This window comes from Salmo salar, chromosome 13 (assembly GCF_965601325.2).
Source record: "Salmo salar chromosome 13, fSalSal1, whole genome shotgun sequence".
NCBI classification, from domain to species: Eukaryota; Metazoa; Chordata; class Actinopteri; order Salmoniformes; family Salmonidae; genus Salmo; species Salmo salar.
The window spans coordinates 44,571,939-44,644,027 of NC_138303.1; the positions used below are offsets into that span (position 1 = coordinate 44,571,939).

At 42.5% G+C, this 72,089-nt stretch overlaps 2 protein-coding genes across 5 annotated transcripts; one reads left to right on the plus strand and one right to left on the minus strand.

The window, feature by feature from the left end:
- Positions 1-14,747: 14,747 nt before the first annotated feature.
- Positions 14,748-25,936, plus strand: LOC106567035 (myosin light polypeptide 6). Of its 4 annotated transcripts, none has more exons than XM_014135843.3 (7): positions 14,748-14,926; positions 15,378-15,405; positions 15,624-15,651; positions 22,335-22,484; positions 22,735-22,908; positions 23,225-23,302; positions 25,301-25,936. In XM_014135843.3, the coding sequence occupies exons 1-7, from the start codon at positions 14,763-14,765 to the stop codon at positions 25,327-25,329; spliced, it is 651 nt and encodes a 216-aa protein (XP_013991318.1). In that variant the 5' UTR covers positions 14,748-14,762; the 3' UTR covers positions 25,330-25,936. The 4 variants fall into 4 exon arrangements, with proteins under 4 accessions (XP_013991318.1, XP_013991319.1, XP_013991323.1 ...); XM_014135844.3 differs by having other exon boundaries at positions 22,335-22,478; XM_014135848.1 differs by lacking the exon at positions 15,624-15,651 and having other exon boundaries at positions 14,799-14,926.
- Positions 25,937-28,773: 2,837 nt separating this feature from the next.
- On the minus strand, positions 28,774-53,678 carry LOC106567034 (complement C1q-like protein 4). The gene is made up of 3 exons (XM_014135842.3): positions 53,215-53,678; positions 51,073-51,735; positions 28,774-31,207 (listed from the first exon to the last, which is right to left on the minus strand). Exons 2-3 carry the CDS (start codon positions 51,619-51,621, stop codon positions 31,028-31,030), a joined length of 729 nt encoding a protein of 242 aa, XP_013991317.1. The 5' UTR covers positions 51,622-51,735; positions 53,215-53,678; the 3' UTR covers positions 28,774-31,027.
- Between the last annotated feature and the right edge of the window lie 18,411 nt (positions 53,679-72,089).

Sequence of the window (72,089 nt, forward strand, 5' to 3'; positions counted from 1 at the left end):
TCAGTAATTAGTATCAGTGTCACAGAAAACAATCACATAAATCAATGATATCACAGCAATACATAATAAAATTAACAGTGAAAATCACTTCAATTACAGATATGAAAATAAAAATGTACCTCTGAATGGAACCAGTTGCTCATCCACTGTTACTTCAGGCCCAGGGTTGTAGAGGTATGGCAGATGCTCCACCCACTTCTCCCAGACCTCTTTTATGACGGCCAGTTTGTCTCTCACACGTTTTGCAGGTCTTGACTCACGGTTATCAAATCGTAGCATTCTTGAGAAAGTGTGAAAGACTTTCAGTGGCATCGTGGCGCAGAATATCGCCCTTCCACTCTCTGCATCCCAGAGACTACATGCAGCCTCGACCTCAGGACCTATACACACCCGTTAAGATTCGCAGCCCTATGTAGGCACACTGGTCAATCTCATCCATCCTTTTCCAGTTGTCTTCATATTTACGGAAACCCTCCAAATTTGTCATCTCCAGGGTGATTTTTTCAATGGCTGGTGTGATGAACATGTAAAATGTTGAGGCAATGTCCTGGGCATGGGCAACTGCATGTCTTGTGGGCCCTGAGGTTATCCTTATGACATTTTGTGCTGCCATCCTGCCCTGGTTCTCATATGGTGACAAGGACCGTGTTATTTTGCTGTTCTTTGACAAAAATGTCTCTCAGCTTGGGAGATTTCTTCTTCATCTGAAGATGATGCATCATGCTCTGGTTTGTATTCTTCCCCTTCTTCAGATACCTCCTCCTCTTCTAAATCATTGTTCTGTTTTTCCTCTTGGACATCTGAAAAAATCAGATCTACGTCCTGTTGGGCACTGAAACTTGCACTCATGCCTTCAGCAAAGAGAGAACTGAAGGGACTGTCATCTGCAGCACCTTTATAGACCCTGACTGCATTCCCCATTAGTAAACAATGCTTTCAATGAATGTTTGCTTTGACTGAAATTGTTTTTATTTTGTCTGTGAACTTGAGTCATGTGTGGGGTCATGAAGGGGGGATGCTGCACATGCACAATAAAGTGTTAGTTTTGTCTGAGTTCAATCAGAAGCACACATAATCTCGATTTCTCATTGTGTGTGTGTGTGTCTGTGTGTGTGTGTGTGTGTGTGTGTGTGTGTGTGTGTGTGTGTTTTTGTGGTTTTTGTGGTGTGTAAATTATTTTATAACTGCCGGGTCAAAAATGACCCTAAGACAATCTTTGTACCCTGGTGGTGTACAGCTTTCATGGAAATATGAACAAATGCATTTTCTAATGTTGGGGTCGCTCTAGAAAAAGTCATCAAATTTAAAGTTGAAAAAATATAATTTAGGGGGTTTTCTCTGCTGTTAAACATAGTGGTGGGTCATTTTTTTACCCTTAAGACAACACAAGGGTTAAATAATAGGACCACATCAAATCAAACCAAACTTAAAATGCACTTGAAATAAAGTTTGATTTAATTTAGTCCTATTCTTTAAACTTAGATTTTTGGTTGAGACGGAGACGTGATTCCAACATATCAATTATTAATTTGTAGACAAACCGGAATTGATGGAACTCTCCAAACCGCACAGATGAAACAATCCAAGCAGAAGATACATTACATCTCCTTCAAATGTTGATATTTGATTATGTTGACAACCAAACACAATTCAATATCACTAAATATCTTTACATTTGAAATCAAACAAAGCTTGAAACCCTATGCCTAGTTTAGTGTCTATTTTTAGTTGAACCCTAGGTTAAATTGAAACAACAGCTGTTGTAAATGCTATACAGGCCTAAATAGTCTCATTGATGATATATGATTGATAAAGGAGGGTCACATTTCATTTGCTCTGTTAAACCTATCCTTTGGAATTACTTTGATCGCAAAAGTGAATCTATTTCATTTTTAAGTGGTCTCTCAGCAATCATTCTCACAACAGCACATTGGTAATAGCTAGTGACAAATATCATAGCTAAGCAGGGTTGGGCTTGGTTAAAACCCTGGGTAAGACACCAAAGGGTAGCTGTAGATAGATACATTCTCCAGTAGGAGGTGCTGTCCAGCCTATAGTTTTTTTCTGATAGTGGATATAATGTTGAAGATCTGACATTGTTTTAAAGGTTTGTCTATGTTGAAATGGTTACCATGATGACATAATCCTGTGGTTGAAATTTCATCATCAAAACAACAGTTGATGACTTTTTCAAATCCAATGTATTTTCTATGTATGAGTCCACGTCACAATATGTTGACAAATTATGTTGAAACAATGTTGATTCAACCAGTTTGTGCCCAGTGGGAAGTGCTTTTCTGTTCATATATATTTTTTAAGTCATTCACTACGAAGTTGCATTTTGCCTATTAGAATTGGTTGTGAATATAGCTAAATGATTGGGAATACAGACAAATAGTTTCCTTGAACCTCTCCCGCGTACAGTGGAATTGATGTGAATTTTCGGAGATGAGCTCACATCTGTTAAACAGATCACAACAGTCATCGTCTCTCGCCTTTTTCTGAACCACCGAATTAATAACTGGATTGGCATCATAATTGAAGGTTTAAGCCATGATTAAGGTTACGTTATATATTATGTAAGATCTCTATGATCTATACCAGGGGTACTCAACTCTTACCCTATGAGGTCCAGAGCCTGCTGGTTTTCTGTTCTTCCTGGTAATTAATTGTGCATTCATTAATTAATAGTTCCTGGTGTCCCAGGTCTAAATCAGTGGAACTGGCTTCGAGGTCCAGAGTCGAGTTTGAGGGATCTATGCATTTATTCAAATTCCTAACTTCTCTCACCTATTAAATATGGGCAATAAGTACTGGTTGAGCAATACTGACATCTAGTGGTATGGACAGGTAACTGTGGTGAGTGCCACGGCTCAAATGATCAACCAGAGCCATACCCTAAAATAGTGTATAAGAGGTCATACAAAAGTTTTTGCTGTCACTCTTATGTGGATGATGTTAAAAATATTTGTTGGTCTGATGTGATTAATAAGGAGCATACAGACGCTGCACTTGATGAATTTATGAAATTGCTTCTTACGATTATTGATAAACATGCAGCTGTTACAACTGTTAAGGCTCCACTGATTGACGAGGAATTGAAAAACTGTATGGTTGAAGGAGATGGGGTGAAAGGAGTGGCAAATAAGTCTGGCTGCACATCTGACTGGCTGACTTACTGCAACCTGAGAAATGATATGACTAAACTCCACAAAAAGAAGACAAAACTGAATTAGTATTACGAAGCCAAGATCAATGATAGAAAGAATGATATGCATTTTGGGGGGAGTAATTTAAATGAAATTATGGGCAGAAAGACATTCAACACCGTCTTTCATCGAATCAAATGGCTTATTCATCAAAAAAACATTTAATTATTACTTAATTGACAAAGTGGGCAAACTTAGGCAGGAAATGCCAACAACAAACAGTGAGCCATAGTCTTCATGCATAAAAAAAAACGAATAATGAAAGAAAACCATTGTAAGTTAGAATTTTGTAAAGTTATTGTGGGAGAGGTGGAAAAATGATTGGCATCGATCAATAATGACAAACCTCCTGGCATTGACAACTCAGATGGAAAGCTACTGAGGATGGTACAGTGGCTTGCGAAAGTATTCACCCCCTTGGCATTTTTCCTATTTTGTTGCCTTACAACGTGGAATTAAAATATATATTTTTAGGGGGGTTGTATCATTTGAATTACACAACATGTCTACCACTTTGAAGATGCTAAATATTTTCCCTTGTGAAGCAAACAAGAAATAAGACAAAAAACAGAAAACTTGAGAGTGCATAACTATTCACCCTCCCAAAGTCAATACTTTGTAGAGCCACCTTTTGCAGCAATTACAGCTGCAAGTCTCTTGAGGTATGTATCTATAAGCTTGGCACATCTAGCCACTGGGATTTTTGCCCATTCTTCAAGGCAAAACTGCTCCAGCTCCTTCAAGTTGGATGGGTTCCGTTGGTGTATAGCGATCTTTAAGTCATACCACAGATTCTCAATTGGATTGAGGTCTGGGATTTGACTAGGCCATTCCAAGACATTTAAATGTTTCCCCTTAAACCACTTGAGTGTTGCTTTAGCAGTATGCTTAAGGTCATTGTCCTGCTGGAAGGTGAACCTCCGTCCCAGTCTCAAATCTCTGGAAGTCTGAAACAGGTTTCCCTCAAGAATTTCCCTGTATTTAGCGCCATCCATCATTCCTTCAATTCTGACCAGTTTCCCAGTCCTTGCCGATGAAAAACATCCCAACAGCATGGTGCTGCCACCACCATGCTTCACTGTGGGGATGGTGTTCTCGGGGTGATGGGAGGTGTTGGGATTGCGCCCGACATAGCATTTTCCTTGATGGCCAAAAAGCTCAATTTTTGTCTCATCTGACCAGGGTACCTTCTTCCATATGTTTGGGGAGTCTTCCACATGCCTTTTGGTGAACAACAAATGTGTTTGCTTATTCTTTTCTTTAAGCAATGGCGTTTCTCTGGCCACTCTTCTGTAAAGCCCAGCTCTGTGGAGTGTACGGCTTAAAGTGGTCCTATGGACAGATACTCCAATCTCCGCTGTGGAGCTTTGCAGCTCCTTCAGGGTTATCCTTGGTCTCTTTGTTGCCTCTCTGGGCGGCCTTCAGGTTTGTTGTGGTGTCATATTCTTTCAATTTTTTAATAATGTATTTAATGGTGCTCCGTGGGATGTTCAAAGTTTTAATATTTTTTTATAACCCAACCCTGATCTGTACTTCTCCACAACTTTGTCCCTGACCTGTTTGGAGAGCTCCTTGGTCTTGATGGTGCCAGTTGCTTGGTGGTCCCCCTTGCTTAGTGGTGTGGCAGACTCTGGGGCCTTTCAGAACAGGTGTATATATACTAAGATCATGTGACAGATCATGTAACACTTAGATTGCACACAGGTGGACTTTATTTAACTAATTATGTGACTTCTGAAGGTAATTGGTTGCACCAGATCTTATTTAGGGGCTTCATAGCAAAGGGGGTGAATACATATGCACGCACCACTTTTCCGTTTTATATTTTTATTTATTTTTTGAAAGTTATTTTTTTTATTTCACTTCACCAATTTGTACTATTTTGTGTATGTGCATTACATTAAATCAAAATAAAAATCAATTTAAATTACAGGTTGTAATGCAACAAAATAGGAAAAACGCAAAGGGGAATGAATACTTTTGCAAGACACTGACTATTTTCCACTTCTATATGTCATATTTTTAATCTGACTCATGATGAAAGTATTTGTCCTCAGGCCTGGAGGAAAGCCAAAGTTATTCAACTACCCAAGAGTGGTAAAACAGCCTTTACTGGTTCTAACAGTAGACCTATCAGCTTGCAGCCAGCTCTCAGCTGTTGGAAAAAATTGTGTTTGACCAAATACAATGCTATTTCTCTGTAAAAAAAAAATTAAGAAGGGCACTCAACATGTACTACACTAACACAAGTGACTGATGATTGGTTGAAAGATAATAATAAGATTGTGGGAGCTGTACTGTTAGATTTCAATGCAGCCTTTGATATTATTGACCATAACCTGTTGTTGAGAAAACTTATGTGTTATGGCTTTTCAAGCTGTGCCATACTGGAACTATCTGTCTAATAGAACTCAGAGGGTTTTCTTCAATGGAAGCTAATGTCAAACATGTAAAGGGTGGTGTGCCGCATGGCAGCTCTCTAGGCCCTCTACTCTTTTCTATTTTTAGCAATGACCTGCCACTGGCATTAAAGAAAGAATGTGTGTCCATGTATGCTGATAATTCAACCATATACTTATCAGCAACCACAGCTAATGAAGTCAGTTTTGCAGTCAGTATTGGAATGGGTAGTCAGTAATAAGCTGGTCCTGAACATATCTAAGAGCATTGTATTTGGTACAAATGATTCCCTAAGTTCTAGACCTCAGCTGATTCTGGTAAGGAATGGTGTGGCTATTGAGGAGACTAAATTACTTGGTGTTACCTTAGGTTGTAAACTGTCATGGTCAAAACATATAGATTCAATGGTTATAATGATGGGGAGAGATGTAAAGGGGTGCGTAACTGGTGGCAGTGAAGTCAGATGCAGGAGAGCAGAACTAGATAATAGCTGGAGCAGTTCATTTCAAAACCAACGGCATAAAGAAATAACCAACATGGGTACAAAACCCGATGCGCACCAGTAAACATGTGCACAAGCACTTACAACAAACAATTCCACACAAAGACATGGGGGGAACAGAGGGTTAAATACACAACACTTAATGAGGGAAATGAGAACCAGGTGTGTAGGAAAACAAGACAAAACAAATGGAAAATGAAAAGTGGATCGACGATGGCTAGAAGACCGGTGACGCCGACCGCCGACCGCCGACGGCGCCCGAACAAGGAGAGGAACTGACTTCGATGGAAGTCGTGACAAGAGGTCTGTCCGTAATAAAGAGATGCTCTGCTTTTTTGACACCACACTCCACAAAGCAAGTTCTGCAGGCTCTAGTTTTATCTTTATTATTATCCAGTCATATGGTCAAGTGCTGCAAAGAAAGACCTAGTTAAGCTGCAGCTGGCCCAGAACAGAATGGCACGTCTTGCTCTTCATTGTAATCAGAGGGCTAATATTAATACTATGCATGCCAGTAATTCTTGGCTAAGAGTTGAAAGACTGACTGCATCACTTCTTGTTTTAATAAGAAACATTAATGTGTTGGAAATTCCAAATTGTTTGCATAGTCAACTTACACACAGCAAAAAAATGTACTCCACATGCCACCATGGGTCTTTTCACAGTCTCCAGGTCCAGAACAAACTCAAGGAAACGTACAGTATTATACTGAGCCATGAGTGCATGGAAATCCCTTCGATCTCATATAGCGCAAGTGAACAGCAAACCTGGTTTAAAAAAACAAATAAAGCAACACTTCACAGCACAACGCCTCTCCCCAATGTGACCTATTTGTTGTGTGTATGTAATGCCAACTATGTGTAACTAATAGATACACACGCACACTACATGTTAATGTTTTTAAATATATGTCAAATGTAAATTATTTTGTCTGTAATCTCTTTTTCGTCGTGTCGGACCCCAGTAAGACTAGCTGTCGCCAAAACCTTCACAACTTGCAGGATCGCAGTCAGCTCCATGGGTCATAATTTATAAGGTACTTCCACATGTCATATAAAATAACCTTTTAGTAAATTAACTTATATCGGAATTCTACAAACATCTACTTTTTTTTCAAATTACTCGAAATAAGAGACTTCAAAAGTTTAATGATCCATTTAAATTACATTATTACAGGTGGCCCGAACACCTTGCTGTACATAAAATGATTAATTATTACCATATTCATGTTTGACAAATGATCTGCTTCTCCAATGGAATAATACCCAGCCACTGTCAGGATGAATAATCCACACAAGGTGAACTTTGTTTTTGAGAGCATCTAAATCTGGCAAAAATCTATGTTTGGTTTGACACAATGCCTTTTCACACCTCCACTATGCCTGTATGTGTGTGTGAGAGAGAAAGACAGAGAGACAGAGCGTGCGTCCATGTGTGTATGAGAGAGTTGCAAGTGTGTGTGTGCATGTGCATGAGAAACAGAAACAGAGAAAGACACACAGGCACCGAGAGAGAGACACACACAGAAACACAGAGAGAGAGCCACAGAAACAGAGAGAGAGAGAGCCACAGAAACACACACACAGAGAGAGAAACAGAAACAGAGAGAGAGAGAGACACAGAAACAGAGAGAGAGAGAGAGAGAGAGAGAGAGAGAGAGAGAGAGAGAGAGAGAGAGAGGAAAGAGAGACTAACCACTTTGGGAAAATTGGAAAACAATAAACAAACAACAACATGAAGAGTTATCTATCCAAAATGGAGATGTATGGGTAAACCACTTCTCCAAACGTTTTGGCCTTATAACAAAGAACAAACAGCAAAAACATAAACATGATCAAAATACAAAACTATTAAAGACTACCAGAACCCACTGAATTCTCCAACTACATTGAATGAACTACAGGACAAAATACAAACCCTCCAACCCAAAAAGGCCTGTGGTGTTGATGGTATTGTCAGTGAAATGATAAAATATACAGAAAACAAATTCCAATTGGCTATACTTAAAATCTTTAACATCATCCTTAGCTCTGGCATCTTCCCCAATATTTGGAACCAAGGACTGATCATGCCAATCCACAAAAGCGGAGACAAATTTGACCCCAATAACTACTGTGGGATATGTGTCAACAGTAACCTTGGGAAAATCCTCTACTGTATCATTAACAGCAGACACGTACATTTCCACAGTGAAAACAATGTACGGAGCAAATGTCAAATTGGCTTTTTACCAAATTGCTTTACGACAGACCACGTATTCACCCTGCACACCCTAATTGACAAATAAACCAAAACAAAGTCAAAGTATTCTCATGCTTTGTTGATTTAAAAAAAGCCTCAATTTGGCATGAGGGTCTGCTATACAAATTGATGGAAAGTGGTGTTGGGGGAAAAACATACAACATTATAAAATCCATGTACACAAACAAGTGTGCTGTTAAAATTGGCAAAAAACGCACACATTTCTTTCCACAGGGCCGTGGGGTGAGACAGGGATGCAGCTTAAGCCCCACCCTCTTCAACATATATATCAACGAATTGGCGATGGCACTAGAACAGACTGCAGTACCCAGCCTCACTTTACTAGAATCTGAAGTCAAATGTCTGCTGTTTTCTGATGATCTGGTGCTTCTGTCACCAACCAAGTAGGGCATGACAGCATCTAGATCTTCTGCACAGATTCTGTCAGACCTGAGCCCTGACAGTAAATCTCAGTAAGACAAAAATAATGGTGTTCCAAAAAAAGTCCAGTCGCCACGACTACAAATACAAATACAAATTCTATATAGACACCGTTGCCCTAGAGCACACAAAAAACTATACATACCTCGGCCTAAACATCAGCGCCACAGGAAACTTCCACAAAGCTGTGAACGAGCTGATAGACAAGGCAAGAAGGGCCTTCTATGCCATCACAAGGAACATAACACTTGACATACCAATTAGGATCTGGCTAAAAATACTTGAATCAGTTATAGAACCCATTGCCCTTTATGGTTGTGAGGTCTGGGGTCCGCTCACCAACCAAGAATTCAAAAAATGGGACAAACACCAAATTGAGACTCTGCATGCAGAATTCTGCAAAAATATCCCCTGTGTATAATGTAAAACACCAAATAATGCATGCAAAGCAGAATTAGGCCGATACCTGCTAATTATCAAAATCCAGAGAAGAGAGGTTAAATTCTATAACCACCTAAAAGGAAGCGATTCCCAAACCTTCCATAACAAAGCCATCCCCTACAGAGAGATGAACCTGGAGAAGAGTCCCCTAAGCAAGCTGGTCCTGGGGTTCTGTTCGCAACCATACACAGACCCCACAGAGCCCCAGGACAGCAATACAATTAGACCCAACCAAATCATGAGAAAACAAAAAGATAATTACTTGACAGAGCAAACTAGAATGCTATTTGGCCCTAAACAGAGAGTACACAGTGGCAGAATACCTGACCACTGTGACTGACCCAAACATAAGGAAAGCTTTGACTTTTTACAGACTCCGTGAGCATAGCCTTGCCGTAGGCAGAACTGGCTCTCAAGAGAAGACAGGCTATGTGCACACTGCCCAAAAAATGAGGTGGAAACTGAGCTGCACTTCCTAACCTGCTGCCAAATGTATGACCATATTAGAGACACATATTTCCCTCAGATTACACAGATCCACAAAGAATTAGAAAACAAACCCAATTTTGATAAACTCCCATATCTACTGGGTGAAATACCACAGTGTGCCATCACAGTAGCTGTGATGATTTGTGACCCGTTGCCACAAGAAAGTATCCATATTTATGTTTATTTATGTTCCCTTTTGTACTTTAACTACTTGCACATCGTTACAACACTGTATATAGACATAATAGGACATTTGAAAGGTCTTTATTCTTTTGGAATTTATGTGAGTGTAATGTTTACCTTTTATTTAACTTTTGTTTATTATCTACTTCACTTGTTTTGGCAATGTTAACATGTGTTTCCCATGCCAATAAAGCCCTCATATTGAATTGAAATTGAATTGAATTGAGAGCGATACAGAAACAGAGAGAGAGAGACACAGAAACAGAGAGAGACATAAACACAGAGAGAGAGCCACAGAAACACACAGAGAGACACAGAAACAGAGAGAGAGAGACACACAGAAACAGAGAGCGAGCCACAGAAACAGAGAGAGAGAGAGAGAGAGAGAGAGAGAGAGAGAGAGAAAGAGAGAGAGAGAGAGAGAGAGAGAGAGAGAGGGGAACAGAGAGAGAGCGAGTGAGCGGGCTACAGAAACAGAAAGAGAGAGAGGGAGACACACAAACAGAGAGAGAGAGATATATATATACCGAAACAGATAGAGTCACAGAAACCGAGAGAGAGATGCTCAGAAGCAGAGAGAGAGTCACAGAAACAGAGAGAGAGAAAGAGACACAGAAACAGAGCGAGAGAGAGAGAAAGAGACACCGAAACAGAGAGCGAGATACACAGAAACAGAGAAAGAGTCACAGAAACAGAGAGAGATGTCACGATTCCCACCGACGGTGGCGCCCCCTCCTGCTCGGGTGGCGCCCGGCGGTCGTCGTCACCGGCCTATTAGCTACCACTGTTTCCCTTTTTTGGTTTTCCCTTCTTTTTGGTTTTGTGCACCTGTGTTAGTTTGGTTAATTAGCGGGGCTATTTATGTTAGCTGGTCCGCTTCCGTGTTGTGCGGGATTATTTCGATAGTGACGGCTCATGTTCATGTCGGCGCTATTTTATGCCGTGTGTATTTTCTCCCCTGTGTTTGGGAGTATTTGTTTTGTGTGAGTGTAAATTAAATACGCCACTACCCTGTGCTCGCTGCTTCCTGTGCCTCATTCCTTCACCACGACTGCCAACCCGTCACAAGAGAGATACACAGGAACAGAGAGAGAAACAGAGAGAGAGATACACAGAAGCAGAGAGAGAGAGAGACAGAAACAGACAGAGAGACACATAGAAACGGAGAGAGGGAGACACAGAAACAGAGAGCGAGCCACAGAAACAGAGAGAGAGAGAGAAAAAAAAGTCAAAAATATAAAACAATTAGAGAGTGTCATTTCCCCAAATTTGAAACCCTTATTCAAGGTTTCACAGACCTCTCTGATGAGGATAGGCTACCCGTCCTGTTGGGGGAGGACGCAGAGAGCTGTGGGTTGGCAGCGCACTACATTGCTGCCTGCCATAAGTTGAGGGACAGTGTCTGACAGGCCAATCAACCTGCACATGTACTCTACTGTATGATTATTGTTATTGTTCAATGTATGGTTATTTTGACCCTTGGTTATTGTTGTTACTGTTGTCCCGTTGACAATTTTGATTCTCATTTTTATTTATTTTTATATTGCAAATATCCAAAATAAGCTTTGGCAATATGTACATTGTTACGTCATGCCAATAAAGTGAATTGAATTGAATTGAATTGAATTGAATTGAATTGAATTGAATTGAGAGAGAGAGAGAGAGACACAGAAACACAGAGAGAGAGAAAGAGACAGAAACAGAGAGATACACAGATGCAGAGAGAGATACACAGAAGCAGAGAGAGAGATTCACAGAAACAGAGAGAGAGATACACAGAAACAGAGAGAGATACACAGAAACAGAGAAAGAGAGAGAGAGAAAGAGAGAGTGAAAGAGAGAGAGAGTCACAGAAACAGAGCGAGAGAGAGAGAAAGAGAGAGACACAGATACAGAGAGAGAAAGAGACAGAAACAGAGAGAGAGAGTCACAGAAACAGAGCGAGAGATAGACAGAAACAGAGAGAGAGAGAAAGAGAGAGAGACAGAAACAGAGCGAGAGATACACAGAAACAGAGAGAGAGAGAAACAGAGAGAGACACAGAAACAGAGAGAGAGAGAAACAGAGAGAGAGATACACAGAAGCAGAGAGAGAGACAGGGAGAATTGAAATTGATGTCAGATCTGATTCTAAAATCACCACAGGAACCACAGGAACCACAGGAAGGAAGGAAGGAAGGTAGGAAGGAAGGAAGGAAGGAAGGAAGGAAGGAAGGAAGGAAGGAAGGAAGGAAGGAAGGAAGGAAGGAAGGAAGGAAGGAAGGAAGGAAGGAAGGAAGGAAGGAAGGAAGGAAGGAAGGAAGGAAGGAAGGAAGGAAGGAAGGAAGGAAGGAAGGAAGGAAGGAAGGAAGGAAGGAAGGGGGAGAAAATATCTGGGGAATAAAGAGAATGTCTATTATTCCAGATTCCAAAATAGAACATTATATTTTTAGCTTTACTGGCTGTATCAAGTCTTATTGTTACACAAATAGACATGACACACACACCCAAACCACTTCACAGTATAATTAGTAGCAGGTGTATAGGTGATGATGTGGATAATAATACAGGAATACTGAGCTCACTTACACAAATAAGCATACTCACTGACTCACCCACCTGCCTTTCTGACCCATATAAAATGTGCGCTTTCTCTCTATAGCTGCACCCCCTCCTCATTCGACTCTCCCTCTCATCTCCACTCCTACGCGGCTCAATCTCAGCGTCACTTACATGCTCTTCTCTTCTATACAACCACCTCTCTCTGCCTGATCCACCTGCCTGTCCCCCAGGCAACTATACTCATCACTCTCTCTCGGCCTCTTTATCTCTCTCTCCTCTCTATCCGTCTCTCGCTCCCTCTCTCTAAATATATCCCTCTCTCCACTATCTCTCTCCACTATCTCTCTCTATTTATAGATTTCCCTCTCCATTTCTCTCTCTGTAGCTCTCTCGCCATCTCTCCCTCCCTCTTTTCCTCTCTCTCTCGCTCCCGTACACATCTGACACACTTTCTCTTTCTCCATTTCTGCCTCCACTCCTCTCCGCAACCACATTAGTAACCAGTACAGGGAACAGAGTGAGAGGGCGACAGCAGTGCTGTTACGAACTCCAGAAATGGCCCCTAAAAGAGAACCATCTATTAAGAAGACTCCATCGCCTGTGGCCCAGCAGCCCAGACTAGGGCCTCCTTTCCCTTGCCTCCCCTCAGCTAACCCTGCCCAGCCAAGGTCAGCTCCAGAACAGAAACCCAGGATGCTGCGACCCTCTGATTCTCCATTTGACCCCAGCACCATGGAGGTGAGTGGAGGTGTCTCCCACAGCACCCAACTGTGTGTGTGTGTGTGTGTGTGTGTGTGTGTGTGTGTGTGTGTGTGTGTGTGTGTGTGTGTGTGTGTGTGTGTGTGTGTGTGTGTGTGTGTGTGCGTGTGTGTGTGCGTGTGTGTGTGTGCGCGTGCGTGCGTCTGTGCACAGCAATGACAGAGCTAATGTGGAACGCAATCCTAAAATCTAGATCAGTGGAAGTCTCTTTACAAAATGTATCGATACAGTGCTGAATAACTACTATGACTAATAGGGCATGCTGAAAATAGCCCAATGCGCCCATGTCAAAATAGACTGGAAAGTAGACAGAGCGATAGGCTGTTTCTTGAGATGCAAGCGTTCAATCTATTTTGAAATATGCAGTTTATTACTATTGTTTTGTCCTGGGAAATGTTCAAGGCACAAAGCATCTCAATAGCTTGATGCGCTTACAAAGCGGACCAGTATCATTCTGGGATAGAGATGAGTTGAACTAGGGCACTGCTTTAGAAGCTGTCTGTGACTGACCTCCTCTGGGAGGGAGTGTGCTTATTTCTCTCCAGGAGATACTCAGATATAACCTTGAACCTTCTGCCGCAAACATTTACATATTCATATCCTGGGGGGGTGGGGGGGGGGGGGGGGGGTTAGTGAAAGGAAATGAATTAAACTCGTTTTCTTTCCTTTCTAAAAACGTTTGGTTAGAAATGTAAAATAACAGAGACATCACAATTCGTAGACCTATATTTGTTTTTCATCCACATCAGGCCTGTCGCTGTGTTATGAAACATCCATAGCTTTGCTCTCATCACTGCTTTGTATGTTACTTTGCAATAGAATTAGTGGTCTGCTGCATGTCTGTGTTGCAAGAGTTTATAAGGGGGTCAATATACCCATAGACTGTAAACACTCCTTGGCACTTTGTCCTCATTGATCCGAGGACTAGGCAGGTTGTGGCCTAGTCAATGAGCTAGTCTCAGAACCTAAGGAAACCAACAGCATTTCTAGAACAGGCCAAAATGAAAAATACATTCAGAGTATAATGTAGCTAGGCCTATGACAGTTTCAAAAAGTCTAAATCACTGCATCTCAGTGCAAGAGCCATCACTACAGTCCCTGGTTTGAATCCAGGCTGTATCACATCCGGCCGTGGGAGTCCCATAGGGCGGCGCACAATTGACCCAGCGTCATCCTGGTTTGGCCAGGGTAGGCCGTCATTCAAATCAAATCAAATGTATTTATATAGCCCTTCTTACATCAGCTGATATCTCAAAGTGCTGTTCAGAAACCCAGCCTAAAACCCCAAACAGCAAGCAATGCAGGTGTAGAAGCACAGTGGCTAGGAAAAACTCCCTAGAAAGGCCAAAACCTAGGAAGAAACCTAGAGAGGAACCAGGCTATGAGGGGTGGCCAGTCCTCTTCTGGCTGTGCCGGGTGGAGATTATAACAGCACATGGCCAAGATGTGAACTCAGTGTAAATAAGAATTTGTTCTTCACTGACTTCCCTAGTTAAATAAAGGTTAAATTATAAAAAATACCAAATCAAAATATATATATATATCAATGATTTTACCATGGAAAGGGGCCAGGACAGGGACCATGCGCACTGCGCAGATGCAGCACAGAGGAGCTATGACGAGCAAGTAAACACTGCTGTGCTAGTACTAGTAGGGCTTTTCCTTTTCCACATTCCTCCAGCTTCGGACGTCTTCGACACACTCCAACGGCCACAGATATGGTGGGTTCTTCAATAACCTGTATTAACTAACTAGCTATCTACTCGAAATCCGATTCTTATTTCGGAATTGTAGCTATGTCCAATTAGCTAACAGTTCGTTAACTTTACTAGCTAACGTTAGCCAGTTTAATTGAGTAGAACCAACTACCAAGTTAGCGTTATCGTAGCTAGTTAGCTTACTGGCTAACGTTAGTTGCTTACTCGCCAGTTTAGCAACCCTAGCTTATTGATATAAAGTGGTATACCAGTAGCTAAATCTCAATATAATTTGCCATTGTCTCCAAATGTCACCCAGATGTTAGTATTTCTCACTGACTAGTAACGTTAGCTAGCTAGTTCCTAGATAAGGGTATGATAGAAAGTTGTCTGCCTAGCTAGCTAGCCACAGGACTTTCGCAACAGGATTTTACAATATCATAGTAGCTAGCTAACTTTATCTTTCTTTGAACAGTCTGACTTCTCAGAAGATCAAATCATGGGTGAGTTACACATTTTGCTAACTAGATTAGCTAGCTAGCTAATTTCCCCAAACTTGACCAACTATTGCATGTTGCCGTCCTCAACTCAGAGACAAATGCCACTTATTTTCTTTCTTGCTTGTCTTTTTCTTTCGGGCTATCATCTGCTTTATGCCTTGTCTGTCATTCCTCTATAGTAGCAGAGTTACCACTCTTTCCTTACTGCTTGTTCTTTCCAGATTGAGTTTAACCTGGATCAAATACACGGTGAGTTATCTGGCCCTTGAGTCTTGGACCTGAATCTAACAGTGTTTAAGGCATGTTGTTGGTCTGATACAGCTGCTGAAGGCTGTGATAGCCAGTCACACCTTGGATATTAGGTTACAAGGTGTCACTGGTGTCTTTAATGACGGACTGAGTCTAACCTGTTATTTTAGCCCTTTGTGTCATGTCTGTTTCGTGTTTTTTTAGTTTTTTTTTTACTGTCAGTAAAAAGTCTGTTTTATAGCTAGTTTCGTCCTCGTTAGCTCAGATCCAGTATACAAGGTAGTAATAGGCTCCTGGTGTGTCGTCACTCCACGTTCTGTGTTTGCATCAAACTGCATACCTTCCCAATTGTCCCGTTCCCATGTACCATAAATGTTTGCATGCTATCTTACTAGCTTGTCATCTCCCCTGGAGTGTTCCCTTTCCTTTTTTGGAGATGGACACAGACTAGTAGATGAGTCTTCTCCACTCCCTGGCTTGTTTAATCATGGTTGACAATCCAGCTCTCCGTCCCTCGCTCCTCCATTACCTAATATGGTGTTGGGAAATGGAACTCAGTGGGCCATGAGGGAAGAGGGAGGCACATTCCTGAGAACAGGAAAAATTACAATAGACCAGTGCTGTGTTTGCCTGTGGTTCTGAAGGGATATCCCATTCTCTGCAGGCCAGGGTTGCGGTCAATTCCACTTCAATTCAGTCAATTTGGGAAGTATATGGACACTTTTAATTTAAATGTACTTTTCAGTTTACTTCCTGATTTCACAGCATTGAACAGGAATTGGGCCCTAGTCCAAGAACCGTGGTCCTACAACCGAGAGACCACCACCAAGCGGTTACATAATTTCTCCTTCTAGGCCTTTTAGTTGCTTATGGGCCCTTTCTAGTTAGTTCGACCAGCTTCTTTATAAGACTTTGCTGCTACTAATCAACTTGTTTGTTTTAAGGACATTTTCAGCTGAATAGTTGAATAAAAAACCCAAATAGGTTATTGAGATCAGTTTATGGTTGAGATGCTTCTGCATTGTCCGCTATGGATTTAGTGTTTTCTATGTCCTACACTAATACTCAGTAGAAACCTGCATGCCTCCTTGGAAGGCTTAGATAACACCTCCCGACCTTATATTACGCAGACCTATTTAAGGTCATCAAATATTCAGATGGAAGTAAATGCACAAAAGAGATTACGACATCTGAGAACTTACTGGTGCGAAGACTCAAGTGTTGGTTACATAGGAATTCATATCAGATTTTCTTCCCCCCCCCTTGTTGATATTTGAGCCTGATTAGGCACATTTACAAAGCTCATGGTAGTTAGTGTAGGCTGTAGCAGATGAGCCTCTTGTGGCTGTTTAGTTTGACTTGTTTGTCATTACTTGTTAATGTGGATGCGGACTAGGCTAATTCCCTTAGTGAACTGGGTGTTGTGCCATTAAAAGGGGAACCTTTGTCATATGTGGCTACATTGGATAATGTTCCCCAGCCATGCTTAGGTAATGTCATTCTGCTCAGGTGTTTTCTTCCCCCGTCTACGCCGCTGGCCTCAATTAACCTAAACAACAGACCCCGTTATCCAGGGAAGAGTCTGATAGGCGCCTTCGTGTCAAATGAGCTGGCTTCAGCCGAAATCACACGGAGAGACCCCGTGCTTCGGCGCAAAGTTTGCGTGCGAGAGTAGCCAGCGTCAATTCACATACACTGCGTAGCGTATGCCAAAGTAATTGTCATGAAAATCCATAATTAACAGTTGTATTTGTTCGCTATGTAGCCCCTGGGAGGTATTATTGTGAGTTCCTTTTGACTCACCTTAGATGTTGTACGCAAGCCACCGTACCTATGCTAAAGTCTTGCTGCTTTGCTAGCTTTTGGTATTTTATTAAGGTCCCCATTAGCTGTTGCTAAAGCAGCAGCCACTCTTCCTGGGGTCCACATGAAACATAATACATAATACAGAACATCATTAGACAAGAACAGCTCAAGGACAGAACTACATAAAAAAAATGTAGGCACATGTTGCCTACATATCAGTGCATACACACAAACTATCTAGGTCAAATAGGGGAGAGGCTTTCTGGGTTTTTTAGCAATATGAGATGGAAGTTCCATGCAATAAGGGCTCTATATAATACTGTACGTTTTCTTGAATTTGTTCTGGATTTAGGGAAAAGACCCCTGGTGGCATGTCTGTTGTGTTTCAGAGCTGTGTGTAAGTTGACTATGCAAACAATTTTGGATTTTCAACACATTAATGTTTCTTATTAAAAGAAGTGATGCAGTCAGTCTCTCTTCAACTCTTAGCCAAGAGAGACTGGCATGCATAGTATTAATATTAGCCCTCTGATTACAATTAAGAGCAAAACATGCCGCTCTGTTCTGGGCCAGCTGCAGCTTAACTAGGTCTTTCCTTGCAGCACTGAACCACACGACTGGACAATAATCAAGATTAGACAAACTAGAGCCTGCAGAACTTGCTTTTTGGAGTGTGGTGTCAAAAAAGCAGAGCATCTTTTTATTACGGCTAGCCCTCTGCCCATCTTTGCAACCATTGAATCTATATGTTTTGACCATGACAGTTTACAATCTATGGTAACGCCAAGTAATTTAGTCTCCTCAACTTGTTCAACAGCCACACCATTCATTACCAGCTTCAGCTGAGGTCTAGCACTTAAGGAATGATTTGTACCAAATACAATGCTCTTAGTTTTAGAGATGTTCAGGACCAGTTTATTACTGCCCACCCATTCCAAAACAGACTGCGGCTCTTTAAGGGTTTCAGTGACTTCATTAGCTGTGGTTGCTGATGCGTATATGGTTGAATCATCAGCATACATTTTTTTATTTAACCAGGTAGGCCAGTTGAGAACAAGTTCTCATTTACAACTGCGACCTGGCCAAGATAAAGCAAAGTAGTGCGACCAAAGTAGAGACACTGGGCTGCAAAAGAGCAAGAGGATAAGTAACAATATGGGGATGAGGTAGTTGGGTGTGCTATTTACAGATTGGCTGTGTACAGGTACAGTGATCAGTAAGCTGCTCTGACAGCTGATGCTTAAAGTTAGAGAAGGAGATATGACTCCAGCTTCAGTGATTTTTGCAATTTGTTCCAGTCATTGGCAGCAGAGAACTGGAAGGAAAGGCGGTCAAAGGAAGTGTTGGCTTTGGGGATGACCAGTGAAATATACCTGCTGGAGCGTGTGCTAAGGGTGGGCGTTGCTATGGTGACCAGTGAGCGAAGGCGGGTCTTTACCTAGCATAGACTTATAAATGCCCTGGAGCCAGTGGGTTTGAAGATGAATATGTAGTGAGGGCTAGCCAGCGAGAGCATACAGGTTGCAGTGGTAGGTAGCTTTGACAAAACGGATGGCACTGTGATGAACTACATCCAGTTTGCTGAGTAGAGTGTTGGAGGCGATTTTGTAAATGACATCGCCGAAGTCAAGGATCGGTAGGATAGTCAGTTTTAGGAGGGTATTTTTGGCAGCATGAGTGAAGGAGGCTTCGTTACGAAATAGGAAGCCGATTCTAGATTTAATTTTGGATTGCAGATGCTTAACGTGAGTCTGAAAGGAGAGATTACAGTCTAACCAGACACAGAGAATATGTGGACAACTACAAATACCTAAGTCAAAACCGTCCAGAGTAGTGATGCTAGTCGGGCAGGAGGGTGCAGGCAGCAATCGGTTGAAGAGCATGCACTTAGTTTTACTAGCATTTTAAAGGCAGTTGGAGGCCACGGAAGGAGTGTTGTATGGCATTGAAGCTCGTTTGGAGGTCTGTTAGCACAGTGTCCAAAGAAGGGCCGGATGTATACAGAATGGTGTCGTCTGCGTAGAGGTGGATCAGAGACTCACCAGCAGCAAGAGCAACATTGATATATACAGAGAAAAGAGTTTGCCCGAGAATTAAACCCTGTGGCACCCCCATAGACTGCCAGAGGTCCGGACAACAGGCCCTCCAATTTGACACACTGAACTCTGTCTGAGAAGTAGTTGGTGAACCAGGCGATGCAGTCATTTGAGAAGCCAAGGCTATTGAGTCTGCCGATAAGAATGTGGTGATTGACAGAGTCGAAGGCCTTGGCCAGGTCGATGAAGACTGCTGCACAGTACTGTCTTTTATCGATGGCGGTTATGATATTGTTTAGGAACCTGAGCGTGGCTGAGGTGCACCCATGACCAGCTCGGAAACCAGATTGCATAGTGGAGAAGGTACGGTGGCATTCGAAATGGTCGGTGATCTGTTTAACTTGGTTTTTGAAAATGTTAGAAAGGCAGGGCAGGATGGATATAGGTCTAACAGTTTGGGTCTGGAGTGTCTCTCCCTTTGAAGAGGGGGATGACCGTGGCAGCTTTCCAATCTTTGGGGATCTCAGACAATACGAAAGAGAGGTGTAATAGGGGTTGCAACAATTTTGGCGGATAATTTTAGAGAGGGTCCAGATTCTCTAGCCCAGCTGATTTGTATGGATCCAGATTTTGCAGCTCTTTTAGAACATCAGCTGTCTGGATTTGGGTGAAGGAGAAGTGGGGAGGGGGCTTGGGAAAGTTGCGTCAGGGGGTGCTGAGATGTTGGTAGGGGTAGCCAGGTGGAAAGCATGGCCAGCTGTAGAAAAATGCTTATTGAAATTGTAGATTTATTGGTGGTGACCGTGTCCTATCCTCAGTGCAGGGGGCATTCTCCATGGACTTTAGTGTCCCAAAACGTTTTGGAATTAGTGCTACAGGATGCAAATTTCTGTTTGAAAAAGCTAGCCTCAGCTTTCCTAACTGACTGAGTATATTGGTTCCTGACTTCTGTGAATAGTTGCATATCGCGGGGGCTATTTGATGCTAATGCAGAACGTCACAGGATGTTTTTGTGCTTTTCAAGGGCAGTCAAGTCTGGGGTGAACCAAGGGCTATATCTGTTCTTAGTTCTACATTTTTTTGAATGGGGCATGCTTATTTAAGATGGTGAGGAAAGCACTTTTAAAGAGCAACCAGGCATCCTCTAGTGACGGGATGAGGTCAATATCCTTCCAGGATACCCGGGCCAGGTCGATTAGAAAGGCCTGCTCGCTGAAGTGTTTTAGGAAGTGTTTAACTGTAATGAGGGGTGGTCGTTGGCCCGCGACCCATTACGCATGCAGGAAATGAGGCAATGATCGCTAAGATCCTGGTTGAAGACAGCAGAGATGTATTTAGAGGGCAAGTTGGTCAGGATGATGTCTAAGAGGGTGCCCATGGTTACGGATTTAGGGTTGTACCTGGTAGTTTCCTTGATAATTTGTGTGAGATTGAGGGCATCTAGCTTAGATTGTAGGACGGCCGGGGTGTTAAGCATGTCCCAGTTTAGGTCACCTAACAGTACGAACTCTGAATTGATTGCCCCCCCATCTATCTTCACATATGGTGTCCAGGACACAGCTGGGGGCTGAAGGGGGTCTATAACATGCGGCATCGGTGAGAGACTTGTTTCTGGAAAGGTGGATTTATAAAAGTAGAAGCTCGAATTGTTCGGGCACAGACCTGGATAGTATGACAGAACTCTGCAGGCTGTCTCTGCAGTAGATTGCAACTCCGCCCCCTTTGGCAGTTCTATCTTGTCGGAAAATGTTATAGTTAGGGATGGAAATTTCATTGGTGGCCTTCCTAAGCCAGGATTCAGACACAGCTAGGACATCCAGGTTGGCGGAGTGTGCTAAAGCAGTGAATAAAACAAACATGGACACACATGCTTTGTTTAATGCCAGTGGCAGGTCATTGGTGAAAAGAGTAGATGGTCTAGAGAGCTGCCCTGCGGTACACCACACTTTACATGTTTGCAATTAGAGACACTTCCATTAAAGAAAACCCTTTGAGTTCTATTAGATTGCCGTATTGTGGATTCAGAGCTGAGGTTGAAAAGCTCTGGATGTTGTAGCTAATTAACCTGAGTTGTAAACAACCAAGTCTCATTCTTCTACAAACAGTGACGTTATTCTCTCATGAAATTGGGAGTCCTTGAGTTTTGCTTAGGCTATAAGCCTGTGACACAAAGCTGCATTTAAAAAAACAATGTAGCTTATTTGACTGATAAACCTTAGCTTGCAGGCAAATACTTTTTAAACTACATCTTTAGTCTACTTAGCATAGGGAAGATCATAACAATTCCTATTCTGCACACGACCCACGCAATTTATCTTCTTATTAAACAGACTTGCTTTCTAAGTTGACGCTTGCAATCCATCTATTTTCTCTCATTAACTCATATGCGTTCTATTTCCAGTGTGAGCACACTCGTTCACTCGCTTAAAAAAAAAAGCTTTTTGTTTGAATTGGGCTTTAGGCTACCCACTCCACTGTAGTTGGTGCTATCTCATTTTACTTTCCTATGTGCCACCGTGTTGATCCCGCTGGTCAGGTGAAGGGAGACCATGATTCGTTCATTCATGGAATAAGCTGATGTTAAACAATGCCAAGTTCACTAACCTGTTATTCTAGCTAAAACTACCTGAAGTAATACACACATTATTGGTTATCATATTGATTGGTGTCTTTTTCTCTGGCCCGTCTTACTTATCCAACCTCTCTTGCATTTCCAACTTGTTGACCATCTTCCCGTCTTTCATTTTTTTTCCCCCTCCATCTCCTAACCATTTAACATCCCTCTCCCACACCCACTCATTCTCTCCTCACACTCAACCATATCTCCCTCCCACCCTCTAGAGTTTAAGGAGGCTTTCCTCCTCTTCGACAGAACCGGCGATGGGAAGATCAGTTACAGTCAGTGCGGCGACGTCATGCGGGCGTTGGGCCAGAACCCCGTCAATGCAGAGGTCCTCAAGGTCCTGGGCAACCCCAAGGCTGAGGGTGAGGGTGAGATACAATAGAATACTGTATACTGGTGTTCTATTTCATTCTGTGCCCTAAACATATCTCTCTACCAGAACTTGTTTGTACCAGGGTTCTTTGAATTTTCACAAGCGAAGGCGTTATCCGATCCCAACATGATCTTAACTGCCTTTGACCTAGCGATCACTCTTGTGCTGAAAGGGTTGTGATGTTTAGACCCCTGTGTTCATTCCTATCATCAATTTGTTAATTTCCTCCGTTTCTACTTGTCCAGAGATGAACCACAAGATGCTTGACTTTGAGCAGTTCCTGCCCATGCTGCAGGCCATCGCTAAGAATAAAGACCAGGGCTCCTTTGAGGATTTCGTTGAGGGACTGCGCGTCTTTGATAAGGAGGGCAACGGCACCGTAATGGGGGCAGAGCTGCGTCACGTCCTCACCACACTAGGTGGGTTACTGGAGCGTCATTCTTTTACTCTCATCCACATCCTGAGGAAAGACATTTCGTGTATTTAATGCAGAATGCAAATCCCTGAGCAAAAGGTAATCTAATTTGGAAGTTGACTCAGAAAATATGAATCCCAAATGTCGCAAAGATATTCTGTAATGTGCCATAATTTTTTTAAATCAAAGCACAAACATCCAGTCAGATTTCAGACGATTACCGATTTTTCAAGTGTGTTCTTTTTCAGTTCAACACCAATGAGAACACACAACAGTGTAGCTATTACTTTACTAATATGTACGTTTTGTCTGTCTTTCAGGGGAGAAGATGACGGAGGAGGAGGTAGAGACGCTTCTTGCCGGACACGAGGACGCTAATGGCTGTATTAACTATGAAGGTGAGAGGGAAGGAGGGAGGGAGGGAGGGGAAACGGAGAATGAAAGATGGAGATAGAGGAGACACGTCTGTGTTGTTGGGTCTGATTAGGTTAATAATGTGTTGTAAGTACCCCACCACCCTTACGCGACTCCTACTTCTAACCACAACACCCTGGTTATGCAATGATGACCGTGCATGTTTCCTTGCTGTGTGGAGAGAGGTAAAGTGCAGAAGTTGTGGCGGGGGAGGACTTCTGGGCTACAGTGTGTACAAAATGAAGCTATGGATGTTTTAGTGCAAAGGTTTGTTTATGCATGGATCAATATTGATAGCGCCTTGAGGTTAAGAGAATTGGGCCAGTAAGCGAAAGGTCGCTGGTTCAAATCCTTGAGCCGACTAGGTGAAAAATCTGTCTCTGCCCTTGAGCAAGGCACTTAACCCTAATTCCTCATACGTCGCTCTGGATAAGAGCATCTGCTAAATGACAAGTGCCAATGTCGATGGCTGAATAAGTGGACAAGTTTGTTTTTCTATAACTTTACCGTTGAAGCAGTTGGCTAAAGACCTGGACTGAGGCGACGAAAGTACCAGCAATTACAATCTCCTGTGTCACTGCACAACGATGCAGCTCTGCAACGTTTTGTATACACAGTAACTATTTGGTGATGGGAGAACCAGATTGTGAATACAAACCGAATTGGTAACATGCTGTGTAACTGTTCTTCCTCCACAGCGTTTGTGCGTACCATCATGTCTGGCTGAGCGCCGGTATGAGCAGGGCAGCAGAGGGTATACTGTAGAGCCTACTTGAACAACGGGCTTCTTCTCAGGCTCTCCTGCTTTAGGCATCCCTGCAAAACATATACACAAAAGCTGTTATTTGCCTTGTAAACCCATTGTACATCTTGCAGTGGGATAGCCTGGTGAGAGAGAGTCCTGTTGTAGGGCAGTTTGGACTGGAGGTTTTGACTCGTTGGTAAACTCCCTGTTCTCTCCTGCTGCCCCCTGTCTCTCTCTTCTACCCTGAGCCTGGCTGCTACAGCAGGCCCCTCTGCATGTCTGGATATCCCCTCTGTCTGAAGGATTAGTGGAATCTCATTTGTGTTCCTCGCTCCCTCGGACCTTTTCCTTCAATGTGTTTTGAGAAGGAGAAGAGGAGAGAGGAAATACAATTGATATTCACCCTATAGAGGGGTAGTTTATACATGCAGAGCACTCTAGCAGGAGTGGTTGTTGTACTCCATGTTGTGTTCGGAGCTGGGCTGGCTAATATAATTGAGCACCTTTTGCAGCAGGTTATTCCCCACAATGCAATTATCTCATTTGGGCCTCATCACGTGAATTCCATGCTGCCACAAATGGGCAGTTTGCCTTGGAAGTCTCTCTGTGAAAGCCCCTACATGAGAATTAACACTAAATTGACCATTTGAATCAATGTGAGCATATCTTCTATATTCCCCCAACTCTGACATAACAGACCAGTCACTCCCCCCTTTTACTAACCCCAGAATTGCAGTGAATTTGCTGTTTTTTGCTGGCGATATCTTCTCTCCTTATGGACACTGATTATAGCTGAGTGCTATTGTGATCTCTACACCCCCCCCCCCCCCCCCCCCCCCAAAATCTCTCTCTTCCCATCTCTTCCCCCACCCTGATCTGTGCCTCATAGAGAAAACAAAGATGTTTTCTCTTTAACGGTCTCTTGGATCCTAGACCAGTCATCCTGGCCAAATCCATCCACTTTAGCTGAGTAGGAGATTCTGTAGAGATGATCTCTCAACCTCTGTCCTCCTCCCTCGCCCCCACTTTCCTCTACTCATGGACTTAGAGAAACAAGGGATATACCTCATACAACAGCATCCCATTATATAAAGTAAACAATGTTGAGGTCGAAGGGTTAATTTTCAAAACAACCAGGATGTTGCTGTATTTGGAGTTGATTCCCCCAATTTAGCTATGAATTGGGATTCTAATGGTTTTTTTTCTCTCTCTCTCTTCCTCTTTCTTTACATCACAGAACTCGTCCGGATGGTCATGAGCGGTTGAAAATCGGGAAGAACATTCCTTCCTAATTCTTCGTTTTCACCGTGTTTATTTCTGTGACATATTTCCCCTCTTTGCAACTAGTTTCCAGTCCTGCCCGTTTCCTTTCCTGTGCAGTCTTATTATATCTTCACGCCTCTTTTCTTTCGAAAGTGCCTTTACATTCCCAAGTTAAGACCATTAGTGACCCAAGCTTATTATTTTTATGCGTCAGCCTGGTCAATTGAATTAAGAATAAGACAAACTTGCATGTAATTAGAAGCTTGTGTGCTGCTGACGTGACCAGCAATAACATTCCGAGAGAGAGCACTTCATACCAACTGTTTGCGCTGTCATGCCAGTTTGACAACTCTGTCAATGGTATGACAGTGACAGCAATGGAGTTGTCAAGACAGCACAAAAAGATCTGAGACCAGGCTAATGAAGACTTGCTTTGGCTGGGAATGTCTCCCTTCCTTTCGCTGCCAGAGCTATGCAGTTAGTTAACCAATATGTATAAGAAGCCATACAATCATGACGACATAGAAATCCATGAGGTTCAGTGGATTTTTCTTATTTTTTTCTTCCCTTTATTTGTTGCAGCGTTCAAATAAAAGATTTTCTGAAAACAGTTTTTGCTTTGTTTTTTTCTAACAAATTAATTGTGAGAGCATGATTTGACAGGGTGAACATAATACACCTATGAGGGTTTATTGTCAAATAATTTTAGCTCCACAAATATCTGCTGTTTAACTGACTCATTTTGACTTAACTAGTGCTCAGAAATGTGTTGCAATCTATTAAGTGGGCACAAGAGGGCAGTGCTGTCTGTTGCAAAAAGACCATTCATACTCAGCACATCCAAGCAATGTCTACTGTAAGTTTTGTGAATGACATGTTAGGCGGTAACCATAAACCCACAATGAAACATAACAAAACATAACTGAGTCACTACAATTCTAACAGTCTGCTTTTTATTAAATATTGGCATAATGAGTTTGCACTGTTGGAAAAGGCATGCTCTTACTCAATGGGAATAGTTTTCACTTCATAAAACATGTTTCTATAGTTATGAAGTTCTCTTGTAACCAGTGTAATATAATTGTTCTGACACTCTTAAGAGAACTTTAATGTATTTTGCAACCACTTCAATCTCAACTTTCCTTGGCGCTGACTGAATTTTAAAAAGATCGTTATTGCGTTGAGATTGTACAGTTATTGATCAGTGTGTGTGATCCTGTATGACAGTGTTCTGGATTGGAACATGGAACTGTATGACAGTGTTCTGGAACATCCCCAGTAGAATCCTGTATGTTATGTTGCTTAGTGTGCCAAGACCGATTCCCCTCCGGCTTCCTGACCTTTTCCTTATTCCCCTCACAACCAGTCAACTATTTCCTCTCATTAGGTACCAAGAGATCTGTGTGTGTGTGTGTGTGGGGGGGGGAGGACATCATAGCACAGGGGTGAATAGGTTGTCCCCTAATTACTGAGCGTACGTGCACTGGCCTGTGTTTGTGTTGGATGTAAGTGAAGTGTATTGATTATTTTAAACCTGCTATTTGTGAGCGTGTGATCCTCGTGGCTCTGCATTCGACAGGGGGAACCTCTAATGGCCTGCAACCTGCCTCAAAATCTCTCCACCAATTAATTTTACACTGGAATCTATCTGCCAGGACTACTGGAGAGAGCAAGCGAGGGGGCTGAGCGCATACACTTTCGCTTTCTGTATTTTTCTCATGCACATACCCTCTCACACATGCAAAGATCCCCTCACTCGCTCCCACAGGCAACAGATTCACCAAAGCCCTTTAAATCCAGAAGGCCATTAACTCTCTCCTTTAATTAAAGCTTTCCCTCTGCTCTCTGCCAATACTACAGGTACTGTAGTATTCAAGAACCAATCAAAGAGGAGGAGACGTTGTCCTCTGGATGGCTAAATATTTCAACAGTGAAATTACAATAAAAAGGAGAGGGCAAAGATTACATGCAAGCTTAAATTAGTTCAACCTCACATTTGAAAATACTGGGGGGGGGAAAACGTTTATCTGTCTATATAGGAGACATATCAATAGAGAATCCCAGAGATAAATGTCTCAATTAGCCTAGTAATTACCAGACTGATTACCACTGCATGGCGAACATGTATGTGAACTTGTGAGATCAGGCTGCTTGCGAGGCTATGTCTCAATGCCAATAGTAGTTATCGCTAAACTATGATGATTATTGAAAATTAAGATGCTAATGGAAGATTTATCATTCAGCCACGTTCCGATTTTTGGACATTGTGAATACAAGAACTCAATTCAATGACAGTATTTAGACACTAACAATTAGTGTGTGGCTCAATTGGTAGAGCACAGCTCTTACGTCACCAGGGTCGTAGGGTCTGATTCCTATTGGCCCAACCCATGACTGTAAATCGCTTTGGATAAAAGCATAGGCTAAATATATACACACAATTAAATCATTTAGAGAGTAACAATGACAGTTTGATGTAAAATCTCCACGCGTATAATTCATGTATATGTTCATTACCAGGCTTACATATTGATTTATTCTCTGAGAAAGTGACAGATGCATGGGACTGACTATTGATAAAAAGCCAGTTCAATGATCTGCTTCTAATGGTGTACATTTCAACTCTAACTAATCATGCATTTTACATGACACGTTAAGCACAGAAACCGAAATCAAGATCACCTCAAATAGAATGTACTGACATGTTGTTTTGATTTACCACGCGACAATTCCATAGGCTCTCCATACATGTGTGGAGGGTAATGTAGCTTATTCATCCTCATCATAATTATTTAGGAAGCATTTAAATAACATCCTAGATTTACCGAAGGTTACACGTGGTTTGTTGTGACGGCTAATATGTGTTGTTACAGGTCATAAGGATGACATAATAGAGCGTCGTAGAGCTTCAAATCCAACATGCCTTAAATACCTGATACTTTTCAACCAACGTTACACTTCATGTCCGTTTAGTACTGTCAAGACAGATATCCTTGCAATTTTAAAATAACATATTGGGTGGATTTTGTAGAGCAGGGTGAATGATCTACAACACAGGTCAATATATTCATGTTTCATTGTAAGGCTGTGTCTTAACTAGACATATTGGAAATCCATGAAGGAAAGGTTGGTCTGAGGCAGTGGCCAGCCTTTGGGAGTTCGATCCCAATCCTCTCTCTCTCTCTCACACACACACTCACACAACCACACACAGCCATACTGCTCACAGGTCACATTTCCAATTCCACACAGACAGTTCAAGCACCAAGCAGTCACTCCAAATGAATGTCAAATTAGTTTGTGTGTGTTTGTGCATATATGTGCTGTTTATTTATCCTGTTAACATAGTAGGCTTCAACACAGTCTCCAGTCCATTTACAGTTGCTGGTGAATGTCATCCCCGGTATCCAAACTAGACATGTAAGAATAGTGAAGTGAACAGCAGTATGGTTGTTAGATATTTTAATAGCAATTCTGTATACAACTTGGAAGCAGCAGCTTGTCAGGCTTTCATCCCAATGGGTACAGAGAGTAGAGTAGTGTTTATACACATCAGATGGTTTTACATAATACTGAAAACTCATGTTAGCTCCCAAAGCTAACGCCTTTGGCTCAGTGGGCTAACACGATCTTGCGTCACACACTCACAATCCGGTTTTAATAACCAGTTCTTCTCACTCCGAATGTGGAATGGGTAGAACTGATCATCTTTGTTATACTATGTGTACAGTTCACAATGTAAGTAGAAGAGACGTATGGAATATGCTGTATAATTCAATGTACCAAGTGTTAGTGCGCCGCTACTGCGCCACATTTCCCGATAGCGATGGAATTTGGGCTTACGAGTGTTTTAGAGATGCATCTTTCCTAGAACTGCTGAAGATGCAACATGCGTTTCCCAAAACACCCCACGCAGAGAGAACGTTCGCTGTCTTGTCTTCGAGGCATGTGTCGATACTGATAGGATCGAAAGAGATTCAACGCTGGTCTCGGATCATCTTTCTCCATTTAAATCTTACCTTAACGTTTGAATTATTCCACAATGCTGACGACGGATCAGCTCCTAGACAGATATGATCAACTACGGCTGCAAATATCGAGGCGTCTTATTCTAATGCTTAGCCTAGAATAATGCACTAAATCAAGATTTGGCACATCATTGAGCACGTTAGGCTACACATCATTAACTACATTGAGACAAATTACAGACAGTACCCTACAGTAGCAAAATATAACTCAATTGAAATAGGCCTATAGCCTACTGTATCAATATTTTAATGGAGTCATCTGGTTTTAATTTGAAGAATATTTTTTATACCTCGCTTGTTTGTATCAATTGCAAAGACAATTGCAACTTTATATCGGTAGTGCTTTTACGTTATCTGCGGCTAAACCATGTGATTCTATGTTTAGCGGAGATCTTCTGTGTATAAAGTTACACTGGAGGCCATAAAAGCGTCTAACGCCGCACTTAGCTTTCTATGGGTGGTCTGAGGCATGCCATAGATTACGAGCGTTTTCACGTGCAACGTTAATAACGACGGTTTTGGGAAACAGCTTGAAGATTTTACGATGCTCCTACTAAGGTTTTAACGATCAATTTAGACTTAAGATGATTTTGGGAAGTCGGGCCCTGTACATTTTCTGATATCCTTACTTGTACGCGCTCTGAAATGAAAACACACAGGAGGGGGTTACTGGTCACTTGGTCATGATGATTGCTTCAACACACAACTCTCTCATCACACACCCAAAAAACACCTTCATTGTAAAACCACATGCTCACCCACTCAGTCCAGTCTTTTGTGTTTGTTGCCATTTCAGTGTGTGTGTGTGTACTGTATGTGTGTGTATTTTGTGTGTGTGTTTGTATTCCACTCCTCTCCTTCTGTCCTCCCCTAGCCTCATGGTGTGATGGTTATAGAAGGTCAACCATCTGTGCTTAAACAGATGGGTTTACTTTGAATGCTGTCTTCATTTCATTTTGTTATCAGTTTATGTCCTTCCTTGTTTGGTATTTTTATAACTGAAATCAATAAACAATTGATAATTAAAAAATAATACTATAACAGTAAAGCATTTCCGTCCTAGATTATGAACAACGGGGATCATACTGTACTTTGAACTTTTATTTAGAAACAGCAGGGGACTTTTATTTTGAAACAGCAGGGGCTTTTTTTTTTTTTAAACAGCTAGCTAGGGGATGTTTCTGGGAACTATCCAAGTGGTCTTAAACTGAACTGCCCACTAGATTAGAGGGGGGTTAAATGTAGCGAAGTTGAGAACTTTGGAAAACTGTGGCTCCCGGAGCGAATTTCTTGGCTCTAGCTCAGTGTGCTAACCTGGTCTTGATTCAAAACACTTACGACCTTGGTCCCACTCAAGATGCTGAATGCATGGGTAGGACTGATTATTTTGGTTAAACTGTATGTCCAACTCACTATGTTAGTAGACGGTACATATGGCATATGCTGTATATTTTTCAATGCAACCTTGTGCACGTATTCTGTACATGTTGTAATATTCATATGTTCACACACACAAGGGGTCAATAAACATACTTGGTCATGATTGGCTTAGTAACACTCAACACACCCATGAAACACTCCTTCATTTCAAAAACCACACACTCAGTCTATGTCCTTTCATCCTTTCAGCGTGTGGGGGGTTGGGGGTGGGTGGGGGGGGGGGTTGATCAGGGTCAGTCGGGGTAGATGAGGAACCCAGAGAAGGTGCTGTATTTGTTGGTGTTTCCTCCATGGACCTTCCCCCCGTCCAGCTGTACACACACCTCGTCCCCCACGTCCAGATGCAGGATCACACTGTTGGATGCGTAGTCGTAGTTCTGGTCCGCATCCTGGGCTATGGCACTGGCCTTCACCTGTTACACACACGCGTGCACACACAGTGGGGATGACAGAGGGACAGTTAGGGGAAGGACAGAACAGACTGAGCAAATGTCACGGCTTGAAATGCAGTTAAACCATCAAGGTTATAGCTTTAAAATAGGCAATTGTAACAGTAACTTAATTCATGCATGTGTGTCTACGTGTCCACACGAGTAAACCCAATTAAATGTTTTAACAAACAAGTAATGATCCACTGCCTGCGGGTCAATACAGACTGAGCTCCTTAACAGCATGCAAATGAGAATCTGTCTGACGCTCAGGCTGGGCCTGACACAGCAGATGTGCTCCAAATGGCACCCTATTCCCAGCACACATTTTGACCACAGTTATACTTGCCTTGATCAAACGCCGTGCACTATAAAGGGAATAGGTTGCCATTTGAGACGCAGACAGCCAGTCAATACCATGCATATTGAGCTCTGCTGCTAGCAATAGGCTAGCATCATAAAGCAACAGGGCCCTGTTTCCCAAAAGCATCTTAAGGCTAAGTCCATTGTTAGAACCTTGGTAGGTACATCGTAAAATCTCCTAGCTGTTTCCCGTAACCACTGTTAATAACGTGGCATGTGAAAACACTCGTAATCTAACGCCTTCCTCAGGCCACTCGTAGAACAGCTAAGTGCGTCGTTATGATGTTTTTTTTGTTGCCCTTCCACTTCACTTTATACACAGAAGATGTCCGCTAAACATAGAATCACATCTCTGTCACCACTGATAACTTCAGAACGAAGTTGACTACAAATACAAAGCTGCCAATGTCTTTCAATTGATACAAACCAGGGACTTATAAAAAATGCTTCAAATTAAAACCGAGATGACTGCATTAAAATACAAATACAGTAGGCTATAGGCCTATTTCAATTATATTGAAATACATTTAATGTTCAATCAAATGTGTTCTATTTTGCTACTTGTAGGCTACTGACTGTAGGCTAATTATATGTCATGATGTTTGGCCTAACATGTGCGCAGTGATGTGCCAAATCTTTATTCAGTGCATTACTATAGGGTAAGGATTAGAATCAGGCCCCCAGTGTCTGGTCTGGAGCGTGAAGTCACGAGCTCTGCTGGTCGCCGACTGTGTAGCAACCTAGCAGTGCCAAAAGCCCTGGTCTGCCCAAGAAAGTCTATGTAAATTACAATCGCCAGAACAGCCAAACAAAAACATTTTGGAAGGCCGTTTTGGGTTCTAAAACGTATTTATTATGATCAAGGTCGAACCCCACAGTCAATTATTTTAAAGTTTGCTACAAATTGAGATATTTAATTAAATAGTGATCCAGAGCGTTGGGCCAGTAACTGAAAGGTTGCTGGATCGAATCCCCGAGTTGACAAGGTAAAAATCTGTCGTTCTGCCCCTGAGCAAGGCAGTTAACCCACTGTTCCCCGGGCGCCCAAAGACGTGGATGTCAATTTAAGGCAGCCCCCCGCACCTCCCTCATTCAGAGGGGTTGGGTTAAATGCGGACTACACATTTCAGTTGAAGGCATTCAGTTGTACAACTGACTAGGTATCCCCCCTTTCCCTTTCCATTCTGACTACTACATTGTCTCACACAGGACCACGTGCTGACACAGACCAATCATGGGCCGACAGGCTACGTGGAGGCTCTCGCCCTCATGCACGCTCTTCGCAAGTGCACCTAAGGGGGTGTGGTGTGCTCATAAATTTACTCTCTCAGGCAGGAAGAAAATGACTACTTACGGTCACTTTCACCATGATCCTTAGCGATTTTTTTTTTGGTGCCATTCAGAAATATGGCGCCCTTCAAATTCAAATATTTCTGGTTTCATGCGCCATCGGGAGTTTTCCATAGTGTAATGACTTGTCAGTCCTGAGACGGAGATCGGGGGTGCCAGCTAGGCAAGACCCCCCCCCCCCCCCCTCTCCTGACGCTGTTCGCCACTTTTATGATGGTCGTAAATACCTTCCCTTGCCAAGCAGTATGGAGGGAGAGACCTCAGTAGAACAAAGTACCTTCTTCCGCCAAAACTCCTACCTCCCCTAAATTTGAGAATTAAGCAACATTTCTATTTTTGAGAACATGGAAATGGTCAGTGGAGACTAAAAGAACCCTCATGTCGAATTCGTTTTGATGTTTTGACATCATGAAAGACGGTAGAACCACATAACTGTATCTGTTTGTCTACACTTCTCAATTATGAGGTTTGCATCTGAATGTTGTATAAAATGAATGATTAAGTATCAGAATAATTTTGAAAAGATATAAATGTGATTTTAGTCTTCTAAATGAGAAAATGGTTTGTCATGTAAAGTTGATCAAGTCAGTAACCACTCCCACATGAGCACAGAGATTATGCAAAATGGAATGCCCTTTTCCCCCAAGTGTTTTAAAAGGACGCGCTGAAGAATTTAAATAAAGACCAGGTACGTGCAGCACCAGCTGAATAAGTTACAAATGGTTCAGAAATCTACCACTCAATAGACCATGCAGACTAAGGCGTAAAACTATAACGCTACCAAAGGAAAAGACCAGAGAACGTGAGGACGCTGGTCCCCACGTTGAAATGGTTACCACTCTACAGACCAAACAGACTGACGTGTAAGCCGAATGTTGCAAAATGGTTATAAACTCTGAAACTATCGATCACTACAGAAGCAAATCCTAGACGCCACAATATCAGTCTGCAGATGGAAACGTACGTAGCCTAGGACGAGAACACCGACAACCTCTGAAGCATTCTAACGAGATCAACTTTAAGAACTACTGCACAGGGTACGTTGAAGTATCCAATCTTACCACGACCAGGAGCTCTACCTAAGGACATGGTGATCTCTGGTGGCTGAACCAGAGTCGTACACCCAACATCTCCGTGACCAAAGGATTTGGACAATCAAAGGCAGCTCAATTGTAAATACATAAATTGCATTCTCTTTTTCCGAATGAGCGGCTATTAGATTAAAGATTTGGTGTTTTCGTGAGTGTAGCTTCCCAATGTCTGATAGAGTAACTCCTTTGTCTCCCTTCCTTCCCGCCTCCTCTCTCTGAATTCACCACCATGTTATAACCAAAATGTCCTGTTTTGTTAGTCTTCTAAAGACTATTTACTGTATAATGTTAGTGTGTATTTGTGTATTTTGTAATTGTTTAATTAGTTCGTAAATAAATAATTGAGCCAATTTGTGTATCGCTGATTCATCAATAAAGTAGGGTTCGTGCAGACTACAAGAATGACTGATGAGGTAATAATACATTAATAAGTGACTGTAATCGATAAGATATGAAATTATCTGAAGAGTTAAATTCGGGAAAAAGTAACTCTTTAAAAACAATATTTTCCCGTGGTGCCCCGACTTCTTAATTAATGTTTACATGATTAGTTTAATCACGTAATAATAATTACACCTAGAGAACTGATTTGTTATAACAGTCTTCACATTAATGAAAAGTCACGTCACGACAATATGAATCCGTGGATGACGTCAGCGCTATCACTTTCTACTGCTTTTAATGTCTATGGTAAGAATAAGCCTCCTCAATATTTGCAGCCATAGGTTAGAATATCTTTCTAGGAGCTGATCCGTTGTCAGAATTGTGGAACAATCTAACGTTAAGGTAAGATTTGAATGGAGAAAGCTGATCTGAGGGCAGCATTGCCTTTCTTTCGTCCTATCAGTATCAACACATTCCTCAAGGACTTGCGAACGTTCCCTCTACATGGTGTTTTGGGAAACGTATGTTACATCTTCAGCCATTGTAGGAAAGATGCATCGTTAAAACACTTGTAAGCCTAAGTTCCATCGTTATGGGAAAATCGTACCCAAGTCAATAGCTGGTGGTGGAAGATACTGTTGCTGTTTCTTGATCTGACTGCCTGACTGGATGACTTCCAACCCCTTAGACCCCATTGTCTTCTTCATCTATTCTACACTAGCCAATCAGCCTGCTTCATTACACATGCCTGAGTGCCCCATACACAGCTACAGCAGCTCTTTGATGACCAATAACAGTGTGTGCGTGGGGGGGGGGGGGGTTAATGGACAATAAAGTACATATTATCTTATATTTACCAGTCTTAAAAAAAAAAGACAGGAGTGAGTATATAAGATTTATATCTGAACTCTGTAGTCATATGTCTGTCTGGCATCAGTGGCCTAACTGTCCTTGGATCTATCAGTCTCCATGTCCAGGCAGCCACGGCACTGAGCACAGACCACTCAATCTCTGTCAGCTCTCCAGACAACCGACGCACATCTCCAAGACACCGCACCACACGACAGGCTCAGAATATGATCTGCAGCTCAACTAACATGACTCTCAATCCCACCACTTTACTGTGTCATTGGTAACACTTGACTTAAGGCTGAAAGGTATAATAATGCATTATCCTCACGTATGAGCCCTTATGTCCTTCTTCACAACAAGCTGCATTATGATATCTATATGCTAAACCTAGGAAAGAAGGTGCTATCTAGAACCTTAAAGGGTTCTTTGGCTGTCCCCATAGGAGAACCCTTTGAATAACCCTTTTTGGTTGCAGGTAGAACCCTTTTGGGTTCCATGTAGAACACTTTCTAAGGTTCTACATGGAACACAAAATGGTTCTCTATGGGGACAGCTGAAGAACCCTTTTGCAACCCTTTTTTCTAAGAGTGTACATACCTGGCTAATCATTAGTAAGGTAGCCTTGTCTGAGCCAGAATGGCCCATAGGGCCTTACCCCAAATCCATCTCCTTAATGCTGAGGGCCAAGAAGAGAGGCATCGGGTCCCATTTTTAGAGTCTTTATTATGACTCAACCAGGGATTGAAGCCCAAACCTTCCAATCTCAGGGCAGATACTAACAATAGAACACTTGTCCCACGTTCTGTATAAATCATACTCAATATAAATTTACCAGATGCTCTTACAGCAACTTACAGGAGCAATTAGGGTTAAGTGCCTTGCTCAAGGGCACGATGAACATATTTTTCACCTAGTCAGCTTGGGGATTCAAACCAGCAACCTTTCAGTTCACTGGCCCAACACTCTTAACCGCTAGGCTACCGGCAGATCATGCCGGCTTGTTTGTACGTTTTTTTGTTGTTGCACCATCTATGCTCAGTGGGCAGTCAGAGGGATAGAATAAAGGAAGGATAGTCCTACAGTGAGCCAGGGGAATGGAGGACGAAAGAAAAAGAACATGACAGAGACGCACCACTTAGAAGAAACATGACAGTAAAAGGATGGCAAAAGAAGACACGTTGGTTGACAGAGAGAGAGAGAAAGAAATCAGGGAATGAGAGGAGAGGAATATAGATGTGTGGGCTGAGGGACGAGGCAATAGGGAGATGGGTGGTGTGAGGGCCAGACTGAGATCACACCACAAGACAGATGTATAGACAAGACATGCAACATGTCATGATGGCCAGACAAGTGAACAAAGCATTAGAGAAAGAAAAAGAGAATGGGTTTAGACCAGGGCTCTCCAACCCTGTTCCTGGAGAGCTATCGTCCTGCAGGTTTTTGATCCAACCTTAGTCTAGCGCATCTGATTCTAATAATTAGCTGGTTGATAAACTGAATCAGGTTAGTTACAACTGGGGTTGGAGTGAAAACCTGCAGGAGTGTAGCTGTCCAGGAACAGGGTTGGAGACCCCTGGTCTAGACAATGTCGATGTCTGTTTGAGTTACGTGAAATCAGTATACTAATTAATTAATCATGTGACGTGATTGCTCCACGGGGTATTTCCCATGTTAACTCCACCTGTATGTGTCTGTGTTAGTGGTATTTTTCCTCATTGCTGTTAGGGGACATTACATGTGGTTGAAACTCGAGGTGACATAGTGAAAGCAGTTTTCCCCCTGCCTTTACCATCAAAAGTAATAGAGATGTGGTATTTAACGTTCTACCACGTTTGCAATGGTCTTGTCTATACTAATGTAGCTATGCTTAATAATATGTCACGCTATACTTCTTAAACGCAACATCTCTCCTAACCTTTCATTAACTTTGTGGTGGGGCTATCGTTAATCTATTAATTTATAGTCCCACGCTGACGATCTGTACATTATCTGGAAATAATGGGCAAAGTGGTAGGGACCTCAATACAATGTGCAATATGGACATACTGCCTTCATTCCCTCTGATTGAAGCTATCCCTGGGTCTTTTCAATCTTTAATCCCGTAATCTTTTAATAGATCACCTGAAAGGTCAAGTGATTTCATACGGCCGTGTTAAAATGTCAGGCCCCTGGCCCATTCTGTAATGACCAGCACCTGTATTAACTCCAAGTGACATGGATTGCTTCCCAAATGGCATCTTATTCCCTACATAGTGCATTACTTTTGACCAGAGCCCTAATGGACTCTGGTCAAAAGAAGTGCACTAAATGGGGAATAGGATGCCATTTGGGGCACAAGCATGGATATGGTAGAGCTGCTGAAATATAATATAATTAGCCTTCAGAGTACTATAACGAAGGAAGCTCTGGCTCTGCCTATGTACGGTGCCTGACACTTTGAAGAAGTGACGTAACCTGTATTTGAGACTTCAAGGCAACCAATTAAAGAGTTCATGATTAGGTAATATAAATCTCTCACAATAGAGATGTTTTGATCCTTCACGCCAGAGTAATTAGTAATCAGGTATGTACACAGTAAAGGCCTGTTCACCCCGCTACCATCTAGAAGGCGGAGACAGTAAAGGTGCATCAAAGCTGAGAGCGAGAGACTGATAAACAGCTTTTATCTCCAGGCCATCAGACTGTTAAACAGTCACCACTAGCCGGGCCTCTACCCAGCCCAGTACCCTGCCCTGAACCGTAGACACTGCTGCCCTATGGAAATAGAATCATTGAACACTGGTCAGTTTAATAATGTTTACATATTGTTTAACCCACTTTAAATTTAAACTAAGTACACAAAACATTAGGAACACCTGCTCTTTCCATGACATAGACTGATGAGGTGAATCCAGGTGAAAGCTATGATCCCTTATTGATATCACTGTGAAATCTACTTTAATCAGTGTAGATGAAGGGGAGGAGACAGGTTAAAGAGGGGTCTGTAAGCCTTGAGGAAAATGTTCCTAATGTTTTGTATACTCAATGTATATACTGTATTCTAGTCATGGCTCATCCTATATATGTCACGACTTCCGCCGAAGTCGGCTCCTCTCCTTGTTCGGGAGGCGGTCGACGTCACCGGCTTTCTAGCCATCGCCGCTCCACTTTCATTGTTCCATTGTTTTGTCTTGTTCCCTGCACACCTGGTTTACATTCCCTAATCACACTGCGTGTATTTATTCCTCTGTTCCCCCCATGTCTTTGTGTGAAATTGTTTTGTTGCGTGCTTAGTGTGATGCACTAGACTGGGTTTCCCCCCCCCCCCGGGTATTGTATTTTGACCCGTTGTATGTATTTGTCATACATTTGTATATTTGTGAGTGTTTTCGCGCTTATTTACTTTTACCTGTGGCTGGAGGATTTTGGACGCAGTTGCGTCTGTCTTTTGTGGTTCTGCCTAATAAAGTGCGCCTGATCACAACTCACTGCCCTCCTGCACCTGACTTCGTACCAGTAACGCACAACCTTGACAATATAACTACTGCTGTACACACCTTTTCTATTTATATACAGTCCATACTGTCTATACACATCATTATATATATAAACTGTATATACAGTGCATTCGAAAAGTATTCAGACCCCTTGACTTTTTCCACATTTTGTTACATTACAGCCTTATTTTAAAATGGATTAAATAAAATAAAAACACAAAATACCCCATAATGACATTTTTGCACACTTGAAATACTTTATTAACATAAGTATTCAGAGCCTTTGCTATGAGTTTGAGATTGACTGAGTTTTTTGGTAATGGGGTTGCTCCCCATGCACCTGCCAATGTTAATCTATTGAATATATTAGCAACCAGACAGGAAACAGTGCTAAAGTTTTTTCCCATTGATAACCTGAATGACAATGAACCTGACTCTCGCCCTGAGGACATGAAAAAGGAAAATACATATTTTAAGAGGAAAAGCACATTTATACCACCCGAAAGAAATCCCTCTCTTGAAACATATTGCCACCTTGTTGAGAAAGATGTACATAATCTCCTGGCTAAGAAAAAATAATGCAAGGTGTTCCACAATATGTCCAAAGCAGAGAAAGAATATATTATGGAACTCTTATGGAACTGAAAAATCATTATAAAACCTGCTGATAAAGGAGGTGCAATAGACAACTTAGTGATGATGAATTTTCAAAAGACTCCCAAAGGACCCTACTAATCAATTCAAGTCTCTGAACCATTATAAATTGTCAAAAATGTGGAATGAAGGGGAAATTACAAAGATGAAAGTTGAAAGTTGACTGCCCAACCACACCTGTCATATACGCTCTACCCAAAATTCACAAGAGCATGACACCACCTATACCACGCAGGCCTATTGTGAGCAGTAATGGATCTCTGACAGAGAATATCTCTACCTTTGTAGACCAGTTTGTGAAACCCTGGGCGATCTCCCTCCCCACGTATACTATAGACTCTATTGATTTTATCATATTTTTTATAAATCAGTGGACCATATACCTGAAAATTATATTCTGTGTTCTTTTGATGTTACCAGTCTATATACTAACATCCCCCATCAGGGTGGCCTAGAGGCCCTCATGTTTTACCCCTAATGCTCTACCCAGCACCAATTGCATTGTGGACTTGGCTGAACTTGTACTAACCTCCAACTATTTTCTCTTCAGAGACTTTTTCCTCCCAAAGGGACAGTGACAGGGAGCACTATGGCTCCTCATTATGCTAACCTATATCTAGGAATGTTTGAAAAACAGGTGATGATGAATCCAGACCTTAGCCCATTTCTCTTCAACATTCTCCTAACTCGGAGATGTTTGGATGACATTTTGGTGATCTATATTAGGCACCCAGGAAGAACTTTTGGAATTCCATGTTTATCTAAACTCTATGAATGAACACCTTCACTTCACCATTAACTATGACCGATCACAAATCAGTCTTCTTGATGTGATGCTTATTAAGGACAAAACCTCCCTCTCTACAGATCTCTTTAGGGGAAAGGGGGATACCTAGTCCGTTGTACAACTGAATGCCTTCAACTGAAATGTGTCTTCCGCATTTAACCCTCTGAAGCAGAGAGGTGCGGAGGGCTGCCTTAATCGACATCCACGTCTTCGGGCGCCCGGGGAACAGTGGGTTAACTGCTTTGCTCAGGTGCAGAACGGCAGATTTTTACCTTGTCTGCTCGGGGATTCGATCCAGCAACATTTTGGTTACTGGCCCAATGCTCTAACCACTAGGAAACCTACGGACAGGAATACCCTCCTTAGAGGTGACAGCTTTCATCCACGTCCACCTATTAAAAGTCTCCCTGTAAGTCAATTCAGTCGTATCAGAAGAATATGCAGCTCTGATGCCTCTTATCAGTAACAGACCACGGACCTCACGCAAAGGTTTAAGCAAAGGGGGTACAAAGACAATTGGGTAAAACATGCCAATGATCGTTTTGAAGGACTAACACAGTTGGAAAGCCTTCAACCAAAAGTCAAAGAAAAAGCAGAACATGTCCCATCATGCATTACCCAATTCTCACCATTGGGTAAGGCATTTAAGGACATTATCAGGAAGCACAACATTATTGATACTGACCCACAATTGAAACACATTTTTAAATATCCCCCACGTATGGTTTTTAAAAGACCCCCAAACATGAGAGATATTGTGGTTAAATCTGATTACCCACCAGAGAAAAGGGAAACTTTTTTGGACAAGGTTCCGGAAGGTAATTACAAATGTGGCCAATGTGCTCAATGCAGCTTTACGTAAAAATGTAACTCATTTACCCACCCCCGCACAGGACAACGATTTAACATCAAGGGCCTGATTACCACCAATGTTATTTACATGTTGAAATGTCCTTGTGGTCTGTCTTACATAGGGAAAACCCCTAGAAGCCTTAAGACACGGATCTGTGAGCACCGCAGCAATATACGGACAGGTGAGACAAAAAAATCAGGTTGCTGTTCATTTAGTACAAGCTGGACATCCTATTAGTTCTCTGAGATACATTGGAATAGAAATGGTGAAGATGTCACGCAGGGGAGGAGACATTGAGAGGAAGCTTCTTCAAAGGGAATCTTTCTGGATCCACAGGCTCAACACACTGTCTCCTCTTGGCCTTAACGAGGAGTTTGACTTGAAACCATTTTTATAGTTTCAATATGTCTAAATTGTGTTTTTTTTTATCCTAATTTAATATTGTATGTGTATGTATATTACTGTAAATATTGATCACGTTCCCTGTGTATGATCATATATTTTCATACATTCAATGTTAATATTGGGAAACTATTGTATAAATTTTCTTACCTCCTGTTTAGGAAGTGATGTCACTGAGTACTGCCCCTATATATAGGACCTTCCACCCCCACCTGGGATATTGACGTCTGATGAAGACATAAGGGTCGAAACGTTTGTCGTAAATAAAAATAATCTAGGAGCATGAGCTGCAGTGAGCAGCATTTCCCTTTCTGTTTTCCGCAAATTAAATTGATTGGACGTGATTTGGAAAAGCACACACCTGTCTACATGAGGTCACACAGTTGACAGTGCATGTCAGAGCAAAAACCAAGCCATGAGGTTGAAGGAATTGTCCTAAGACCTCCGAGACAGGATTGTGTCGAGGCACAAATCTGGGGAAGGGTACCAAAACATTTCTGCAGCATTGAAGGTCCCCAAGAACACAGTGGCCTCCATCATTCTTGAATGGAATAAGTTTGGAACCACCAAGATTCTTAATAGAGCTGGCCGCCTGGCCAAACTAAGCAATCGAGGGAGAAGGGCCTTGGTCAGGGAGGTGACCAAGAACCCAATGGTCACTCTGACAGAGCTCCACTGTGGAGATGGGAGAAACTTCCAGAAGGACAACCATCTCTGCAGCACTCCACCAATCAGGCCTTTATGGTAGAGGGGCCAGACAGAAGACACTCCTCAGTAAAAGGCACGTGAAAGCCCGCTTGGCGTTTGCCAAAAGAGTCTCTGGTCTGATGAAACCAAGATTGAACTCTTGAATTCTTGAATTCCAAGCGTCACGTCTGGAGGAAACCTGACCAGTATCCATACGGTTAAGCACGGTGGTGGAAACGTGGATGTTTTTCAGCAGCAAGGACTGGGAGACTAGTAAGGATCGAGGGAAAAATGAACGGAGCAACGGAAAAAAGCAATTTCATCAATTTTAGAATAAGGCTGTAACGTAGCAAAATGTGGAAAATGTCAAGAGGTCTGAATACTTTCCGAATGCACTGTATGTACAGTACCAGTCAAAAGTTTGGATACACCTACTCATTCAAGGGTTTTTCGTTTTTTATACTATTTTCTACATTGTAGAATAAAAGTAAAGACATCAAAACTATGAAATAACCCATGGAATCATGTAGTAATCAAAAAAGTGTTAAACAAATCAAAATATATTTTCTATTTTAGATTCTTCAAAGTAGCCACCCTTTGCCTTGATGACAGCTTTGCACACTCTTGGCATTCTCTCAACCAGCATCATGAGGTTGTCACCTGGAATGCATTTAAATTGACAGGTGTGCCTTGTTGTTTTTTTTTGGTGGAATTTCTTTCCTTTTTAATGCGTTTGAGCCAATCAGTTGTGTGGTGATAAGGTAGGGGTGGTATACAGAAGATAGCCCTATTTAGTAAAATACCAAGTCCATATTATGGCAAGAACAGCTCAAACAAGCAAAGAGAAATGACAATCCATCATTATTTTAAGACATGAAGGTCAGTCAATCCGGAAAAATCAAGAACTTTGAAAGTTTCTTCAAATGCAGTCGCAAAAACCATCAAGCGTTCTGATTAAACTGGCTCCCATGAGGACCTCCACAGGAAAGAAAGACCCAGAGTTACCTCTGCTGCAGAGGATACGTTCATTAGAGTTAACTGCACCTCAGATTGCAGCCCAAATAAATGCTTCACAGAGTTCAAGTAACAGACACATCTCAACATCAACTTTTCAGAGGAGACTGTGCGAATCAGGCCTTCATGGTCGAATTACTGCAAAGAAACCACTTCTAAAGGACACCAATAATAAGAAGAGACTTGCTTGGGCCAAGAAACACGAGCAATGGATATTAGACCGGTGTAAATCTGTCCTTTGGTCTGATGAATCCAAATTTCAGATTTTTGGTTCCAACCGCCGTGTATTTGTGAGACGCAGAGTGTGGTTCCCACCGTGAAGCATGGAGGAGGAGGTGTGATGGTGTGAGGGTGCTTTGCTGATGAGACTGTAGGTGATTTATTTCGAATTCAAGGCACACTTAACCAGCATGGCTACCACAGAATTCTGCAGAGATACGCCATTCCATCTGGTTTGCGTCAACTATCATTTGTTTTTCAACAGGACAATGACCCAACACACCTCCAGGCTGTGTAAGGGCTATTTCACCAAGAAGGAGAGTGATGAAGCGCTGCATCAAATGACCTGGCCTCCACAATCACCCCACCTCAACCCAGTTGAGCTGGTTTGGGATGACTTTGACTGCAGAGTGAAGGAAAAGCAGCCAACAAGTGCTCAGCATATGTGGGAACTCCTTCAAGACTGATGGAAAAGTATTCCAGGTGACTCCCTCATGAAGTTGTTTGAAAGAATGCCAAGAGTGTGCAAAGCTGTCATCAAGACAAAGGGTGGCTACTTTATCTAATCTTGTTTAATACTTTTTTGGTTACTACATGACGTGTTATTTCATAGTTTTGATGTCTTCACTATTATTCTACAATGTAGAAAATAGTGAAAAGAAAGAAAAACACTTGAATGATTAGGTGTGTCCAAACGTTTGACTGGAACTGTATATATTTACAAAAATATATATGGGGGATTGGAAATGATGCAGAAAATTACATTGATGGAAGCTACAATCTATCTGCAATATTAAAGCTGATCTACCCCTAAAAAAATTATAATGAAAATAAACATCTCAAGCAGGATCAATGGAAACAGGATGCACCTGAGCTCAATTTCGAGTCTCGTAGCAAACGGTCTGAAACATTATGTAAATAAGGTATTTTTGTTTTTATTTTTTTGTACATTTGGAAAAATGTCTCAACTTGTTTTCGCTTCGTCATTATGGGGTATTGTGTAGGTTGATGAGGAAAACAATTAATTTAATCCGTTTTAGAATAAGGCTGTAACATAACAAAATGTGGAAAAGGGAAAGGGTCTGAATACTTTCCGAATGCACATTTATCTGCAAATCTGTGTACGCAGCCAATAAACTTTGATTTGATTTTAATTACAGTGAGGGAAAAAAGTATTTGATCCCCTGCTGATTTTGTACATTTGACCACTGACAAAGAAATGATCAGTCTATAATTTTAATGGTAGGTTTATTTGAACAGTGAGAGACAGAATAACAACAAAAAAATCCAGAAAAAAACACATGTCAAAAATGTTATAAAATGATTTGCATTTTAATGAGGGAAATAAGTATTGGACCCCTCTGCAAAACATGACTTAGTACTTGGTGGCAAAACCCTTGTTGGCAATGACAGAGGTCAGACGTTTCTTGTAGTTGGCCACCAGGTTTGCACACATCTCAGGAGGGATTTTGTCCCACTCCTCTTTGCAGAACTTCTCCAAGTCATTAAGGTTTCGAGGCTGACGTTTGGCAACTCGAACCTTCAGCTCCCTCCACAGATTTTCTATGGGATTAAGGTCTGGAGACTGGCTAGGCCACTCCAGGACCTTAATGTGCTTCTTCTTGAGCCACTCCTTTGTTGCCTTGGCTGTGTGTTTTGGGTCATTGTCATGCTGGAATACCCATCCACAACCCATTTTCAATGCCCTGGCTGAGGGAAGGAGGTTCTCACCCAAGATTTGACGGTACATGGCCCCATCCATCGTCCCTTTGATGCGGTGAAGTTGTCCTGTCCCCTTAGCAGAAAAACACCCCCAAAGCATAATGTTTCCACCTCCATGTTTGACGGTGGAGATGGTGTTCTTGGGGTCATAGGCAGCATTCCTCGTCCTCCAAACACTGCGAGTTGAGTTGATGCCAAAGAGCTCCATTTTGGTCTCATCTGACCACAACACTTTCACCCAGTTGTCCTCTGAATCATCCAGATGTTCATTGGCAAACTTCAGACGGGCATGTATATGTGCTTTCTTGAGCAGGGGGACCTTGCGGGCGCTGCAGGATTTCAGTCCTTCACGGCATAGTGTGTTACCAATTGTTTTCTTAGTGACTATGGTCCCAGCTGCTTTGAGATCATTGACAAGATCCTCCCATGTAGTTCTGGGCTGATTCCTCACCGTTCTCATGATCATTGCAACTCCACGAGGTGAGATCTTGCATGGAGCCCCAGGCCGAGGGAGATTGACAGTTCTTTTGTGTTTCTTCCATTTGCGAATAATCGTACCAAATGTTGTCACCTTCTCACCAAGCTGCTTGGCGATGGTCTTGTAGCCCATTCCAGCCTTGTGTAGGTCTACAATCTTGTCCCTGACATCCTTGGAGAGCTCTTTGATCTTGGCCATGGTGGAGAGTTTGGAATCTGATTGATTGATTGCTTCTGTGGACAGGTGTCTTTTATACAGGTAACAAGCTGAGATTAGGAGCACTCCCTTTAAGAGTGTGCTCCTAATCTCAGTTTGTTACCTGTATAAAAGACACCTGGGAGCCAGAAATCTTTCTGATTGAGAGGGGGTCAAATACTTATTTCCCTCATTAAAATGCAAATCAATTTATAACATTTTTGACATGCGTTTTTCAGGATTTTATTGTTGTTATACTGTCTCTCACTCTTCAAATAAACCTACCATTAAAATTATAGACTGATCATTTCTTTGTCAGTGGGCAAACGTACAAAATCAGCAGGGGATCAAATACTTTTTTCCCTCACTGTACATATACAGACCTTGTAGTCTAGACTGTTATTGTATAAGACTGTTTATGTAAAACGCCAAAAACAAACTTTGAGAAGAAGAGAAACCTTGACATATGTTATCAAAATGTACAATTTAGCCCAAAGTATAATATCTTGTAAATGAGATCTTTTGCATATCACAGTAATGCCACTGACATAGTAAACTGTATTTATAAGAAGGTAGCCCATTAGATGTTGTTAGCACTCACCCTCATTCATGTAAAATGCCAACAAAACTCTAGAAAACAATGCAATGCTAAAGGAGCTCATTTCCCTGTAAAACCCAACCAAGAGTCCTCTTGAGGCAGAAAAAACCTTTTCAATAAATCTTCTATTTCTACTGCTTTCTCCTCAACCCTCTCTCGCTCTCTGCCTGCCTGTCTTGTCTTGCCATGTGCAGCAGAGAGAGAGAGTCCCCTCTCTTAACTTAAGAGCTACTTTTCTATTGGCTTCGCTCTAATAGGTCAGTATATCACAGCCAATGAATCCTGTCAGTTTTATTACCACTGGACCAAGGCACTACAGATAAAAACAAGGCTTTGTATACCCTCACATCTCCCTGCTGGTCTCACAGAATAGCTGTGCTTGATCAGTTTGTTACCCTAGCCACCCCAGCCCCCCTTCACCACCACCCTCCTCCTCTCATCCCTCTGGTCCTTCAGGTTTTGTGTTTCTCCTTTCGTCTACCATTGTCTGACTCTTTCGACACACACGTTCACACATCCCAGGTTGTATATGAAATGACAGTGCAGCTGCCCCCTCCCTCCCTCCCTCCTTTCCAGGACCGTTTACCAGAGACTCTGTGTTGAAAGGGCCAGGCCCAGCCAGACACAGGAAGAGAGACAGCTCCAGGCTGGCCCCAGGGTCCCCCTTGCTCCTCGCAGCCCCAGGATCAGCTCCCCCTCTCCTGGCCATCTCTCTCTCTATCTCTATTTCACCATTACCAGCAAAAAATAGCAGACCTACGTAAATCCTTTCACATATTAGAGCAATATTTCTACCATAAAAGCCCCTGCACCCAAATATTATGCTTTATACGTGCATAATAAATGATGTTAAAAAAATCGTACAAAATAATAGACTTATACTGTTGAATGCTCCTTCTTTGAATAATTGGGGAAATCAAAAGTGGCCACATGCCAGCGTTTTTAACTTGAGCCTCGCTCCGACTATATGCCTGAGGGAAAAAAGCACCCCATCACAGTTTGCTCAAAATAATGAGGAGGGTGACATATGCTGGGTGTCAATGGGAAGTCACAGCAACACAGCATCACTGTCATCAGCAACATGAGATGCTAATGTAATATTGGCTTGTCACTACGGACGTCTAGCAGAGTGACAAGCTAACCTTTACAGATGACAATCACTGGTTGTTGTTATTTAAATGATCTACGAGAAAACACATTGCTAAGCGCAAATATATGTAGCCTATATTACTTTTGTCTATATCATTACCTTGGTCAAAATGGTTATGTTATGGTAACACAAGATATTACCACTCCAGGGGAGTGGATGAATCAATTCATTCATCTGATGGGTTTTTAAACTGTTAACCACCACATATAGAACCACTACTAACAGCCACATACAGTCGCTGACTCTTTAACATGTGTAAGATCTAATAAAGTTATGCCATAGCTCCACAGACACACACACACACACACACACACACACACACACACACACTTACTTAATCAATCTGCCTTAGAGTGGGCACTGGACAGACACACAGGGCTTAGCTGCACCTCTAGCTGGCTGGCTGGCTATAGACATGCTTCATGTCCTGTGTGGACTCCGTGACCTGCGTCTCATTTAGAAACAACTACCATACGGACACTGACCAGAGCATGGAAAATAACACGAGGCATTGATCTATGTCTGGAAACAGAATGTAGCTATGTAAATGGTGAGTAAGAAGTAGTTCCAATGTAGCACCACAAATGAGAGAAGCTTGGTGGAGGTGGGGGTGGGGGGGTGGGGGGCGTTCACATAGATTTTCAGGATGGAACGCATTTTCTCCAAGTTTATATTTTTACTTGATTCATTTAATTATTAGTCAGACCAACTCAATGCCCTTGTGGCTATGAATAAGTAATTTCCACGACTTTGATATTTTGTGTTTATAACCCTTTAAAGCCACAGCTATAGACAGACACTGTGGGGCGTGTCCCACATGTCACCTTATTCCCTATAGGACACTACTTGAGCCCTATAGAACACTACTTGAGCACTATAGGCTGCAGTCAAAAGTACATTATAGAGATAACAGGCTGCCATTTGGGGGACAAAGTTGCAATACTGCTGCACCTTCGGCATTGGAAGAAGAGGTCCTTTGACTCTAAAGTCAGGAGGAATACAGCATGTTGGACACAGCGGCCATTTTGTAGATACTGTACCATCACTGACAGGGATATAGCCTCAGGCATAGAGCTCTTCTGCCTCAGGTGTTCAGAATGTAATGCGCCGTTTGGAGGGTACGAAGAGTTAACATCAGGTAAATGAAAGATAAGACTTGGACACGAGACAGCATACGGAGTTCAACAGGACACTACTTTATTCTTGGTCAGGCAACGACCATCTCAATCAGTTTTACGTGACAGAGAGGAATATATAGACACAGGTCAGGCATTACTAATCAATGATCATCAACTCGAATTTGAACTCTTACAAGAATAAGACCATGCATCAAAACAGTAGTGATTCATTTACACCACACTTCTATCTAGATACATCTAATCTCTCGCGTGGACAGATGCACGTACCATAACTGGTATCGTAGCATCTGTCAACAGACTGTGGGACGCAGCGACTAACAAGGAACATTGTCCTGGTGCGCTGGTTTTTCGTCACTGATCATTTGGACAAATCATGATTTCGCAGGTACTTGCATCTTTCCAATCTCGGAAGAGGAGGGGACATTTGGCCCACAGACTTGCCCGCAACTTGCGGAGAGAGAGAAGGGTGGGGCAATGTCCCTCTTCTTTAACACTGTCAGTGCTTAATTACAAGTCTTCTCCATCAAATACATTGCTTATCATATCATGCCCCATGTTACATAATCTACTGCTAGCCTAACGGTTTCTCCCCTCCCTGGGTGGGGAGACCTTCTTCCTGTTATCAGTTTCACAGTAGTCACAAGTTGTCTGCTGTCTGTTAACAGTTCTCTTTTCCTTGAATGTCTTGCTTACATTGCTAAATCCTTAAGCTTCAACTTTTCCTACACACACACACAGTACCTTCATCTTATAATCACTCGGTTATACATTTTCAGGGTGAAATCATTTAGTCAAACCTTTAATCATATAATTTTCATTACAGGCAACAGCCTTGCTTTCGCCCTTCTTTCTGGTAACTTTTATAACACATCTCCCCCACAGGACTTGAGCATCAGACGCAACTAGGCAAGATTTTAGTCCTGGGTTTCCGAGATTAAGTAAGCGAAATACATATCTCGAAAAACTGTTTTGGGAATTGACTAGGCTGCAGTCGAGGTAACTTGAAAAATGATCTTCTTATATTTTGAGTGGAACATAAACACTAATATTGTGCTGGAGATAATGAATAAGAGGGTAAAAAGTGGTGAAGTGTCCCTTTAAACCGATTTCTAATATGAGATCTGATCTCTATATAAACTGTTAAAATAAATGGGGTCACCTGATGGTTGTGAGATGGACCTGGGTCTCTGTGACGTTAAATAATTGAATTGAGTGAAACTATAATTTATGGACAATCAATGCACAATGACGAGAGGAGGGAGAGGGGGGTAAGAGTGGAGGAGAGGGGGTAGAGGGAGGAGGGTGTAGAGGGGGGTAGAGGCAGGAGAGAGGCATACGGGGGTAGAGCGGAGGCAGAAGTGGGGGGTGGGGGTGGTGTTTCAGGGGATCTAATCTAGGAGTTATGAATGATTTAACAGGGTGATAAGATGACTAAAATGACAATATATCTGATATCGCTAACTGGTAGCCAAATACATTCAATCAGGCTTTGGACACATTTAAAGGACTGAATGCCACACTGCTAAAATAAAGAGTGTGGTGACTGTCTGATTAATTAAGATGAAAACATAGCAGTGTTAAAGTCCTCAAATTAAATCCCTGTGATTTATCCCACACCTCATATTTTCCTCTCCAATTTTTTGTTCCTCTTCCCACCATCAGGCCCTCTATCTTTAATTAGTACCAGGGGAACGAGAGAACAGGGAACGAGGGATGAGTGGATGAGTGGCCTGTCAGTTTCACTTTCATTATTTATTTATCTATCTGACGTGTAAAGCTGACTCGTCCGCGTTGTGACAGCCGGTGTCCCAAATGGCACCCTATTCCCTTTATAGTTCACTACTTTTGATTGGGGCAGGGCCCAAAGGGCTCTGGTCAAAAGTAATGCACTATGTAGGGAATAGGGTGCCATTTGGTACACACACTGAAGGACAGACATTTCTCCAGTGCTCCTTAGCGCTTACATTTAGGAAATATTTAAGTCCTGGAGTATAATACCAAATGGCACCCTATTCCTATGGGCCCTATATAGTGCACTACATAGAGAATAGGGTGCCATTTGGGACACAATCCTGGTGTATGATATCGACTAATTTTACTTTCCTTTGGCGAAGACCGACGGCAGCATACTGCCACTTGTCATTTGGCTACGGCTTATGGGAATACAAATATTAGTAGCTGTTATTTGAAAGTGTAAATGGTGATTTTAAAGTACGACTTCTCTTTAATGAGGGAAAATATTTTATTAGCTATATTTTGCTGCCGTGTTGCTGCGGCCCATAAATACAGGGGAATGTGATGTGAACTGGAAGTGACCGATGTTGTATAGCAAAGGTGAAAGTGAGTCAATTAGTGACTCTGAGGTAATGGTCAGTGGAGATGTGTTGCTCGGACAAACACACATGCACGCACACGCACACTCTCTATCTCTCCTACCTGTCCGTTCTTCTTCAGGTCGGCCCACATGCTGGTCCCGTCTCCACCCCTCATCAGAACATGGTAGGTGAAGTAGTAAATACCTGGTAGAGGACAGGTGAACTTCCCAGTACTAGGCTCATAGTAGTTCCCTACATTGGTCACCACATCATCAAACTTCAACACCTCGCTGCCCTCATGCTGTTTCCTTAGCCCTGCATAGAAGGCAATCTTAGGGCTGTAGGAGGGGACGTAACCATTAGGTCCAGGGCCGGGAGGCCCCTGTGGGCCTGGCTTGCCTGGTTCCCCAGGGGGCCCTGGGTCTCCTGGAGGACCAGAGATCCCAGGGACCCCGCGGTACCCCATTTTCTTCCTCCCAGGGTAGTCCGGTTGGGGGGACACGGCTGTCAGCTCCTGGCCTGGTTGGGCAGTACTATATGGATCACAGACCATTCTGCAGCTCCCCAGCATCTCATAATGGGTCCCCCCTCCGCCACTTCCTGGGTTAGCTCCTCCACCTTTGGCGGTGTGGACCAATAGGGGGATGGCGATCAGGAGGAGTAGGACCATGGCCACGCCCACGGCGGCTCCGATGACACACTTCCAGCGGCTGAGCCGAGAGGCGGCCAGGGTCAGAAAGTCCTCCTCCCCTTTAGACGGAATGGTGCCGGGTGCCAGGGTGGACTATAGAGAGACAGAATATGAAAGAGTGGAATGAGGGATGGGTGAATGAAAGACTAGAAAGAGTGTATGGAGAGGTTTGGCTGCTGTATGAATGTGGTGCTCTCAGACTAGGACCACAGGCAGCCAATAGAGAGGGTCCGTTGAGACACCATGAGTAGAATGTGGGCGAGAAAAGGAAGATGGCGGACGGAGAGATCAATGACGAAGGGAAGAGAGGAACAACAGGGGACAGCAGGGGATGACGAAGGGAAAGGGGTGGTGAAGGAGCAGGATTCAACTCTTTTAAAATCAGTGTTCAGACAACACTGTGTTGTAGTTGATCTGGACAAAGATCTGGTTTGGATTGTGTTGGATAGGTTATAGAAACCATCATTTATTTCATTAAGCCTCTTTCACCCATTTATTTTCCCAGTTCTTGTCTTCCAGAGGTCTTCTAGTCTCTGCTTTGATCAAATTCCTTCTCTTTTCTGTGCATCAAACATCAACCAAACCCAGCCCAAGAGAGGGTACAATAGTTAACTTATGACATCAGAACTTATCCAGAGCTCAATTTATCGACATCAGGTGCCAAATTTCAGCTAATTATGTACTGCAGTTGGCAAATGTTTTTTTGTTTAATAAACAGTCATTCACAGTCTCTTCTTAGATAGAACACTTCTGCTTTACTTAATGTCCCCGTAAGAAGGACTGCATCTCACCTAATAGAGGCGTCTGCACTAAATGTGTCATGGCTGAGAGGGAAAAGACGGGAAGAGAAGGAAAAAAGAAAGTCGATGTGTTCAGAGTTCCCTTCCTGTCAGAATAATTTTAGTCCTCTGTGTTTAAAGGATGGTAGTGGTATTATAAGGTGTCCTGGTCTAATTGGAGGGTGCCGAGGTAGAGAAACCAATAAAATCTTTATTTTGTGATCCAAGGTATATTCCTCTATTCTAGGACGCACAAAGTCTGTGGAAAGATGAAGGGAAAAAATACATTCATGTAGTGTTTATATTTCTATTCTTTTATATTATCCCATCCAATTAATATAATTATCCAAGCTAAAAATCAGACGCTCCTTGAGGTTTGACACTGACCACTCTCATTTAAAACAACTGGTATTTTCTACATGGAGGACACTGTTTAATTTTCGGTCCTCTTTTCAGATTTGATAAGATAAATGCACAAATAAGGCAATTATTGAAATCGTTTATGAGGTCTTACTAGGTCAAAATCGTACAAAATCTGACAAAATGTAGTTTTATGTTCATCCCAAGCAATCCCTAAATATTTAATTAACAGCATTTTTTTAAGAAATGTAATTCACTTCCAATTATCAAGTAATGTTATTTGTTATATACTTAATCGAATTATTAGTAGCTTATAGGTAGCCTACAGTATTTCTATTCGTTTGTATCACTGTTCAAAACATGTCTCCATGATAAATCTGGGGAACGGACACATGAAATCAAAAAGCATGCACTGCACCGTATTTGAACTCACTCTCTGTCTTCCTACTGTAATGAAACTGGAGTCAAGAAGATTTCTCCGCCAGGCGTCTTTGAATCGAGTCTATCCAGGTACGAATCCTCCCGGTGCGATGAGACTCCGCGAACAACTTCACGTGTCAAATAAATAGCCGAGGGCGCTGGCACTTTTAAGCAGGAGAAGCCCAGGAAGTGAAGAGAAGGAATAAGAAATCACTCCCCACCACCACTTCTACGGTAATTTCCCGTTTCGACTGAGATCAATGCGGTTACTTATGAAGTCCAACATAGATCTCAATAAATTAGGGAAATAACCAACCCGAAGTTGCTAGAAATGTTTTTTTTTTTGTCGCCCTCGTTAGCTTGTCCAAGTTGCTGTTGAGTGTTGAACATTGAGCATCCTTTTGTTTATGAAAACCGAGTTACTTTGAGGGACTGATTTTGTTCTATCTCCAACAAACCGCGTTAAAAAGCTCCCACTCCCTCCCTGTGTAGGCAACACCTGTAAGATCTCTCTCGCTTTCCTCTCTCTCTCTCTCTCTCTCTCTCTCTCTCTCCCCCTCTTCCTCTCTCTCTATCCTTGTGTTTTTGATTGCAAGCATTTTATTACAAAATATAGCCCTTGGGCTATTATAGGGGAAAATAATGAAATGTCTTTTATATGGAAGCCCATTCCCGCCTCCAATTATTATTTTTTATGTCGAAACTATATAAAAATGTCGAGATACTATCTAAAAATGTCAAGATACTAAGTTCAAAGTTTGAGATACTTTTGTATATAGAGTGTATGTGGACACCCCTTCAAATTAGTGGATTCGGCTATTTCAGCCACACTCCCTTGCTGACAGTTGTATAAAATCGAGCACACAGCCATGCAATCTCCATAGACAAACATTGGCAGTAGACTGGCCCGTACTGAAGAGCTCAGTGACTTTCAACGTGGCAAAGTCATAGGATGCCACCTTTCCAAGTCAGTTCATCAAATTTCTGTCCTGCTAGAGCTTCCCCGGTCAACTGTAAGTGCTGTTATTGTGAAGTGGAAATGTCTAGGAGCAACAACGGCTCAGCCGTGAAGTGGTAGGCCACACAAGCTCACAGAACAAGTGAGCTCGTGCTGAATGCTGAAGCGTGTAGCGTGCTGAGTGCTGAAGCTCGTAGCGCATAAAATTGGCTAGACGATTCTGTGCTTCCATCTTTGTGGCAACAGTTTGGGGAAAGCCCTTTCCTGTTTCAGCATGATAATAACCCTGTGCACAAAGTGAGGTCCATACAGAAATGGTTTGTCGAGATCAATGTGGATTAACTTGACTGGCCTGCATAGAGCCTTGACCTCAACCTCATCAAACACCTTTGGGATGAATTGGAACGCTGACTGGGAGCCAGACCTAATCGCCCAACATCAGTGCCTGACCTCACTAATGCTCTTGTGGCTGAATGGAAGCAAGTCCCCGCTGCAATGTTCCAACAGTGGACACTAAGTTAAAAAAAAACTAGAAAACAACTGCGATGGACAATAGAACTAACCCTGCATAAATCAAGCTCAGCTCTGTTAGTTCTTTTATCCAATCACAGTTGTTTTTTTACAATATGACCTGATTAGAAAAATCTGGCCCCATCATAGCCCATATAAAAGCGTTTTACAGCTGCTTTATTACCATGTCCCACCCTACAGCTAGGGTTCCGAGTTTTACCTGGTTATGTTAACCTACCAGATTAGGGAAAACTCTGGGCCCCAGGAAAACACTCCTGTGGTACCGCCTCTGAAATCACCACAAAATGTTACAAATTAAGAAACCTATCCTATAAGTATAAATTCAATTTGTACTTACGTTACTCAACATTTTTACTAACTATCTTGAAATGTTGAGATAGTATCGACATAAAAAAAAATGATGGCAGAGATGGGCTTCCATAGTTTTGAACCATTTTTCTTTTCAAACGGACACAAAATAGATGGGATGAATGGCAATGCTAATGGTTCTATTTTCACCTACCCTGATGAGAGGGGAGGAAGGAAGCAAACAGCTAAAGGATGTTGTATAAAATACCTATAATTTCCCTGCTTGTTAATGCTTCTCTGCAACTACATCACATGTCCTTAACCCACCTGTTGTTACCTGTTGGTAAGACTTCTGTGGCAAAACCATTAAATGGTAGGCACAATCCTGCAAGAAAGAGAGGTAGAAGGAGGAAGGAACAAGGCAAGGATGACTAAGTATAATTATTGTTGTACATATGGGTGAGGAATGTAGAGAAGACACTAAATGTTCCCTAGACTTTTGTCTGAGTGACACACACACACACACACACACACACACACACACACACACACACACACACACACACACACACACACACACACACACACACACACACACGCATGCCTAGACTATTGTCTGTCTGTGTGAGTGAGTCGCTTTCCCTCGTTATCAGGCCTCATTAGGAAGAGATACTGAGCCACACAGAGAACTGTTCTTCTCTTACACACACACACACGCATACACCCATACACACAAACACACGCTTTTTTCCAAGATCCATGTTTTTGCTCTCCGTTCTTTTTGTTATCAGGTGTTATTATAGTTATATGATAATAAAATAAATAACTTCAAATAATTGCAATAATAGTCATTTACAGTAACTGCATCTCAATTGCCCAGTTCATTCACTAAACAATTGTGGTCAAAACAGTATAGGGACATAGTTGTAAAATAAATGTATGCATAATTATAAAGGTATTAGTTTATTTAATGGCTTTAATAACTTGTTTTTAAATGCAGGTTTTACCTCTGTATCCTCCGAGACTTGTGTCTCTCTTCATGACAGGCGTAATCACACCTCTGCATGTTTAAAGTTTATTGACTGAGATGGGAGCTGGTGGGAGGCTCTGGGGAAATACATATTGATGATGACTCTTTTTCATCAATTGCCAATCGTTCTACCTCTATCCCTCTTTCTTTAGATATGACCACTGTCATTGGAGCGAGGGAGAAGCCCACCAGAGAGAAAAAAACAGAGATGGTAAAAATTGTGCCTAACAAGCGTTACGCTTTCTCGCTATTAGCCTACTGAATATGTCAAAGTCTAGGAAGTATGACAACGTGAGACTATTAGCCTACTGAATATGTCAAAGTCTAGGAAGTATGACAATGTGAGACTATTAGCCTACTGAATATGTCAAAGTCTAGGAAGTATGACAACGTGAGACTATTAGCCTACTGAATATGTCAAAGTCTAGGAAGTATGACAACGTGAGACTATTAGCCTACTGAATATGTCAAAGTCTAGGAAGTATGACAACGTGAGACTATTAGCCTACTGAATATGTCAAGGTCTAGGAAGTATGACAACGTGAGACTATTAGCCTACTGAATATGTCAAAGTCTAGGAAGTATGACAACGTGAGACTATTAGCCTACTGAATATGTCAAAGTCTAGGAAGTATGACAACGTGAGACTATTAGCCTACTGAATATGTCAAGGTCTAGGAAGTATGACAACGTGAGACTATTAGCCTACTGAATATGTCAAAGTCTAGGAAGTATGACAACGTGAGACTAGATTCGGATGGAACGTTAAGAGAAGGAAAAGGGTGGGTGTGGGGCTAAGATAGATTAGGTTACTAGGGCTCCATGGGGTAATGTTTGAGAACTTAACATGTGCAATACAGTCCTATCCAACACAGGTATGTGTTGTGTTAAATGGTGTGTCAGTCTCATTTTGTGGCTTGGGCAGTCTGCCAGTGCCATTAAAACCATTAGAATGCTAGAACATTACAACATAGTAGAACACTCCTCAGAGCTCTAGAGGCAGTCTCAGTCACCGACAGGACAACAGATAGATAATCATGGCCAGCAGTGAGAGGCAATATAGTCCGAATTGGATTTTTAGGGGCTGTTAAAATATTACTGAGCTCATTAATATTGAAATTTGCATATGTCTCTGAGCTGTCTGTCTCTCTCTCACTCCCTCCTTCTGTCTTTCTCTCTCTCTCTCTCTCTCTCTCTCTCTCTCTCTCTCTCTCTCTCTCTCTCTCTCTCTCTCTCCTCTCTCTCTCTCTACCCTTACTTGTCCTTGTTATATTTGTCACGTTCTGACCAGTAAAGGGGTTATTTGTTATTGTAGTTTGGTCAGGACGTGGCAGGGGGTGTTTGTTTTATGTGGTTCGGGGTTTGTTGGGCTATGTACTTATGTAAGAGGGGTGTTTGTTTTATGTGTTCCGGGTTTTTTGGTCTATGTTCTAGGTTAGTGTTTTTCTATGTTCAGTCTAGTTTTCTACTTTTATGTTTAGGGATTGTTGATTGACCTTCAATTGGAGTCAGCTGTTCCTCGTTGCCTCTGATTGAAGGACCTATGTATAAGGGTGTTTTTGTAATGGGATTTGTGGGTAGTTGTCTCCTGTTTTGTGTCTGTGCACATGACAGGACTGTTTAGTGGCGGTCGTTGTTTTGGGTATGTGATTTGTTTTTTTTTCTCCCTTCTTTTGATTTAATAAAGAAGATGAGTATGCACGTTCCCGCTGCACCTTGGTCTAATCCTTACGACGCCCGTTCCAATATTTGTATTTATTGTGAGAAGAGTTCCTTTTATTTGCGTTATTGAGCAGTGTGCATCCATGCTTCTGGTTGCAGAGGTGTGAACAGGACATTCCATTTACTGTAGCTAGGGTCGGGAGACATTTTGAGTTGTTTGTTTAATAGGCCTCATATATCGTGGTGCAACAAGGAGAATCTCTTTCTCTCTCTCTCCCTCTAACCAAGGATTTAGGCTCAGTCGTTTCTCTCCTCTTTGTCTAAAGAGAAAGAGCAGGAACCTATTTTATGGTCACATAACTCATGGAATATTTCTCACATTTGTCTGTGTGTGTGCTTTCTTGACTACACTACCGTATCACGATTTGAATTTAGCCACTGTGAATTCAAGGCTCGTTTCATATTTAATTGAAGACGATATCAGAACCTCAATTTCAAAGAAGCAGGCCACAGAATGCAATAGTCTTACAACTTGCATTGTAAAGACAAACTATACAAACCTGCTTGACGATACAGCACGAGGTAGATTCCAGCGAGAACGCTCCGCATATTGGATCAGCATCAGTTGGAGTTCCAGTCTGAGGCGATGTACGGATGGTGTTGGAGAGATGGGTGAAGGGGATGGTGGAGTGATAACATCAGAAGGATGGTTGTTGGATCCCCTAGAGGCAGGTCACAGCTGGATGTCTGATGGCCACCACTGCTACTCCCTAGGGTCCCACTCCTCAGCAACACAGCTACCCACAGCTCGACCCACACTACCACTAAACACAGATCCAACTATCTAATCGTCATCCACTGCCAGGGGGACAGATAGCAATCAATCTGGGGGTCATTAGGATACAGAGGATACACCGGCTTCTACAGGGTTGTTTGAGGACAGGCCAGAACGACACACACACATGCACGCACGCACACACACACCGAACGACGGACAGGAGAGAGTTATTACTCAATATAACGATTGTGGGAGCGGGGGTGAGAAAGAAACAGAACGTGGGGCATCTATACTACAAGTGGTTAGTGATAAAAGAAAGTAAGTAAGGAAGGCATGACCTGACCTCCAAATAAAGATGGAGAGGATGTCTTGCCTAACTTTGATATGGTGTTAGTTAGAAATAGGGTCAATAGCTCCCAGGTTGGTATGGCCTCTCAACAATGAGATCAACGGTACGGAAGGAAAGAGAATTCTTAAGGCAGGAAAAGGGAAGGTATACACTTGCCCGCACAGCACGTGTGTGTGTGTGTGTGTGTGTGTGTGTGTGTGTGTGTGTGTGTGTGTGTGTGTGTACAACATGTTTGTGCTGTGCTGTTCCATTAGACTCTGATTAGAATGCCTGATGCAGAGTGACAGTGTGCAGATTGAGTTGCACAGCCACTCTCATTCTCCCTATTAATAATACCAGCTACACGCCCTGCTCTCTCTCTCTCTCTCTCTCTCTCTCTCTCTCTCTCTCTCTCTCTCTCTCTCTCTCTCTCTCTCTCTCCCTCCCTACACACTGCCGGCCCAGACCACATTTATTAATCACTATTTGTCACCTGTCCAATGCTCCACCCTCTCTCTCACTTTCACTCTCTCCCTTGGTCTCGGTCTCTCACTCTGTTTTTTTAACTCCTCTTTCTTCAATCGCTCCCTGTCTCCCTCCTGGTCTGTCCAGTTATCCCTTGCTTTCTCCCTCTTCCTCCATTCCAAGCTCTGAGACATGGTCAGGCATACTGAGAGATGTTCCACCCCTCTCTCTCTCTCTCTCTCTCTCTCTCCTCTCTCTCTCTCTCTCTCTCTCTCTCTCTCTCTCTCTCTCTCTCTTAAGTCCACATACATTTTTGGTAAAAAAAAAAACTAACTTTTCTATTTAAATAACATAATTTATGGTCGCATTGTCTTTACAAAAGAAGTCTGATGTATAATGAATACTTATATTTCTGACCCACATGATCACACCCCCATCCCTAGTGCCTGTATTATTGTTTGCCATTTGGCCTTAAATTGTACTAATTCGTTTTTCATGGGCACCCATTCTATTTCAATATTTAAATAATAAATCATTTTATTTTTCCATTATGTTAATGATGGCGGATTGATTGATTTCCAGGTTGTTAGTATACGTTTTTCAAGATGAGTGATGAGAAGACAATCGTCCAGCCCATTGGGTGTCTCACTACACCCCCATATGAAACTACACCACCATATACCATGTCTTGAAATATGCAGAAAGACGGAATAAAAGTTTGTTTACGTCGTAAAACTTATGACAGACAACTTTCTAACTCTGCCCATAACTTTTAGATTTTATAGCATTCCCAGAATGCATGGATTATTGAGTCATTCTTAGTTTTACACTTAAGACATGACTCTGCCGTTGTGCTGTAGAATTTGTGAATTTTGTCTCTTGCATAATAAATTCTATACATTAGTTTATACTGGATTAAGCATATATTTTCCTTAACTGTAATTTTGTTAGTTATGCTTCAACATTCCTTCAATCTTGTGCCAACATCAGTTATTTTGAAGTCTTAGTTCCAATAGTTTATATTTATTTCTTAGAGATTGTCAGTTGGATATGCTCTCTGCAAGGTTTTGTATATCTTACCTATCATATGAACATTTTCTGGCTCAAATAAGATACCCTCAGGGAGGACCGACTTTAGAAATCAGTGGAATGTCCGGTTGAATTAGAGTATGATAGCTAAGGAGATGGAGAAAATTCTGGCGTTTGATTGCAAATATGCAGAGGGAGTTGAAAAGAGAACACACAGAAGGCTGTTTATAAAACACCTGTCTCCGGATTACATCTTCAAACTAAGGGCAACCATGGCAGGGAGAAGCATCCATCCATGTAAGATAGTCTAGCTAGCTACATTTTCAGATAGTATACGTTTCTAATTTTGTCAAATAGTAGTTTTCATTTCAAGTTAAAGGTTACTATTAGCTAGCATGTGGATAGCTGTTATTTGTCTACACCCATTCTAAAGAGGGTGTGAACTATGCTGGATGGGTGTAGACAAGGAAGAGCTCTCCAGTAGGTTTACCAAAACATTCAAGACCATTTCCTCAAAAGTGAGGTTACCAGTTTATCAACTTTCAAAGCAGAATTACTTTTCCAATGTTCCTCAACTGTAGTGTATGATATACTGTACAATTTTCTAGCTCTGAGTCTCTACTTTTTGCTACATAAGACCAAATCGAGCCGGTTGGACAAAAATTTATTATTTCAGCTAGAAAGTTGAAAGCTTCCAAAGTTTTTAATAGAAAAGGCCATTCAGGAGCCTCCCGAGTGTCGCAGCGGTGTAAGCCACTGAATCACATGCAATGCTAGAGGCGTTACTACAGACCCGGGTTCATTTCCTGGGCTGTGCCACAACCGACTGTGGCCGGGAATTCCATAGAACGACGCAGTTGGCACAGCGTCGTCCGGGTTAGGGTAGGCTTTGGCTGGTGTGGCTTTACTTGGCTCATTGTGCTTTATCAACTCCTAGTGGCGGGCCGGGTGCCTGCTGACTGACCCCGGCCGCCAGTTGAACGGTGTTTCCTCCGACACATTGGTGCAGCTGGCTTCCGGGTTAAGCTGGCGGTTGTTAAGGAGCGCGGTTAGACGGGTCATGTTTCGGAGGACGCATGACTCCACCTTCGCCTCTTCCGAGCTTTTTGGGGGAGTTGCAGCGATGAGACAAGATCTAAAAAATTACGGAGAAAAAGGGGGTAAAATACAAAAATCAGGATGGTCAAAAGCCTTATCGGCATTAACAGCCATTTTTAATAAATCTATATCTTGTTGCGTGTTTAAAAAAAAAAAAATTGTATTCGTTTTTTGCTGTGGATTTCAATCATATAGAATAATGTATAACCACCCTGATCGTTAGCTACCCACTATTGACATTTTTATGATGCTCATTTTGAAAATCAGTCAAGTTCAAATTAGTCAAATAGGTTAAAAGATTTGGACAAGGAGTGGGCACACTAATAAGGGTTTGGTCTCAGAATGGAATTTAATAGGATAATAATACTGTATTTCGGGAACATTACTTGTAACGGCCGTCGTCATAATGAGACCAAGGTGCAGCGGAGGATGTGTTCATCTTGAAATTTAATGCAAAAATGAACACTTTACAAATGAAACAAAAATGACAGCCGACAGTTCCGTCAGGTACTTACAACTAAACAGAAAGCATTCACCCACAAACCCCAAAGGAAAAACAGGCTGCCTATGTATGACCCTCAATCAGCAACAAACGACTTACACCTGTTCCTGATTGAGAGCCATACACGGCCGAAACAAAGAAAACCACCAACATAGAAAAATAAACCTAGAACGCCCACCCATGTCACACCCTGGCCTAACCAAAAATAGAGAACAAAAAACCCTCTCTATGGCCAGGGCGTTACATTACTAAAAGTTCTGTATGCGTTGTATTTTTTTACTCGATTGATCCCCTCTAAAATGATCTCCCCAGTCACTTAGTTTATCTTTATCATAGAGTAGAAACAACTCTGGTGTATATTTAAAACTGTTCCTCACTACTGTACTCAAGTCGTGGCATAAAGTAGAGGAATTTTGTATGAGCAGTTTTTAATTGGATTCCACAAGCCAAGAGTTCTGACTGGTTTTTGATTGTGAATGCGGGTGAACTCAGATTCAGAGAAGGAACTTCATATGAAGAAGATGAGGCCATGCTTGTATCAAACAGAGCTGATACCCATAGAGCCATTTGAACTCTGCCCACATAATGTGTGTCCCTTGATGTGTTATATGAAGCTTCAAGGGGAACTACAGGAAATCCTAGCATGTTGGATGGAAACAAACAGACAGACAGAAATCCACATGCGCCTCACACCGTCACATGGTGAGGGGGTGAGGGAGAAAAGCCGAGAGAAATGTAAAAACAGAGAAATGAAAGGAGCCATGGAATGAGAGGTCGTGTAAATAGCTGGAGGGAAGGATGGAACTTTGTGTTGGAATTAAAGGATGGGATGTAAGCTTTGGTCTCCAGTGAGACCTGCCAGTAGGTTTAACATGGTTTGGTAGGAGGGTCGATAAACTGACAGCCATTCATGTCCACAGCACAATCCCAATGACTAAACGGCTGATTTATAAAGCTGGAAATATACTGAATACTCTCATTCTATCTGGGGGTTTGAGTAGCACTCTTTAATTATGAACTCAGGAACCAATAGCCTTTGACAATCTTTCACATGTCAAAAAAATGTGTGACACACCTTTTCTATGTCAGCTTCCTCCAAAGCATTGTGGGTAACATGCTAAGCCATCAAAGGTCATTCAGAGGTGTTTGTTTGGTAAAAGCCTGACAGATGAGAGAGGAGAGACAAGCATGCTGTCAGTTCTAATTCTACATGGGGAACCACACCTGGGGAGTGTGGGGGTTTCCCAACATGCCCCTCATTGGGGAGGTGCTGTGTTGAGCCCATAAGCATCCTGGAGCGTCCTGGAGCCCCCTGGAGTGGCAGAGTTTGATCCAGCTGCTCCAGCTGCGGCTCCAAACTGCAGGCATTGAGGTCTGCAGGCAGACAGGTCTCCACCGGGGCTCTCCTCCAAATGCCACAGTGAGTCACCCTCCTCTGCCTCCACAGACAACACAACATTATCAAACCTGGCAGCTCTGAAAGCGCTCCACACCATCCTGCCCTGTGTCCCCTAAAACACTCAGAGGGATACGTGAGAGAGTATTGTGGCTATTAGGGATGGTCTGGAGTAAGGATTTTCTATTCCCATAGGACTTCTTATTCCATATGAAAAGTAACAAGCCTGTTTTGATTAGGAAATACAGCTTTTAGTCACAGAAAGAGACAAGCTACTCACATAAATAAATATAGTGCATTCGGAAAGTATTCAGACCCCTTTACTTTTTCCACATTTTGTTAAATTACAGCCTTATTTTAAACTGGATTAAATAGTTTTTTTTCTCTCATCAATCTACACACAATACCTCGTAATGACAAAGCGAAAACAGGTTTTTAGACATTTTTACAAATGTATTATTATTTTACTTTGGTATATTTTATTTAAGTTAGTATTCAAACCCTTTGCTATGAGACTCGAAATTGAGCTCAGGTCCATCCTGTTTCCACTGATCATCCTTGAGATGTTTCTACAACTTGATTGGAGTCCACCTGTGGTAAATTCAATTGATTGGATATGATTTGGAAAGGCAAACACCTGTCTATATAAGGTCCCACTGTTGTCAGAGAAAAAAACCAAGCCATGTGGTCAAAGCAATTGTCCTTAGAGCTCCGAGACAGGATTGTGTGGAGGCACAGATCGGGGGAACGGGTACCAAAACATTTCTGCAGCATTGAAGGTCCCCAAGAACACAGTGGCCTGCATCATTCTTAAATGGAAGAAGTTTTGAACTACCAAGACTCTTCCTAGAGCTGGCCGCCTGGCCAAACTGAGCAATCGGGGGAGGAGGGCCTTGGTCAGGGAGGTGACCAAGAACCCAATGGTCACTCTGACAGAGCTCCAGAGTTCCTCTGTAGACATAGGAAAACCTACCAGAAGGACAACCATCTATGCAGCACTCCACATATCAGGTATTTATGGTAGAGTGGCGAGACGGAAGCCACTCCTCAGTAAAAAGCACACTCCCGCTTGGAGTTTGCCAAAGGGCACCTAAAGGACTCTCCGACCATGAGAAACAAGATTCTCTGGTCTGATAAAACCAAGATTGAACTCTTTGGCCTGAATGCCAAGCGTCATGTCTGGACGAAACCTGTCACCGTCCCTATGGTGAAGCATGGTGGTGGCAGCATGCTGTGGGGATGTTTTTCAGCTGCAGGGACTTGGCGACTAGTCAGGATCGAGGGAAAGATGAACGGAGCAAAGTACAAAGAGATCCTTGATGAAAATCTTCTCCATAGTGCTCAGGGCCTCAGACTGGGGCGAAGGTTCACCTTCCAACAGGACAATGACCCTAAGTGCACAGCCAAGACAACATAGGAGTGGCTTCGGGACAAGTCTGTGTAGCAACGCTCCCCATCTAACTTGACATAGCTTGAGGGGATCTGCAGAGAAGAATGAGAGAAACTCCCCAAATACAGGTGTGCCAAGCTTGTAGCGTCATACCCAAGAAGACTCGAGGCTGTAATTGCTGCCAAAGATGCTTCAACAAAGCACTGAATAAAGGGTCTGAATACTTATGTAAATGTGATATTTCCGGTGTTTTTTATTTTTGATTAATTTGCAAAAATGTCTATAAACCTGTTTTTGCTTTATCATTATGGGGTATTGTGTGTAGATTTATGAGGGGGAAAAACGATTTAATCCAGTTTAGAATAAGGTTATAACGTAACAAAATGTGGAAAAAGTCAAGGGGTCTGAATACTTTCTGAATGCACTGTACAGTAGATATACTCACACGAGTGCACACACAACATTGGGACCAGTCTTTCGCTGAGAGCTGAAAAAGTGCTTGCTGTGAATCAAATGTAAACAAAAAGGGTGATCTGAGACCATAGTTGTCATCTCACAGCTTCAAGAATCAATATAGCCCCACTTTCACACTCTAATCCTCCAGCACGTGTAGAGCGGTTTGGCGGCGGCTGGGACCTGCAGAGCGGTCTGGGAGGGAGAGAGAGGGTACACTCTATCTTCAATGTCCTCTCATCTTTACCAACTGACGTCTTACAATTGTTGTACATTTATTGTAGAGTAAACATAAGCCTAACCCCTTTGCTGCATTTGAATTTTGTTACAATAAAACAAATCTGTTGCCTCTCTCTTATGTTATTCTCTCTCTTCCCACCTCTCTCTCACCCTCCTCTCCTCTCTCTCTCTCTCTCTCTCTCTCTCTCATTTGTAATTCTGTGCAGCCTTTGGCTTTCTTATTAGGAAGCATATCCTTGGTTGAAATTCATTCCCACTGCCTCTCACTCCTCTGCACCCAAGTAGTACACAGCTTCCCCACCCTGTTTTATTCCATCCATTATGTCTCTCTCACATCCCATCTTTCTCTGTCTTTCTCCCTTATTGACTTCATCAGGTTCTTTCCTAACTGGTGGAAGAGTGAAGGCAGTTTAAAGCAGAGGAAGAGAGACCGAAAGAGGCTGTAGGAGAGAGAGAGACAGAGATAGAAAGATGGTGGGAGAGAGACAGACAGAAAGAGAGCGAGATAGAGGTGCGTTGGGGTGGGTTTAGGGGGAGACACTCCAGTGCTTGGCTGACAAACAGAAGGTCCCTCCAGAGCAGAGCAGATGAGAAGAGAGGAGCGAAAGAAACGGGTGCGAGAAAAGAGAAGGAGGGGAGTTTGATGTGAGCATTCAAACCCCAAACCACCTTCTCTCTCTTTCCCCAACAGAAAGAAAATCTATGGATGCTTTCTTAGTATTCCTCCCATCCCCTACTGAAGCCTCTACGGAAGGAGAACGCAGACCAGCGGATTGCTGGTGAGGCCAGGGCCGGCTCTAGCTTTTTGGAGGCCCTAAGCAAGATTTGGTTTGCCACCTCATGGCAAAAACATTTTGTGGCCCTCCTCTTGACGGGGGAGAGAAAATGTTATGTTTTAAAGTTCATTTCCTGCAATTCTACACATTTTGTCATGGGGCGTAATGAAAACGTTGCTGTTTTAAAGCTAATTCCCTGCAATTCTACACATTTTGTAATGACTTATGCCATGTTAATATGATCTGAGTGAGAATGACTAATATATTTAATAGGGGCTCCTCTGGAGGTCAGGGCCCCTGTGCACAAGACCTTCATGGCCGGTCGGTATTTGGCCATGATTACTACACGTTTAGATAGCTGGCTAGACCAACTACCTATCTAAAAGTTTGGACACACCTACTCATTCAAGTTTTTATTTTTTTTACTATTTTCTACATTGTAGAATAATAGTGAATACATCAAAACTATGAAATAACACACATGGAATCATGTAGTAACCAAAAAAGTGTTCAACAAATCAAAATAGATTTTTGATTCTTCAAAGTAGCCACCCTTTGCCTTGATGACAGCCTTGCACACTCTTGTCATTCTCTCATCCAGCTTCATGAGGAATGCTTTTCCAACATTCTTGAAGGAGTTCCCACATACTGTATGCTGAGCACTTGTTAGCTGCTTTTCCTTCACTGTTCGGTCATCCCAAACCATCTCAATTGAGTTGAGGTCGGGTGATTGTGGAGGCCAGGTAATCTGATGCAGCACTCCATCACTCTCCTTCTTGGTCAAATAGCCCTTACACAGCCTGGAGGTGTGTTTTGGGTCATTGTCCTGTTGACGAACAAATTATAGTCCCACTAAGCGCAAACCAGATGGGATGGTGTATCGCTGCAGAATGCTGTGGTAGCCAAGCTGGTTAAGTGTGCCTTGAATTCTAAATAAATCCCTGACAGTGTCACCAGCAAAGCACCCCCACACCATCACACCTCCTCCTCCATGCCTCACGGTGGGAAGCACATACGCTGAGATCATCCGTTCACCTACTCTGCATCGCACAGTTGGAACCAAAAATCTCCAATTTGGACTCCTCAGACTAAAGGACAGATTTCCACCGGTCTAATATCCATTGCTTGTGTTTCTTGGCCCAAGCAAGTCTCTTCTTCTTATTGGTGTCCTTTAGTAGTGGTTTCCTTGAAGCAATTCGACCATGAAGGCCTGATTCACACAGTCTCCTCTGAAAAGTTGATGTTGAGATGCGTCTGTTACTTGAACTCTGTGAAGCATTTATTTGGGCTGCAATCTGAGGTGCAGTTAACTCTAATGAACCTTATCCTCTGCAGCAGAGGTAACTCTGGGTCTTCCTTTCCTGTGGCAGTCCTCGTGAGAGCCAGTTTCATCATAGCGCTTGACGGTTTTTGCGACTGCACTTGAAGAAACTTTCAATGTTCTTGACATTTTCCAGATTGACTGACCTTCATGTCTTAAAGTAATGATGGTCTGTCGTTTCTCTTTGCTTATTTGAGCTGTTCTTGCCATAATATGGACTTGGTCTTTTACCAAATAGGGCTGTCTTCTGTATACCACCCCTACCTTGTCACAACACAACTGACTGGCTCAAACGCATTAAGATGGACAAAAAAATCCACAAATTAACTTCAACAAGGCACACCTGTTAATTTAAATGCATTCCAGGTGACTACCTCAGAAAGCTGGTTGAGAGAATGCCAAGAGTGTGCAAAGCTGTCATCAAGGCAAAGGGTGGCTACTTTGAAGAATCTAAAATAGAAAATATATTTTGATTTGTGTAACACTTTTTTGGTTACTACTTGATTCCATATGTGTTATATCATAGTTTTGATGTCTTCATTATTATATATATGTATATACAGTGCATTCGGAAATTATTCAGACCCCTTCACTTTTTCCCCATTTTGTTACGTTACAGCCTTATTCTAAAATGGATTAAATAAAACAAATTTCTCTACAATTTACACAATACCTCATAATGACAAAACAAAAACAGGTTTAAAGAAATGTTTGCACATGAATTAAAAACAAAAAACTTAAATATCTTATTTCCATAACTATTCAGACCCTTTGCTATGAGACTTGAAATTGGTGCATCCTGTTTCCATTGATCTTCTTTGAGGTGTTTCTACAACGTGATTGGAGTCCACCTGTGGCAAATTCAATTGATTGGACATTGATTTGGAATGGCACAACCTGTGTCCCACAGTTGACAGTGCATGTCAGAGCAACAACCAAGCCATGAGGTCGAAGGAATTGTCCATAGAGCTCCGAGACAGGATTGTGTCGAGGCACAGATCTGAGGAAGGGTACCAAAATATGTCTGCAGCATTGAAGGTCCCCAAGAACACAGTGGCCTCCATCCTTCTTAAATTGAAGAAGTTTGGAACCACCAAGACTCTTGCTAGAGCTGGCCGCCCGGCCAAACTGAGCAATCGGGGCAGAAGGGCCTTGGTCAGGGAGGTGACCAAGAACCCGATGTTCACTTTGACAAATTATCTAGAGTTCCTCTGTGGAGATGGGAGAACCTTCCAGGCTTTTATGGTAGAATGGCCAGACAGAAGCCACTCCTCAGGAAAAGGCACATGACAGCCCGCTTGTAGTTTGCCAAGAGGCACCGAAAGACTTTCAGACCATGAGAAACAAGATTCCTTGGTCTGAGGATACCAAGATTGAACTCTTTGGTCTGAATGCCAATTATCACGTCTGGAGGAAATCTTGCACCATCCCTACAGTGAAGCATGGTGGTGGCAGCATCATGCTATGGGGATATTTTTCAGCGTCAGGGACTGACAGACTAGTCAGGATCGAGGGAAAGATAAACGGAGCAAAGTACAGCAAGATCCTTGATGCTGGAGCGAAGGTTCCCCTTCCAACAGGACAATGACCCTAAGTACACAATCAAGACAACACAGGAGTGGCTTCGGGACAAGTCTCTGAATGTCCTTGAGTGGCCCAGCCAAAGCACAGACTTGAACCCAATCAAACATCTCTGGAGAGACCTGAAAGTAGCTGTGCAGCGACGCTCCCCATCCAACCTGACAGAGTTTGAGAGGATCTGCAGAGAAGAATGGGAGAAACTCCCCAAATACAGGTGTGCCAAGCTTGTAGCGTCATACCCAAGAAGACTCGAGGCTGTAAATAATCGCTGCAAACGGTGCTTCAACAAAGCACTGAGTAAAGGGTCTGAATACCTGTTTTTGCTTTGTCGTTATGGGGTATTGTGTGTAGATTGATGAGGGAAAAAAACAATTGAATACATTTTAGAATAATGATGTAACCTAACAAAATGTGGAAAAAGTCAAGGGGTCTGAATACTTTCCGATGGCACTGTATATATTGTGTCGGGGGCCCTCTAGCGGCCAGGGGCCCTAAGCAACAGCTTACATCACTTATGCCTGGAACCAGCCCTGGGTGAGGCCCAGGCCAGCTTTGTGTGATGCTGCTGCTGGGTGGTGTGGTTGCGTGCGTGACAGGTGTTTGTTCAGGCCTGACAGAACAGACGGGAAGACTAGCGACTTGAAAGCTCCTCACCAGGGACTTGGGCTGGACAAGTACTCCCTTTGCCTCTCCTTTTCGCTCATCTCACTTTTCACCGGTCCTGCTCTAGTCCTGTATACTCTGTTCTCATGCCAATCAGATCAACATGAACAGTCCGAATCCCATCAACAATTCTGTGATATATTCACTTCTGATTTCCAACACTCGGTTGAAGTGCATGTCATCTATTGTCTTCTTTAGAAGCGCAAATGGCACGGAAATGCTATCCCATCAATCATCTCTACCACTACTACCACTAACCAGACACACAAAATCTTTGTCCGTTCCTCTTCCTCTCCCCCAAATTGTTCCTCGTCTGTTACGTTGGGCCTGGTAGTCATGCTTCCCTGATCATTCCAAAGGTCACAGCTTGTAGCCACTGTCATTACCTGTCACTCTTCTCTCCCTCCCTCCCTCCCTCCGACCCTCCCTCCCTCCATCTCTCCCTCCTGAAGACACTCTCTGTCATGCATTTCGTTCCTTGGCTCTGGAAGACAGATCAAAGTGACATACTTAGTTGGGCTTTGAAGGTTAAGAGAGGAGAGAGTGAGAAGTGATCCAACTACAAAATGAGCAGAGTGTGTGGAGTGTGGACAAGGGAGGGAATGGATAACGCGCGGAGGCAGACAGGAGAGTCAAGGTGATCAAGGTTTGCTCTCAATGGAACCTTGTTAAAGTGTTCCATAAGTGTTTCAGTGTATCAGACAATTACAGTTTTAACTGATGCTCAGTCTATCGGCGTCTAAGGATTCATCATTCTGAAGCAGTTGGAGGAAAATATAGTTGTCGTTCAGCACTAGTCTAGTCAGGGTTCTTTATTGGCCTGAATTGTGTTACTGTGGGAGGAACCAAATGAAAAGGAGGCACTGCAGACAAGTAACTGTCTTTCATATAACCACAGAAACAATCGGAAAACAAAGCTACTTTAACACCCTTTTTTAATTGAAACTAGCTTGATTGAGAGGAGAAGGGAGCAACTTAAAGAGACAGGGATGTGAACACAGGCAGCTGTTGTGTCATTTCATCAACCAGGAGAGGTGAGGTGAGGGGGTAATCATGGCGAAACTTTAATCAGATCAGATCAATTATTCATGTTGAGGGGCCTGGCGACGCGCACGCCCATGCACACAAACGTACACACCAACACACCAACACACACACACACACTCCTGACAGACAGACTGGCTAGAATGAATAATGCAAGCAGCATTTACACTGGGAAGTCCATCTCTGATCCCTGATCAGCCAGTTCAGGGAATGACAATTAGACAGAGAGGAAGTGTCTCCTGATAGGAACAGGATAAAAGACAAAACCCTGAAGTAAATATGCATCTAAAATCAGCATAGACCTACTACACAGTGCCCTACTTTTAACTTTGGTCAAGCAGAAAAGTACTGAGACAAAATGAGTGCGCTAGGGAATAGAATGTCATTTCAGACATTCTGAAAGGTGTGCCGTCATACATAAGTACTTGGAGGGCTTTATGACGTGTCGTTAGCTTACTCTATACACCACAGTGATGAATTAACAGAGAGAGAATAAAACAACATCAGCCACAGTGTTTTTAAAAGCAGTGTATTAAACACGTTAGGACACCTGAGGACGTATCACTCCAAAAAGGCCATTGCAACTACGCTGAACAAAAATATAAACGCAACATGTAAAGTTCACATCCAGCTTGTTCCCCTGCGGGATCGTCTGAGACCAGCCACCCGGACAGCTGATGAAACTGTGGGTTTGCACAACCGAAGAATTTCTGCACAAACGGTCAGAAACTGTCTCAGGGAAGCTCATCTGCGTGCTCGTCATCCTCACCAGGGTCTTGACCTGACTGCAGTTTGGTGTCGTAACCGACTTCAGTGGGCAAATGCTCACCTTTGATGGCCACTTGCAAGCTGGAGACTTGTGCTCTTCATGGATGAATCCTGGAGGAATCCCGTTTTGCTGATGTCAATGTTGTGAACAGAGTGCCTCATGGTGGCAGTGCGGTTATGATACGGGCAGGTATAAATTACGGGCAATGAACACAATTGCATTTTATCAATGTCACTTTCAATGCACAGAGATACCGTGACGAGATCTGTGACCAACAAATGCATATCTGTATTCCCAGTCATGTGAAATCCATAGATTAGGGCCTAATACATTTATTTCAATTGACTGATTACCTTATATAAACTGTATCTCAGTAAACTCTTTGAAATTGTTGCATGTTGCATTTATATTTTTGTTCAGTGTATGAACTTATTGGTGTGAAGGAAGGGAAAAGACAGACAGAGGGGTTGGGGGAGGCAGGAAGAGGGGGAGACTGAAGAGGACGATGAGGCAAGGAAGGAGGGGGAGAAGGGATATACATACAGTGAAAAGGAGAGTGTCATTGTTGGCTGCCACCATTTATCGT

Bases quoted from the DNA above. Each gene is read 5' to 3' on its own strand.
- LOC106567035 (XM_014135843.3), top strand. From the start codon at position 14,763: ATGGAAAGGGGCCAGGACAGGGACCATGCGCACTGCGCAGATGCAGCA. The intron at 14,927-15,377 runs GTGGGTTCTTCA...TTCTTTGAACAG, and splicing joins CTCCAACGGCCACAGATATG to TCTGACTTCTCAGAAGATCA. The intron at 22,909-23,224 runs GTGGGTTACTGG...TCTGTCTTTCAG, and splicing joins TCACGTCCTCACCACACTAG to GGGAGAAGATGACGGAGGAG.
- LOC106567034 (XM_014135842.3), bottom strand. From the start codon at position 51,621: ATGGTCCTACTCCTCCTGATCGCCATCCCCCTATTGGTCCACACCGCC. The intron at 31,208-51,072 runs GTAGGAGAGATA...TGTGTGTAACAG, and splicing joins ACCTGAAGAAGAACGGACAG to GTGAAGGCCAGTGCCATAGC.